General features: G+C 44.6%; 1 protein-coding gene across 1 annotated transcript; it reads right to left on the bottom strand.

Moving 5' to 3' along the window:
- Positions 1-25,525: 25,525 nt before the first annotated feature.
- On the bottom strand, positions 25,526-50,671 carry LOC311147778 (acetyl-coenzyme A synthetase, cytoplasmic-like). The gene is made up of 18 exons (XM_084184555.1): positions 49,697-50,671; positions 46,978-47,173; positions 39,755-39,950; positions 39,414-39,486; positions 38,666-38,741; positions 38,083-38,254; positions 37,593-37,640; positions 35,946-36,083; positions 35,553-35,723; positions 34,842-34,975; positions 33,720-33,852; positions 31,127-31,183; positions 30,923-31,003; positions 30,662-30,770; positions 30,411-30,479; positions 28,138-28,314; positions 27,872-27,946; positions 25,526-27,756 (listed from the first exon to the last, which is right to left on the bottom strand). Exons 1-18 carry the CDS (start codon positions 49,821-49,823, stop codon positions 27,629-27,631), a joined length of 2,160 nt encoding a protein of 719 aa, XP_084040681.1. The 5' UTR covers positions 49,824-50,671; the 3' UTR covers positions 25,526-27,628.
- Between the last annotated feature and the right edge of the window lie 21,418 nt (positions 50,672-72,089).

The raw sequence follows: 72,089 nt of genomic DNA on the forward strand, positions 1-72,089 counted from the left end.
TGCTGATCTAGTACAGAAACCAAATAATTTGATAGTGGTACAGTGGGGGAAAAAAGTATTTAGTCAGCCACCAATTGTGCAAGTTCTCCCATTTAAAAAGATGAGAGAGGCCTGTAATTTTCATCATAGGTACACGTCAACTATGACAGACAAATTGAGGGAAAAAAATCCAGAAAATCACATTGTAGGATTTTTTATGAATTTATTTGCAAATTATGGTGGAAAATAAGTATTTGGTCACCTACAAACAAGCAAGATTTCTGGCTCTCACAGACCTGTAACTTCTTCTTTAAGAGGCTCCTCTGTCCTCCACTCGTTACCTGTATTAATGGCACCTGTTTGAACTTGTTATCAGTATAAAAGACACCTGTCCACAACCTCAAACAGTCACACTCCAAACTCCACTATAGCCAAGACCAAAGAGCTGTCAAAGGACACCAGAAACAAAATTGTAGACCTGCACCAGGCTGGGAAGACTGAATCTGCAATAGGTAAGCAGCTTGGTTTGAAGAAATCAACTGTGGGAGCAATTATTAGGAAATGGAAGACATACAAGACCACTGATAATCTCCCTCGATCTGGGGCTCCACACAAGATCTCACACTGTGGGGTCAAAATGATCACAAGAACGGTGAGCAAAAATCCCAGAACCACACGGGGGGACCTAGTGAATGACCTGCAGAGAGCTGGGACCAAAGTAACAAAGCCTACCATCAGTAACACACTACGCCGCCAGGGACTCAAATCCTGCAGTGCCAGACGTGTCACCCTGCTTAAGCCAGTACATGTCCAGGCCCGTCTGAAGTTTGCTAGAGTGCATTTGGATGATCCAGAAGAGGATTGGGAGAATGTCATATGGTCAGATGAAACCAAAATAGAACTTTTTGGTAAAAACTCAACTCGTCGTGTTTGGAGGACAAAGAATGCTGAGTTGCATCCAAAGAACACCATACCTACTGTGAAGCATGGGGGTGGAAAAATCATGCTTTGGGGCTGTTTTTCTGCAAAGGGACCAGGACGAGTGATCCGTGAAAAGGAAAGAATGAATGGGGCCATGTATCGTGAGATTTTGAGTGAAAACCTCCTTCCATCAGCAAGGGCATTGAAGATGAAACGTGGCTGGGTCTTTCAGCATGACAATGATCCCAAACACACCGCCCGGGCAACGAAGGAGTGGCTTCGTAAGAAGCATTTCAAGGTCCTGGAGTGGCCTAGCCAGTCTCCAGATCTCAACCCCATAGAAAATCTTTGGAGGGAGTTGAAAGTCTATGTTGCCCAGCGACAGCCCCAAAACATCACTGCTCTAGAGGAGATCTGCATGGAGGAATAGGCCAAAATACCATCAACAGTGAGTGAAATCCTTGTGAAGACTTACAGAAAACGTTTGACCTGTGTCATTGCCAATATATTTTTTTACACATATATAACCCCTTATTTTTGTTGGCACAAAACTACCTCCATACTTCCATTCATTTATATGGGTTACCTTTAGACAAGTCCCGCGATACTTGTGGGGGTCGTAGAGCAAAACGGAGAACAGAAAACGTTTGACCTGTGTCATTGCCAACAAAGGGTATATAACAAAGTATTGAGAAACTTTTGTTATTGACCAAATACTTATTTTCCACCATAATTTGCAAATAAATTCATTAAAAATCCTACAATGTGATTTTCTGGAGATAAAAAATCTCATTTTGTCTGTCATAGTTGACGTGTACCTATGATGAAAATTACAGGCCTCTCTCATCTTTTTAAGTGGGAGAACTTGCACAATTGGTGGCTGACTAAATACTTGTTTTCCCCACTGTATGTTCATAACACGCACCACAGAGGGCTTGTGAAAACCCCATAATAAGCCCCTGATGATGAGTGCATGGGAGGCCAGCCTGATGAGCAGACCCACACGTTTTAAATACTTTATTTGAATCCACAAATCATAGTACAGTTGAGAAGGATTCAAACATTTAAAAGACACGGATATCTGGACACTTATAGATACAGAAACACATTTTTCTTCATAAAGCTAGACTGCCCATCAGTGGTGACACAGAGCAGTCCTTGCTAGCTGCTTTGCCTTTGTCCTATACAATGCAATCAGAAGGCCACGTACTCAGCCTATGTACAGTACATGGCAGAGACTCCCAAATAGCAGCACCACAAGTATGCACTGATTACCAAGGCTGTTCATGCGTGACACAAGGGGCTGGTATTTCAGCGATTGGGCAGCAAAGGTCTGCTCCATATAGGAGTCAAAAGAGCAACCCACTTCCAAAATGAGTACCTTCCTCCAGTGTCCCCCCACAAAAACAATATCTGGCATATTCGGTATACAAGAAAACACATTATCATCAACATCAAACAAGGCTCCTCTGACAAGAGGATGTTTGTGAATATGCACTGATGATGGTACTGCCTGGTTCACCTCACTAGTCGTAATACATTTAGATACATTGCTTAAATGCATGTAATGCCTTAAAATGTATTCCTGAAATGCATGTACATACATTTGCATCTTTGCTCAAATGCATGTAATGGCTGACAATATTCCAGAAATTAATGGCTATGACATCTAGTCTACAGGGTGGCCAAAGCAGTTCCTCATTCGGCTTCTTAAATTACTCTTTACGTATTGATCAATGGAGATCATTTTTTTGGCCACCAAGAAAAAACGTTGTCAGTGATACAGTGAGGGAAAAAAGTATTTGATCCCCTGCTGATTTTGTACGTTTGCCCACTGACAAAGAAATGATCAGTCTATAATTTTAATGGTAGGTTTATTTGAACAGTGAGAGAAAGAATAACAACAACAAAATCCAGAAAAACGCATGTCAAAAATGTTATAAATTTATTTGCTTTTTAATGAGGGAAATAAGTATTTAACCCCTCTGCAAAACATGACTTAGTACTTGGTGGCAAAACCCTTGTTGGCAATCACAGAGGTCAGACGTTTCTTGTAGTTGGCCACCATAAATTGATTTGCATTTTAATGAGGGAAATAAGTATTTGACCCCCTCTCAATCAGAAAGATTTCTGGCTCCCAGGTGTCTTTTATACAGGTAACGAGCTGAGATTAGGAGCACACTCTTAAAGGGAGTGCTCCTAATATTAGCTTGTTACCTGTATAAAAGACACCTGTCCACAGAAGCAATCAATCAATCAGATCTTGTCAATGATCTCAAGGCAGCTGGGACCATAGTCACCAAGAAAACAATTGGTAACACATTACGCCGTGAAGGACTGAAATCCTGCAGCGCCCGCAAGGTCCCCCTGCTCAAGAAAGCACATATACAGGCCTGTCTGAAGTTTGCCAATGAACATCTGAATGATTCAGAGGAGAACTGGGTGAAAGTGTTGTGGTCAGATGAGACCAAAATCGAGCTCTTTGGCATCAACTCAACTCGCCGTGTTTGGAGGAGGAGGAATGCTGCCTGACCCCAAGAACACCATCCCCACTGTCAAACATGGAGGTGGAAACATTATGCTTTGGGGGTGTTTTTCTGCTAAGGGGACAGGACAACTTCACCGCATCAAAGGGACGATGGACGGGGCCATGTACCGTCAAATCTTGGGTGAGAACCTCCTTCCCTCAGCCAGGGCATTGAAAATGGGTCGTGGATGGGTATTCCAGCATGACAATGACCCAAAACACACGGCCAAGGCAACAAAGGAGTGGCTCAAGAATAAGCACATTAAGGTCCTGGAGTGGCCTAGCCAGTCTCCAGACCTTAATCCCATAGAAAATCTGTGGAGGGAGCTGAAGGTTCGAGTTGCCAAACGTCAGCCTCGAAACCTTAATGACTTGGAGAAGATCTGCAAAGAGGAGTGGGACAAAATCCCTCCTGAGATGTGTGCAAACCTGGTGGCCAACTACAAGAAACGTCTGACCTCTGTGATTGCCAACAAGGGTTTTGCCACCAAGTACTAAGTCATGTTTTGCAGAGGGGTCAAATACTTATTTCCCTCTTTAAAATGCAAATCAATTTATAACATTTTCGACATGCGTTTTTCTGGATTTTTTTGTTGTTATTCTGTCTCTCACTGTTCAAATAAACCTACCATTAAAATTATAGACTGATCATGTCTTTGTCAGTGAGCAAACGTACAAAATCAGCAGGGAATCAAATACTTTTTCCCCTCACGGTATAATTGTAATTGTGATGGTAAGTTTTTTTTTAAATACTTTGATTTCACCTAATTTTAACATTCTGTCACAAAGACCATATGTTCACCTTAATAAAAAACATGTTTTTCCATCTCCAGGAAAAAAAAAAAATATAGTAAGTGCCTCTCTTCAGCTTATTATTATTTTATTTGAGTTTTTATCAATTTAAACAGAAACTATACATCGAAGAACAACGCTCCACAATATGTCAAAGTGTAGGTCTAGGTCTTGTGCTTCCAATAAGTGGTTCTACAGTGGATGGTTAGCAGTGTGTGGGAAGTGATAATTTACCACATCTGGGAAAAATCCACTTGAACAGCCCTCCAACATGTAATACTAGTAAAATCAGCCATAAATCCCCCTGTGACAGGGGGAATGGAAGCTTGTTGTGTGTAACAGGGAGGGGCAATTGAATGCAAGATTCACAAATTTTTTAAACTATATTTCTAGCCTGTCTATTTATGGGTAACAGGGTTGACGTGTTATGCTTGACCCTCTCAGTTTGTCATTACAAAACACCAGGAAATGGCCAAAAAAGGTAGAACTGGCTCACCTGCTTTTACACTATGAATAGACTATTAGATGTTCAATGTTTATTTTGAACTAAATATTTAAAAAGGAATAGTTTCAGTGTATTAAAACGAGAGTTCAGTTCACATAACAGGGTTGACCATAAAATGAGGGGCAGACGTAAATGTACATTTACATTTAAGTCATTTAGCAGACACTCTTATCCAGAGCGACTTACAAATTGGTGCATTCAATTTAGGATAGCCAGTGGGACAACCACCACTGGGGGAGGGGGGGTGTAGAAGGATTACTGTTAAACTATTCCAGGTATTCCTTAAAGAGGTAGGGTTTCAAGTGTCTCCGGAAGGTGGTCAGTGACTCCGCTGTCCTGAATGAATCACTAATCACATTAAATTAATAATAATTTTGAGAAATAACTTTGTCAAAGCAACAAAATAACTAGGGCTTTACAATGATGGTGGAAACGTTGAGTTTGTTGTGGGGTTAGTGGATTAAAATCTTCCTAGACGTCACAGAGGGTGCATGGAGGGACATGTCAAAATGCTGAATTTTAGCACTTTAGCAAGTCTTTATTCATATTGAAAATCTGATTTATTGAATTCTCCATGTGGTCTATATTAAAGGGCACTTCATTTCAGGCTATTCAAATTAAATATTGGTGCATCATTTCTACTTAACATATCAAATGGACGCAAAAGGCACTGATTTCGTGGAACAACCCAGTACAGGTTAAGTTCTGCCCGTTGGACATTGGTTGCAATGCTTTCGTCAAGTTCGATTGTTTATTTGTCATATGCACATGAAAGACACCGTCACACTACATGACCGATAATTGTTGTATCCTTTAAAGGCATATTAGTGCCTTTGGTATGCTTTTGGTATGTACAATGTACAAGTACAATAAAAGTGAATTTTGACAAAATACTGTATATTGTCGCAGCGGCAGCCTATTAGAAGACTTGGAGGCGTGGCTTGTTGGGGGTGTGGCTTAGTGTTTTTTGGACTCCCATGACATGACAATTCATGCCAGTTAATATGCTATGTTGTGTTCTGTGATGAATGTAAGTTTGTACAATGCTTGTTCTTTAGTCTTAGAATTGACAAAGAGTTGTTAAGACAGTCACCATTTTGTTACAATATGATTTGGTGAGTGTTTTATATTTCAGATTCAAATATTTCTTACAAATACATTTAAAATGCATGTTGGAATGTATTTCACAAAACATTGATAAACACATGAAAATATGTTCTAAAATACATGCATTTAACATATATTGTGATATACATTTTAAACACATTCCGTAATATATGTTGGAATGTATTTAACATTTATAAAAAAATATATATAGATACATTGTTTGGCCAATTTTAAATATTTCTCATGTATCCTAAAAATATATATTTTTGAATTTTTACTTTTTCCGTGTTTACGTTGAGTCATTTAGCAGACGCTCTTATCCAGAGAGACTTACAGTTAGTGAGTGCATACATTTTTCATACTTTTTCGTATGAACGGCAAACATTAACAAAATGTGCAACAGACTACATTACATTTTATTAATGTGAGATACACACACACACACACCACTGTGGGCCTGAGATACTCTCAGTGTCACCAATGACATTTCCACAAGAATTGTAGAACCACGTAGGCTCTTAAAATGAGATCTCTTTACTTCACTTCACTTCCCCATCAGACTGCTATCAGTCCTATTTGGAATATCAAAATAACAACCCGCAGCAAACTCTGAAATTGAGGAGATTGAGGAACGGCATTGTGTAAATTGGAGCTTGTTTGGCGCAATGCCATCTCTCTCTCTCTTCTTCTGTCTCTCTGTACAGATTTCACTGTCAGCCCTCCTTCTCTCCTGAACACCATGTCTGTCTGTAGGAGATGTGCTATTGTGTGGCCTCTCTCTCTCTCTCTCTCTCTCTCTCTCTCTCTCTCTCTCTCTCTCTCTCTCTCTCTCTCTCTATCTCTATCTATCTCTCTCTCTCTCTCTCTCTCTCTCTCTCTCTCTCTCTCTCTCTCTCTCTCTCTCTCTCTCTCTCAGTGAGCTGTGTTCTATCTGTCTCTCTGTACTGCTGGGCTCAGCAGGGGTGGAGGAACACGCCGCATGCACCAGTCCACATTGCCATGGCAACCTCACAGCCTGGCATTCAAGGAGTTGGCAGTGAAGAGGAGAGAAAGAGAGAGAGGGAGAGAGAGAGAGAGAGAGAGAGAGAGAGAGAAAAAAGAGAGAACCATAATATCAGTGACGTGCAGTCAGGGTAGGCAGTACTTACCCTGTGATAAATAAAAAAAAGCTGTTATAAAAAGCAAAATAAAAAAGACAAATATAAAATGAATTGGAATTATTTTTTTGTTATTTTACATTTACATTTTAGTAAATGTGAGTGCATAATTTTTTTTTTTTCATACTGTTATCTAATGTTTTTTCTCGATTCTGGTGTTAATTATGCTCAAAATCAAAACATTTACTAAAACTGCATCAAAACCTCAAGAAAGGCACCTTACTTACCATCCATCCATTCATTCAAATCGTTGACTCGCATGGCCGTTCCTGACTCCAATCACTTTTGATTGGGCTCCCGAGTGGCGCAGCGGTCTAAGGCACTGCATCTCAGTGCTTGAGGCGTCACTACAGACCCCCTGGTTCAATTCCAGGCTTTATCACAAACGGCCGTGATTGGGAGTCCCATAGGGCGGCGCACAATTGGCCCAGCGTCGTCCGGGTTTGGCTGGTGTAGGCCGTCATTGTAAATAAGAAGTTGTTAACTGACTTGCCTAGTTAAATAAAGGTAAAATACATTTTAAAAATGGACAGGGTCAGCATAGGCCTCACTGTTTTGCCTAGTTTCGTTCGTTGCATTGTCCCAATTTCATATTTTGCACATGCGTATTACCTAAACATGTTGTGTGGGTAAGCCTGGGGTAAGCTCTGCACATTTGGGCATGTACATCATTTGGCGCTCGCATCCCTCGAACTGAACGAAGATAGCTAGCTAGCAAAAACAACCTGACAAATGGACACTATACTGAACTTCAAACTATTTCCGAAGTCGGATTTCCAAGGAAAACTTTGGAAGAATTGTAAATCCATTGTGAACAGTTAATAGCCTATGTCACATCTGTTGTATGGTGAACTTGGGCTTCATCAAGGTTTATTTGTGAGTAAATCTGGCTTTGATAATAGCCAGTGCTACCCAGCCACCAACCTCACTGAACGTCAATGTATAACATCAACAAAGCACTTACATTGTGCTGTAAGCCCTAAACTGCATCAGTTAATTTTAGTTTCTTCCCAACATTTTTAGGATACATGGTTTAATGCAGGGGTATCAAACTCCCGGGGGCCACATTCAGTCTTCAACGAGGTCTGGAGGGCCGCACTAAAAATTGGTTATATTTCCACGCCAACAAAATTGGCAAATATATCGTCCTCTATCCATCGTTTTTTGATTTTGCGATGCTCCCTGACTGTCTAGCTTTCATTTCGGTGATTATTAGCGAGCTGGACACAGTCAAGAAACTGTATGAGGTCCATTATCATTTCTACACAGTTTCGATTTGGTTTTAGTCATTTAAAAGTATATTGAAATCGTTCCCCCGCGGGCTGTATGTTTGACACCATGGTTTAATGTGAGCTCACATAATGAAATAGAATCCATCAGTTGAGCCAACAAACATTTGAAAGAACAAATATTTCCCAATTGTCTCTTTACAGTATTGTGTTATGGATATAATCTCTTGCTGTCATTGCCAAGTCCCAACTAATCTACTACACTGAACAAAAATATAAACGCAACATGTAAAGTGTTGGTCCCATGTTTCATGAGCTGAAATAAAAGATCCCAGACATTTTCCATACGCATAAAAAGCTTATTTCTCTCAAATGTTGTGCACAAATGTGTTTACATCCCTGTTAGTGAGCATTTCTCCTTTGCCAAGATAATCCATCCACCTGACAGGTGTGGCATATCAAGAATCTGATTAAACTGCATGATCATTACACAGGTGCACCTTGTGCTGGGGACAATAAAAGGCCACTTAAATGTGCAGTTTTGTCACACAACACAATGACACAGATGTCTCAAGTTTTGAGGGAGCTTGCAATTGGCATGCTGACTGCAGGAATGTCCACCAGAGCTGTTGCCAGATAATTTAATATTCATTTCTCCAACGTCGTTTTAGAGAATTTGGCAGTATGTCCAACCGGCCTCACAATCGCAGACCACATGTATGGCGTCATGTGGGCGAGCGGTTTGCTGATGTCAACATTGTGAACAGCGTGCCCCATGGTGGCGTTGGGGTTATGGTATGGGCAGGCATAAGCTACGGACAATGAACACAATTACATTTTATCGATGGCAATTTGAATGCACAGAGATACCGTGACGACATCCATTGTCTTGCCATTCTTCCACCGCCATTACCTCAGGTTTCAGCATGATAATGCACAGCCCCATGTCGTAAGGATCTGTACACAATTCCTGGAAGCTGAAAATGTCCCAGTTCTTCCATGGCCTGCATACTCACCAGACATGTCACCCATTGAGCATGTTTGGGATGCTCTGGATTGATGTGTATGACAGCATGTTCCAGTTCCTGCCAATATCCAGCAACTTCGCACAGCCATTGAAGAGGAGTGGGACAACATTCCACAGACCACAATCAATAGCCTGATCAACTCTATGTGAAGGAGATGTGTCGCTCTGCATGAGGCAAATGGTGGTCACACCAGATATTGACTGGTTTTCTGATCCACGCCCCTACCTTTTTTTAAGGTATCTGTGATCAACAGATGCACATCTGTATTCCCAGTCGTGAAATCCATAGATTAGGGCCTAATTAATTAATTTCAATTGACTGATTTCCTTATATGAACTGTAACTCAGTAAAATCTTTGAAATTGTTGCATGTTGCATTTATATTTTGGTTCAGTATACATCTCTCCATTATAGCATCTGTTCATTTGAGTATCCCAATGCATTACAAGCTGTAGATTTTGGCTTTGTATCCATTATCAATTCCACAGCATTGAAGATCCCTGTTTCAAATGAATACAGCTGCAGGAAAATGTTGCAACTCTAGAGAGCCTTGAAAGCATTTTGACATCTAGTTGTCAATCTACTCTTCCATGCAGGATAAACAATGTTTCTATTCTCTCCATTTCACTCTCCAAGCGCCACACCTGCTCTCTCAATCTCTACCAATGGACTAAAGTACTAGGGAATTGTTTTCATGGTCTGTCATTTATGCTAAAACAGGTCTTTCTAAAGCACGCCACTTACAACTTTCTTTTTCAGCCTTCTTTCAAACACAAAGGCAATCTCAGAAGACCTTAATGTCATGGATTCAGCCGAGGCTGCCCCTCCTCCTTGCTCGCGCAGGCTTCGGCGTTCGTCGTCACCGGAGTACTAGCTGCTACCGATCCATGTATCTATGTTCGACTTGTTTTGTCTTTATTGGTCACACCTGTTTCCCATTATGTAGTTATGTCTCCCCTATTTAACCCTCTGTCTCACACTGTGTGTTGTGTGTGTTTGTTCATGTTTCGGCTGTCGTTAGTGTGCGGGTTTGTTCCCTCCCTGCGTGGAGGTTGTTGTTCTTCCTTTTACCTTTGAGTAAAGTACGCCTTCTGATTAGCTCTGTGTCCTGCGCCTGACTTCACCTACCGCATTACACTGACGCCTTGACAGAAACACACACCATCTACATGGAGTCAGCAGGTACAGCGATGCCACCCGGATCGATGGAGGAACGCGTCCAACAACAAGCGGCCATGATCCAGGCTCTCGGCACCGCCATGTAACGAGTTGTGAACACTATGGAGCGATGGGAGAGAGGAGGCATCCCTATACCTCCTCCGATTACACCACCACCCACCCCGATGTCCATCGCTTCACCTTCTGGGTCCAGTGGGATTCGGCTCTCGCTCCCGAGGGCTTATGACGGTACAGCTGCCGGGTGTCAGGGTTTTCTGCTCCAGGTAGAGCTCTACCTGGCAACCATCCACCCGGCTCACTCGGGATACGAGAGCGTGTCCGCCCTCATCTCCTGTCTGTCCGGTAAAGCGCTGGAGTGGGCCAACACCGAGTGGGGGGGAATAGACGCCGCAACTGTAAGCTATGCAGAGTTTACCCGCCGCTTTAGGGCGGTATTTGATCATCCACCAGAGGGGAGAGCGGTGGGTGAGCGTCTATTCCACCTCAGACAGGGGAAGAGGAGCGCGCAGGAATTTGCACTGGACTTTCGGACTCTGGCTGCCAGCGCAGGATGGATTGAGAGGACCCTCATCGACCATTACCGTTGCAGCTTGAGGGAGGACGTTCGTCAGGAATTGGCCTGCAGGGACACCAACCTAAACCTGGACCAACTGGTGGATATGTCTATTCGACTGGATAACCTGTTGGCTACCCGCAGACGTCCTGATCAGGGGCTGTCCATTCCATCCCCCAGCACCTCCGACCCTACCCCTATGGAGCTCGGAGGTGCTGCTATGAGGGAGACTGGTAGAGGGGCCGTCCCCTGCACCAACTGTGGCCGCAGAGGACACACTGCTGGTCGGTGCTGGGGAGGGCCTTCAAGGAGTCGAGGCAGTAGGCAGCGCACTGATGAACCGTCTCAGGTGAGTAGGCACCCAACTCACCCAGAGCTCCCTGTTGCGCATATGTGTATTAATGTTGTGTTTCCCGAGTTTTCTTCTCATTCCCTGCATAAGGCGCTAGTAGATTCAGGCGCAGCTGGGAACTTTATTGATCGTCAGTTTATCCGTACGTTAGGGATTCCTATTGTGCCAGTCGATGTGCCCTTCCCTATCAATGCCCTAGATAGTCGCCCTTTAGGGTCAGGTCTGATTAGGGAGGTCACAGCGCCACTCTGGATGAAGACGCAGGAGGGGCATGAGGAAATAATTAGTCTATATCTGATTGATTCTCCTGCGTTTCCCGTGGTGTTGGGGCTTCCCTGGTTAACTTCTCATGACCCCACTATTTCATGGCAACAGAGGGCTCTCAAGGGATGGTCAAGTCAGTGCTTGGGGAGGTGTGTAGGTGTTTCCGTAGGGTCAACTACGGTGGAAAGTCCAAACCAGGTTACCACCATGCACATTCCGCCTGAATATGCCGATTTGGCTCTCGCCTTCTGTAAGAAGAAGGCGACTCAATTACCACCCATCGACAGGGGGATTGTGCGATAAACCTCCAGGTAGGCGCTGCGCTTCCCCTGAGTCACGTGTATCCTCTGTCACAGGAGGAGACGGCGGCTATGGAAACATATGTCACCGAATCTCTGAGACAGGGATACATTCGGCCGTCCACTTCCCCTGTGTCATCAAGTTTATTTTTTGTGAAGAAGAAGGATGGTGGCTTACGCCCGTGCATTGACTACCGTGGTCTAAATCAGATCACAATAAAATACAGCTATCCATTACCTCTGATTGCGAGTATGACGGAGTCATTGCACGGGGCACGCTTCTTCACTAAATTGGATCTCAGGAGCACATACAACCTGGTGCGTATCCGGGAGGGAGATGAGTGGAAGACGGCATTTATGTCACGCCCTGACTCAGGGCACTCTTATATGTTGAGTCAGGGTGTGTATATTCCTTGTTGTGCTTTTTCTATGTGTGGGATCTAGTATGTATAGTTCTATGTTGGCCGGTGTGGTTCCCAATCAGAGGCAGCTGTCGCTCGTTGTCTCTGATTGGGGCCATACTTAGGCAGCCTATTGGCACTGTCTAGTTGTGGGATCTTGTTCCGGTTAAGGTTTGTTGTATCTACCTTAGGACTTCACGTTTCATTTCGTTTATTGTTTTGTTGTGTGTTTATTAAGTTTAATAAACATGTACGTAAATCACACTGCGCCTTGGTCTGTCCCGTCATTCAACGAACGTGACAGAAGATCCCACCAAACAAGGACCAAGCAGCGTGCCGAGAAGGAGCAAACGCCTGGGACTCAACAGGAGGTAACATTAGTAGATGTCCTCCTCGGTTGGGGGAGAATTACAGAGGAGGAGGCCGTCCGTTATCGGAAGGCGATGAAGGAGGAAGCCCGGGTAGGAGAGGAGAAACGGCACCAACAGTGCCGACAACGGAGACCCGAGAGGCAACCCCAAGAAAAAATTTGGGGGGGGCACACGGTGTGGACGATGAGGCAGCAGGAGGCCGTGAAAGGGCGCATCTGCAGGTTAGGAGAGGAGGCCACCATGTTACGGGGGCTGTTGGCTCAGAGGGAGCAGGAGTTATTCGGTCAGAGGGAGGCGCTACAGGAGGCTAAAAGGGAGAAGGAAAAAGTAGAGGCACGGCGAGAGGAGCTGGTTAGGCAGCAGAAGGAGCGGGGGTTAATAAAAGAAACCAGTCCTGCTCCTCGCACCAAGGAAGTGGTGCGCGTTCCCAGTCCAGCCCGGCCTGTTCCTGCTCCTCGCACCAAGCCAGTGGTGCGCGTCGCCAGCCCGGCCCGGCCTGTTCCTGCTCCTCGCACCAAGCCTGTGGTGCGCGTCGCCTGTCCGGCCCGGCCTCTTCCTGCTCCTCGCACCAGGCCTGTGGTGCGCGTCACCAGCCCGGCCCGGCCTGTTCCTGCTCCTCGCACCAAGCCAGTGGTGCGCGTCGCCAGCCCGGCCCGGCCTGTTCCTGCTCCTCGCACCAAGCCAGCGGTGCGCGTCGCCAGCCCGGCCCGGCCTGTTCCTGCCCCTCGCACCAAGCCAGCGGTGCGCGTCGCCAGCCCGGCCCGGCCTGTTCCTGCCCCTCGCACCGAGCCAGCGGTGCGCGTCGCCAGCCCGGCCCAGCCTGTTCCTGCCCCTCGCACCAAGCCAGTGGTGCGCGTCGCCAGCCCGGCCCGGCCTGTTCCTGCTCCTCGCACCAAGCCAGTGGTGCGCGTCGCCAGCCCGGCCCGGCCTGTTCCTGCTCCTCGCACCAAGCCAGTGGTGCGCGTCGCCAGCCCGGCCCGGCCTGTTCCTGCTCCTCGCACCAAGCAAGTGGTGCGCGTCGCCAGTCCGGCCCGGCCTGTTCCTGCTCCTCGCACCAAGCTAGTGGTGCGTGTGTCCAGTCCGGCACAGCCCGTGCCCGTTCCACCGGTGCCTGGTCCAGTACCAGTCAGCGGCTCTACTCCAGAGCCAGAGCAGTCCGCTCCACCGGGGTCCAGTCCAGCTCCGGCCAGCGGTTCCACTCCGGAGCCAGAGCAGTCCGCTCCACCGGTGCCTGATCCAGCTCCGGTCAGCTGCTCCACTCTGGAGCCAGAGCAGTCCGCTCCACCGGTGCCTGATCCAGCTCCGGTCAGCTGCGCCACTCCGGAGCCAGAGCAGTCCGCTCCACCGGGATCCAGTCCAGCCCCGGTCAGCGGCTCCACTCCGGAGCCAGAGCAGTCCGCTCCACCGGTGCCTGATCCAGCTCCGGTCAGTGGCTCCACTCCTGAGCCAGAGCAGTCCGCTCCACCGGTGCCCTGTCCAGCTCCGGTCAGCGGCTCCAGTCCAGACCATGACGTCAGCCCCTCTCCAGGTTTGGTGTCTCCCACACCAGGGTCCAGACAGGGCCTGGCGTATCGTGGGAGGAAGGAGAGGGGAAGCAGCATGCCGAGGTCCAGACCAGACCAGGGGCACAACAGGGAGGCGGAGAGTGAGAGGTCGTCACGCCCCGAGCTGGATCCGCCTCCGAGGCGGAATGCCCACCCGGCCCCTACCCTGTTATGTTTATGTTGTGCAGTCGGAGTCCGCACCTTTGGGGGGGGGGGGGTACTGTCACGCCCTGACTCAGGGGACTCTTATATGTTGAGTCAGGGTGTGTATATTCCTTGTTGTGCTTTTTCTATGTGTGGGATCTAGTATGTATAGTTCTATGTTGGCCGGTGTGGTTCCCAATCAGAGGCAGCTGTCGCTCGTTGTCTCTGATTGGGGACCATACTTAGGCAGCCTGTTGGCACTGTCTAGTTGTGGGATCTTGTTCCGGTTAAGGTTTGTTGTATCTACCTTAGGACTTCACGTTTCGTTTCGTTTATTGTTTTGTCGTGTGTTTATTAAGTTTAATAAACATGTACGTAAATCACACTGCGCCTTGGTCTGTCCCGTCATTCAACGAACGTGACACTATGAGTACCTCGTCATGCCATACGGTTTGATGAATGCTCCTTCAGTCATCCAATCTTTTGTTGATGAGATTTTCCGGGACCTGCATGGACAGGGTGTAGTGGTGTATATTGATGACATTCTCATATACTCTGCTACACGGGCCGAGCATGTGTCCCTGGTGTGTCAGGTGCTTGGTAGATTGTTGGAGCATGACCTGTATGTGAAGGCCGAGAAATGTCTGTTCTTCCAAGAGTCCATCTCCTTCCTAGGACACCGCCTGTCCGCGTCAGGTGTGGAGATGGAGATTAACCGCATTTCGGCCATGCGCAATTGGCAGACTCCAACCACGGTGAAGGAGGTGCAGCGATTCTTGGGTTTTGCCAATTACTACCGGAGGTTTATCCGGGGCTTTGGGCAGGTTGCGGCTCCCATTACCTCCTTGCTAAAGGGAGGACCGGTGCGTCTGCAGTGGTCAGCTGAGGCGGACAGGAGGTGGATGCGTCCGAGGCTGGGATTGGAGCTGTACTGTCTCAGCGCTCGGGTACGCCACCAAAACTCTGCCCCTGTGCTTTCTTTTCTAAGAAGCTCAGTCCGGCGGAGCGCAATTATGATGTGGGGGACCGGGAGCTGTTAGCTGTGGTTCAAGCTCTGAAAGTGTGGAGGTATTGGCTTGAGGGGGCTAAACACCCTTTTCTCATTTTGACTGACCATCGTAACCTGGAGTACATCTGGGCGGCGAGGAGGTTGAACCCATGTCAGGCAAGGTGGGCCATGTTCTTCACTCGTTTTGTGTTTACTCTCCCTTACAGACCACGTTCCCAGAACGCTAAGGCAGACGCCCTGTCCCGACTGTATGACACAGAGTAGAGGTCCATTGAGCCCACTCCCATACTCCCGGCGTCGTGTCTGGTGGCACCGGTGGTGTGGGAGGTTGATGCGGACATTGAGCGGGCGTTACGTACCAAGCCCACACCCCCCCAGTGTCCAGAGGGTCGGATGTACGTGCCGCTCGAGGTTCGTGATCGATTGATCTATTGGGCTCACACGTCACCCTCCTCTGGTCATCCTGACATCGGTCGGACAGTGCACTGTTTTAGTGGGAAGTACTGGTGGCCCACTTTAGCAAAGGACGTGAGAGTTTATGTTTCCTCCTGCTCGGTGTGCGCCCAGACACCTAGACACCTGCCCAGAGGGAAATTACAACCCCTACCTGTTCCACAACGGCCGTGGTCCCACCTATCGGTGGATTTTGTGACGGACCTTCCCCCCTCACAAGGGAACACCACGATCCTTGTCATTGTGGATCGGTTTTCGAAGGCCTGCCGTCTCATTCCTATGCCAGGTCTTCCTACAGCCCTACAAACTGCTGAAGCCCTGTTTACACACGTCTTCCGGCACTACGGGGTACCTGAGGATATTGTATCGGATCGGGGTCCCCAGTTCACCTCAAGAGTCTGGAGGGCGTTCATGGAACGTCTGGGGGTCTCGATTAGCCTTACCTCAGGTTTTCAACCCGAGAGTAATGGGCAGGTGGAGAGAGTTAACCAGGATGAGGGTAGGTTTCTGAGGTCCTATTGCCAGGACCAGCAGGGGGAGTGGTCGGGTTATATCCCCTGGGCAGAGATAGCCCAAAACTCACTCCGCCACTCCTCTACTAACCTTACGCCTTTCCAGTGTGTGTTAGGTTATCAGCCGGTCCTGGCACCTTGCCATCAGAGCCAGATCGAGGCTCCTGCAGTGGATGAGTGGTTTCGGCGCTCGGAAGAGACCTGGAACGCTGCTCATGTACACCTGCAGCGGGCAATCAGGTGACAAAAGGCGAGCGCCGATCGCCACCGCAGTGAGGCCCCGGTGTATGCACCGGGGGACCGGGTCTGGCTCTCGACCCGAAACTTGCCCCTTCGCCTGCCCTGCCGGAAGCTGGGTCAGCGGTTTGTGGGGCCATTTAAAGTCCTGAGGAGATTGAACAAGGTTTGTTATAGGTTACAACTTCCTATTAATTACCGTATTAACCCCTCGTTCCATGTGTCTCTCCTCAGGCCGGTAGTAGCTGGTCCACTCCAGGAGTCTGAGGTACGGGAGGTTCATCCGCCCCCACTGGACATCGAGGGGGCTCCGGCGTACTCGGTCCGTTCCATCTTGGATTCGAGACGTCGGGTGGGGGGCCTGCAGTATCTCGTGGAGTGGGAGGGGTACAGTCTGGAGGAACAGTGCTTGGTCCCTAGGAGGGACATCCTCGATCCCTCCATGTTGAGGGATTTCATCCGACCCGCCCTGCTCCGCGTCCTCCTGGCCGTCCCCGAGGCCGGGGTCAGCGCACGGCTGGGGCCGCGCGTCAAGGGGGGGGTTCTGTCACAGATTCAGCCGAGGCTGCTCCTCCTCCTTGCTCGGGCAGGCTTCGGCGTTCGTCGTCACCGGAGTACTAGCTGCTACCGATCCATGTATCTATGTTCGACTTGTTTTGTCTTTATTGGTCACACCTGTTTCCCATTATGAAGTTATGTCTCCCCTATTTAACCCTCTGTCTCACACTGTGTGTTGTGTGTGTTTGTTCATGTTTCGGCTGTCGTTAGTGTGCGGGTTTGTTCCCTCCCTGCGTGGAGGTTGTTGTTCTTCCTTTTACCTTTGAGTAAAGTACGCCTTCTGGTTAGCTGTGTGTCCTGCGCCTGACTTCGCCTTCCGCATTACACTGACGCCTTGACACTTTAACTACAAAAAGCTACAGTGGCCCTTATTGCTTCATTGAGGTACAGCGTCCCAACAGAGAGCCTCGTGGGGTGAAGTTACTACAGGGGGGTACAGATGTCTTCCTTTTTCTCTCTCCCCAAGCTTTAAACCACCACAGGTTCAGATCAGAAACACATTCAGCTGTGCCATCAGATGACAAAAGACAGCAGACTTACAAGCCTTCTAAATTGCCCTGGATTACAGGGTCTGTACAGATAAAGAGATAATTGGATGGATAGAGAGAAAATTGTTGCTAGTCAAGGATGCTATTTTCTTGGTGTTTTTATAATGCCTTTATTTGGATCAAGCCTGTGAAGAGTAGAATATACACGTCTATGCACATGTGCGCGTGGGCACACACACGCAATCACTTACACCCTGCGCACAAACACAAGCATACACACACATGCATACACACACACAGACAGACAACAGCTGCATTGCTTCCTAAACAACTCAACCTTAACTGCAATATCCATACCACTTGAGCCCTGTATTGCCCAATTAGATCATTACCCGCTCAACTGATCAGGCTCAGACAATTTCCTCACATTTCAACCAGGGTGAGAGAAATAGATACGGCATAAAGAGACCTACACGTGTGACCACACACACACACACCCTGTTATTCCCATTTCCTTTCCCCCTATTGATTTGTACTGAACTATCACACAGAGGAGAAATGAGATGAGACTAATGCAAATCCAGAGACGTGCACTACATTCAAACTTCACATGAAAAGTATATATTCACACACACACACGTTAGCATGCACATACAGTACACACAAACAAACACACGCACGCACACTCACACACACACCGTCAAGTCAACCACACATCCATTTGTAGATTGACTCTAGTTGGGAGGAGTAAGGCAGCAGTGAAATGAGAGGCGATCAGGGAGTAAAAACATGATGCTTGTCTCTCATCTCTCTGAACCACTGCATGATCATATGAGGGCAATATGTAATTGCCCATATGGCTCTTCCATGTGTGTCATGATAACTGGGTTGCTTTACCCCTCGAGATGGTCTCTGGTGAGCATGATTAGGAAAAGTGGGTTAGCGGGGGAAGATCAAGAAGAGAGGGCTAGATCAGGTGGTATAAACATGGAAAACAAAACCTTACTGAACTGAACCTCCTCTGTGTCTGTGGCGATCAAGGAAAATGCTAACTATGGATCAATCATAGAACAACCATGGAGCAACCAGTGTAGAAGATTTATAAAAGGTGGATAGTGAGAAAAAAAGAAAAGATACATACAGAGAGATACAGAATGATACCGTCAGATTTGAGACTGACAGTTTGGGATTTTTTACCACAGTTGACAAGGGACAAACAGAAAGTTTAAGCATCTCAACACAACATAGCACAAACAACCTGGAACAGATAGGAAGAAAGAGGTACAGGAAGACTTGCACCAGTCAGAGGACAGTGAACAAATAAATCAACGGAAGAAGACAGATATAAAGAGAAAGAGCAGGAGCTTGAGCAGAGTACACTACACTCCTTTAGGTGACTCATCTACAACTGTCCTGACTGAGGACCAAGACTGAACGTTAACTAAGGTCTGCTAACTTCCACCTTCAACAGTAAAGAAGAGCTATTCAACAGCTTTACATTTACAGTATCTTCTCCAACTAGTCACTAGAACCATAGAGCCACACATTGGTTGATGTACTGTATGTTGATGTACGAAGAGGCCACTAATGGCCCAATAGGTCAGAATCAAGTGTATGTTACAGAGATGGAATTACTTACTGACTAACTAACTGACTGACTGACCATCTGCAGTGCTGAATGGGAGCAGTATGCAGCAGGGCAGGGCAGAGACGGCTGGGAGCTGCAGCAGTAGAAACAGAGTATCTTAAATAATCCCACAGCACCCCTCCATGGCCTGCATACTCACCAGACATGTCACCCATTGAGCATGTTTGGGATGCTCTGGATTGACGTGTACGACAGCATGTTCTAGTTCCTGCCAATATCCAGCAACTTCGCACAGCCATTGAAGAGGAGTGGGACAACATTCCACAGGCCACAATGAACAGCCTGATCAACTCTATGCGAAGGAGATGATTTCCTTATATGAACTGTAAATCAGTAAAAAAATATAAAAGAATATTGCGTTTATATTTTTGTTCAGTGTAACACTAGCACTTGACTTTTTTCCCCCTTACTAGCTCTGACTTTGCTGATAGCTACTTTATTGAGGAAAAATGTACTTAGTATGCCTGTGAGATGTGCTTGTCTCACCTAGCTATCTTACTGTAAGTCATTCTGGATAAGAGCGTCTGCTAAATGACTAAAATGCAAAATAAAAACAGTGATGGCTTTGGAAGCTGGCTGTACTAAATGAGGAGGGGTGGAGCCGTTAGCCAGGGAATCACTGATAACCCAGAGGCTGCAGGCAGCTGCTGCTTCTAATTACACAGGATAACTAGTTTGTGTGTGTGTGTGTGTGTGTGTGTGTGTGTGTGTGTGAGAGAGAGAGAGAGAGTGTGTTTGTACGTACATATCTACGTGCATGTGTCACAAGTAAACTAAGCAAGGTTGCTAACTCAATAGCGAACAAGTAAGATTTAGCAAGAACATTACTGTGAATTAATTGTTTACACTATATACCCTTATCAGGGGTATGGTTTAGGATAAGCATAGCTTTGGTTTGGGTCTTCTCTGGTGGTTACAATCTTCTCTGGTGGTTACAATTTCCCACTAAACATAATTTATATATTAAACAGAGCTATGACGTCCCAAATGGCACCCTATTCTCTATGTAATGCCTTACCTTTGACTAGAGCCCTATGGGTCCTGGTCAAAAGTAGTGCACTAAACAGGGAATAGAGTGCCATTTGGGACTCAGTTGAGAAGTGAGTGAACTTCAGATGATTAGAAGGGATGTAAGGTGCTGGGGTAGACGGAAGGTGACACTGGGCCAGTAATGACTTTTTAATTGCATTTGTCCCCTGAGGAACGCCCATCCACACCATAGGGGAAAAGAGTTTAACTTTAACCCCAAACACAAACATATCTGCCCTTCATGCACAAGTGGGAGGGCAGCAGTGCCTGCTTTCTCTTGATTCAACTCCAGTGTGGATACAATCTGGGTTTTACTTGAGTAAACACTAGCAGATGTGCTCACATGCAAACATTCATGAACTAGCGTAATTTCCAACGCACGCACGCACGCACACACACACAAACACACATGCACACTAATTAGGTGGTTGGTTTATGTTGCTGTGTCATCAGTTTAGCGAGATAGCTCTACTACTACTTAGCTCTAGGAGCCATGTCCTACTGAACTACACATTATTACTGAAGTCGGTTAGGAAGACGGACAGGGGAAAGAGAGTTGGAGTTGGAGAGGGAGACAGGGAGACAGAGAGAGAGAGAGAGAGAGAGAGAGAGAGAGAGAGAGAGAGAGAGAGAGAGAGAGAGAGAGAGAGAGAGAGAGAGAGAGAGAGAGAGAGAGAGAGAGAGAGAGAGAGAGAGAGAGAGAGAGAGAGAGAGAGAGAGAGAGAGAGAGAGAGAGAGAGAGAGAGAGAGAGAGAGAGAGAGAGAGAGAGAGAGAGAGAGAGAGAGAGAGAGAGAGAGAGAGAGAGAGAGAGAGAGAGAGAGAGAGACAGAAGAAAGAGAACATAAATAATTTGAGAGAAAGATAGAGGGGGAGAGAGAAAGAAAAAGAGAAAGAGAGAAGAAAGAGAGGAGAGAGTAGAAATAATTTGAGAGAGAGAAAGAGAGAGAAAGAGAGAGAGTTGACAGAGGAGAGAACAACAACAGGGCTTCATTGTGATGACAGAGTCACAGGGGTTATTGTGTAGAGACGAGGCTTCACATTCCTCCTTCATCTGTCCTCTATCTGATCTGTAATAACATGGATTTACTCAGCCTGGGCCCACACAGATTTCTAATTTACTCAGTATGGACACACCCTTACATGCTAGATAGGAATGTAAGACCCCAGCTAGAGAGACAAAGACCGACATATAGCTAGGTAGATGGAGTGAGTGGTAAATCCTGTCATTTGACCAAATGAGAGAAGAGGGGAAAACAGAGACAGATATACCATTGGACAAATGGATAGATAAGTAAGGAATGATAAAAATACAACCACATCTGTTCTTATACATTAGTCTCATGGCATAGTAAACATTGGCCTCTACAGTGAGCTTACAACAAACAGAAAGAGACTTCTCCCTGCAGGCAATCTGGTCAGTTGATCGTAGTGCAGATCTCTAACAGAGATCACCACCTGCTGTCTTGTCTCTGAGCTGCTCACTAGCTTCTGCTCCTCACCCACCCGACCAACCAACCACCACACTCAAATCCCCCTGGACCAGAGCACACAGCCCAGGGAGGAGTGATGAAGGGGGTGGGGGAGGGGAGGAGAAGAGGGACTTAGGGAGAGGGAAAGGTTACTAGCTAGTTCTCCCTTTCCCTTGCTCCGTCTTCCCTCCTTCTTCAAGCCCCAGGTGCTGGAGTAGATTTGCCAGGCCACCATCAAGGCCTCTCTTTCTCTATCTGTTACTTATTTCCTACCCTTTGTTTCTTTCTCTAGTCTCTTTGGACAGACGGGTTGCTTCCGGCAATGTAACAATGCTCCAGCTTACACGTCTGTAGAAGTTCTGCCGTCAGTTCAGACGTAGAGGACGAGTCGGAAATGGGAAGCACGTCGCCGGTAACGTCACTGCCGTATTTGTTTGTTTACCTAGCTAAACATGAGCACAATTCCCACCCACATTTTAAGCCCCGCCTACCCAAACTCGTGATTTGTTGTTGTCTAATTATTTTTATTTATTTGTATTTCCGAAAGAAGCAGACATCCTCCCCAGACCTTCTGCCGTTGCCTAGCTAGCTTACGTTGCTCCAAGGTCTGGGACATCTGAGACTACTCTTTCTCCCTCTCTCTATTCGCTCCTCCCTTCCCCTGACAGTCTTTATCCACCCTACATCCTCATATTCTCCGGTCTTACGCCACAAATCAAAATTCTTCTCTCATCACTACCTCTGTCATATTCTCTTGCCCCTTCCCCCTCTCTGAGGTCTCAAGATCCTTCTCTCCCACCTGTCCTGTCCAGTCTCCTCCTTCTGTCACGGTTGGCCCACTGCGTACACAAACAACAGCGGCCTCTCCACGGCACATATGCTTACAGGGGTCAAGCGGCTGAGACAGCTGGGCCAACACGCCCAGGCAGCACACCCAGGGGACCCCCAGGGCTGTCCCTTCATTCTGACTCCCATCAACAGGCCATGGTGGGGGTGATGGAACTGACACTGACCCTGCTCCAGTCCTACAATTACACATGTATGGGTGCAATACACACACGCAAGTACACAAACACGTACAGTAACGCTAGGGCTGGGAATTGCCAGGGACCTCACAATACGATATATTGCGATTCTATATACAGTACCAGTTTGGACACACCTACTCATTCAAGGGTTCTTCTCTATTTTTACTATTTTCTACATTGTAGAATAATAGTGAAGACATCAAAACTATGAAATAACACATATGGAATCATGTAGTAACCAAAAACGTGTTAAACAAATCAAAATATATTTGAGATTTCAGATTCTTCAAAGTAGCCACCCTTTGCCTTTATGACAGCTTTGCACATTCTTGGCATTCTCTCAACCAGCTTCATGAGGTAGTCACCTGGAATGCATTTCAAATAACAGGTGTGCCTTGTTAAAAGTTAATTTGTGGAATTTCTTTCCTTCTTAATGCGTTTGAGCCAATCTGTTGTGTTGTGACAAGGTAGGAGTGGTATACAGAAGATAGCCCTATTTGGTAAAAGACCAAGTCCATATTATGGCAAGAACAGCTCAAATAAGCAAAGAGAAACTACAGTCCATCATTACTTTAAGACATGAAGGTCAGTCAATCTGGAAAATTTCAATAACTTTTAGTTTCTATAAGTGCAGTCGCAAAAATCTTCAAGTGCTATGATGAAACTGGCTCTCATGAGGACCGCCACAGGAAAGGAAGACCCAGAGTTACCTCTGCTGCAGAAGATAAGTTCATTAGAGTTACCAGCCTCAGAAATTGCAGCCCAAATAAATGCTTCACAGAGTTCAAGTAACAGACACATCTCAACATCCACTGTTCAGAGGAGACTGCGTGAATCAGGCCTTCATGGTCAAATTGCTGCAAAGAAACCACTACTAAAGGACACCAATAATAAGAAGAGACCTGCTTGGGCCAAGAAACACGAGCAATGGACATTAGACCGGTGGAAATCTGTCCTTTGTTCTGATGAGTCCAAATTTGAGATTTTTGGTTCCAACCGCTGTGTCTTTGAGAGGTGAACGGATGATCTCCGCATGTGTGGTTCCCACTGTGAAGCATGGAGGAGGTGGTGTGATGGTGTGGGGGTGCTTTGCTGGTGACACTGTCTGTGATTTATTTAGAATTCAAGGCACACTTAACCAGCATGGCTACCACAGCATTCTGCAGCGATACGCCATCCAATCTGGTTTGCGCTTAGTGGGACTATCATTTGTTTTTCTACAGGACAATGACCCAACACACCTCCCAGCTGTATTAGGGCTATTTGACCAAGAAGGACAGTGATGGAGTGCTGCATCAGATGACCTGGCCTCCACAATCACCCGACCTCAACCCAACTGAGATGGTTTGGGATGAGTTGGGCCGCAGAGTGAAGGAAAAGCAGCCAACAAGAGCTCAGCATATGTTGGAACTCCTTCAAGACTGTTGGAAAAGCTTTCCAGGTGAAGCTGGTTGAGAAAATGCCAAGAGTGTGCAAAGCTGTCATCAAGGCAAAGGGTGGCTACTTTGAAGAAACTAAAATATAAAATATATTTTGATTTATTTAACACTTTTTTGGTCACTACATGATTACATATGTGTTATTTCATAGTTTTGATGTCTTCACTATTATTCTACAATGTAGAAAATTGTAAAAATAAAGAAAACCCCTTGAATGAGTAGGTGTGTCCAAACTTTTGACTGGTACTGTATATATATATTGCGATTCAATACTGCGATTTTATTGCGATTTGATATTCGAAACGTATTGCTCACTAGAGAGACGAGATAAATGTGTTTTGATCATTCAGGGAGATAAATGTGCTCTAAACATGTTGGTTCACTATTTCAAAAGAAGATGGAGCACAAGCTATCGGATGAAAAATACTAGCGTTTTAGCGCAGATAAAGCCGACTAGCGCCAGCTAACGCTACCTACAGTAGTATATAAATAATCATTTTTTTACACCGATACTTGGAGTCAAATATCGATATATCTTCCAAAAAATAATATTGTGATATGTAACTGTATCGATTGAGAGGAAGAATGGATCAATCTGAGGTTGCTCAGGTTTCATGTGTGGAGGGAATGCTAAGAGGACAAAGCATAGAGGCTTTGTCATGTGCACTAGTTATGGATTTTGATGCACAGGAAATACAATAACCTGACATGTAAATTGGATGTCCCTGCCGTTATTTTAGTTCACACGCATGCGGCACACAAACACAACCTCACACACAACCCCCAAAACAAGGACAAACCCCTTAGCTTCACCTGTCCATGTGATAAAAGACCATAGCGTCGTTAGTGTTGTTCACATCCCTGATCAACACTGAGATGGAGGTGATCGAGATAAATATGAACAAACATGCTACTGGACATGAATAGTCCAGCGTCCCCCTGCCCCAAAACCAAGCACAACACCATCAATTATTCAGTCCCAGCCATCCCCATTGGCAGCAGATGGTTCATGTTACTGAGCAACGTGGCATATCATACAAGTGCATATTTAATTTCTATACTTGATAAGCATGATTTGTATTACAAAGACTAAATGGAAAAATACATCAGTTGAAGAATCAATACCAATGTATTCATAGAGTATACCCTCCCTCCAGTCTACACACAATGACAAAGGCTTCCCAAGTCTTATCGATACTCCAACACTGCCAACCTTGAGGGTGGTGCTGTTTCCACTCAAACAGATAATTTCCATTCTAGGGGAAATCTGAGAAGGAATCAATAAGTGAGCCGAACACAATGATGCAGTAGTGGATCATTAATATATGTATTCATCGTAGAAGATACTGTCTAGTGGCTTCCAGTAAAATAGGCAGTTGATGAAACAGAGCATGAACAAATACACAGAACATTTGGGCAGCTACTACAATTCTACAAGCCAGACAGTACGCTTTTTATTTTTACCTTTATTTAACCAGATAAGTCAATTGAAAACCAATTCTCATTTACAATGACCTGGCCAAGACGTATGTACACACAAAAAGCAGCAGCATACCGGTATTCTTTAATAAATTCACACTTTTAAATAATACGTTATTTTCTGACCAAGTCAGACTACATGAAAAAAGGATGCCATACTAAAAAAAACAGGGAACGATTAAATACTTTTTTTACTCATCTTATGATAATGTCTCGAAGTGCCCTTGGAACAAAAATAATGCCAATTACAGCAGAAAACGCTAAATTATCGACGAGAAAGATAGGAATTGTTTTGACAGGCAGCAAAGCATAAATCAGTATTTCTGTGACACTCATGTCTCCTAGAGTATTCTGCTTCTAACTAAACAATAACATCACATCCATGCATTTCATCATGTCACGTTCAGTCAGATACCCAAAGATCTTGTTCTGCAGGTCTTATAACTGGACACAATATAGGTCTATCATTGTGTGCATATAATATGCATTGAACTGTCTGCTGACTGACAGATCAAACTGGCTATAGAGAAGAACACTACAGGGAAAATAATTAGTAGTAGTGAGGAACCTGAGGATTTCAGAAAATACATGTTATAGCACCATCTACTGGAGAACGTAAGAACGGTCAAGACAAACTACACAAAGAGGTGCGAGATGAGAGATGCAGGTGAATGAATAAAACGATTACAGCACTCCAACATGCCCAGGACAGGGTTGTATTCATTAGGGAATGCAACAGAAAACATTTAACATTTTGCAAGAGAACAAAAATGTAGCATTTCTTATTGGACAAGTCCAAGTAGTCCATCCCCGTTTCAGTTTGTTTTCTACAGTTTAGTGCCTAGTGAATACAACCCAGGTTTTTTTTCTCCAAAATAATGACCATTAAAACAGAGCACATGAAGCAGTCAGTCAATTTAAAGTGAGTTATTGCATGTCACTTTGATACAAAGGGGCAACAAAAAGATAAAATGACAAAACGTAAAAACATTTTCACCCAGGCCCTAATACCAGAAGTTGTGTGAGAAGATACAAATTATTTCAAAACCATTTTTTTTTTTACCGACATAACTATAACATCCAGTTTCAATGTTATGTTGGCACATGAACACAATGACAGTTTTGCCATAAATAAAATTACAAACATCTAAATGGGTCCTGCATTTTATGTTAGGTCACTCTTTTAAATAAACAACTTGTAAAGGATTTCATTATGTCTTCATTAGAACTACATAATCATTTATAAGCAAAGTCCTATGACATAAACGGTAATATAACCCTTCAGTCCCCCTTTCGTTCCCCATGACATTTGCTAATGAATGACAGCAATGTTCTCCCACACCACCGGGGGATACACCACCTTAAACACCGGCCCGTTGTCGTTGACGTCCAGTAGGTAGGTATCATAAAGGGTTTATGCATCATTGAGTTGTTTTTTTCAAAATGTGACCTTACATTTTCTTTCTAGTACAATCATCCCACACTCACAGACTAAAGAGAGGAAAGGAGATGTGAATTAGACAGTGTTCTGCTAGTACACACTAACAAACTCCCTCTGTCTCTAGATTACAGAGGGAGTAGAAAATACAATTTAAAACATTTCAAGCATGCAGACACAAACATACATAGCGATCCTATGTCAAGCTGCAAAGAAACAAAACAAAATGACAAAAGTCTACATTGTTCAAATGGAAAAAAGCAAACTTTTGAATCCAATAGTACATCAACTGTACTTTATAACTGGGGAGAATGGAACTCCTGACAAACTAGAGGGATATGTTGTGTTTCCGCTAACCCCGTGTTGGCTTGAGCCCCACAGTGAAGGCTCTACAGTTCAATGTATGAATCTCCTTCTTCTGCAACTCTTCCTCCCCTTCCTTCCTGTTTTACCCGGCAGGGCTCTCTGGCTCCCTCTGCAGGTAGAAGCTCACACTGCGCCACAGCATCGGTTCAGGAAGAGCTGCTCGATGACCGAAGAGTCAGCTAGCGTGGACACGTCGCCCAGGTCCCGCTCATTACGGGCAATCTTACGTAGCACGCGCCGCATGATCTTACCTGTATACAGAGAAGAAGAAAGGCAATTTGGTCATTAACGCAATTACTAGCTCTCATTCAGTACAGCTTTGATATCATAGTGTAAAATGTTGCATCATATGTGCTACCCTCTCACCTGATCTGGTCTTGGGAAGGCTTGGGGCATTCTGTATGAAGTCGGGGGTGGCAATGGCACCAATCTTCTCTCTTACTGTCACAACAGATAATACACAGCATTAGTCATCTGAACATCCTCAATTCCAGTTATAATACATCTGCTTCAACACAAGAACCTATTGTCTCTTGAGATGCATATAACAAGGATGGTGCCTTGCAGGATAATCCCCTTTGTCATGTTCAGTGACAGTACTTGGCCTAACACGCACACACGCATGCAAACACCTTGTTTTTTTAGCTCGGCCTCCAGGGTGCAGTTGAAACTGACTCCATCCGTGAGCGTGACAAAGCAGTAGAGACTCTCCCCCTTGACAGGGTGCAGCCGGCTCACCACCGCTGCCTCGGCCACCGCCGCGTGCTCTCCCAGGGCTGACTCCACCTCTGCTGTGCTCAGCAGATGACCTGGGGTGTGTTCAGTAGGGAGAAAACGTTTAGAAACGGGGAGGTACTAGCTAGATTTGTCCAACACAGATATTCATTTTCTGTAGCAAAATATTTTGCTACCGTGTGCCCTACTTAACACGACCCAGATAAGCATACAGTCCAATGACAGGAATATAGTACAATAACAGTCTACCTATCTCTGAATCATATTTTAGTGCTGGAGAATTTAACATTATCATCAGTCAGATCTTCCTGGAAGACTAACTAACTAATATTTCACAACAGCAGAACACTATTCATGATTCTGAAAATGAATCAGACAATGACGAAATCCCAGATTTAGTTAAAAACATTTGAATTGAACCAGACATTGTAGAGTCTTCTGATGACAGTGGTGGGAAGAAACAGTGTCGTTGTCATGGAAAAAGTTGACCTGTTTCGAAATCAGTGGAATGTCCAGTGGAAGCAGAGAGATGATTGCCAAATGCGGAGAGTCCAAAAGAGAACGCAGAAGGACGTTGTATAAAACCCCTGTCTCCGGATTCCATCTTCTAACTAAGGGTCTCCATGACAGAGGGGGAGAAGCGTTCACCCATGTATATGGTCCCGTGTAGCTCAGTTGGTAGAGGGTTGTGGGTTCGTTTCCCACGGGGACCAGTATGAAAAAAATATAATTTATGCACTCACTAACTGTAAGTCGCTCTGGATAAGAGCATCTGCTAAATGACTAAAATGTAAAAAAAATATACGGGTAAGAGTCTACCTACATTTTCAGATATTATCCATTTCTAATTTAGTCAGAAAGTCATTTTCATTACTGGCTGGCTCACTAGCTGACGTTTCGTGTATGATCTGTGTAGTAATATTATTAGTATCTCAGAAATCCATTTGAGTTGCTAGTTATAGCCTAATGTTTGCTAGCTAGCTAACATTGAACCTAGTTGGTTAGCTTTATCTACCTGCATGGTAGTATTGCCGTCTTCAAAACATCTGCGAAAAATAAGAGTTCAAATCATGACGTCAGTGATCTTCAGTTTGGAAAGTCAGAGCTCTAGAAAGAGGCCAGAGTTCCCGAGTTGGAATTCCGAGTTGGATGACCGTTCAAATAGATTCTTCCCGAGTTGTTTTGAACGCACTGAAGTCAGAGATTTCAGAGTTCCTTGTTGTTTGGAACTCTGCATTAGAGTTGGGATTATGGTTAATTGTTTAGCTAGCTACATGTCTAAACAAAATACCGTTTACACCTGTATCCTGTGCATGTGACAAATAAACTGATTTTATTTGATATAGTGCGTGTTTACCAGAGATGGTAATGTGAAGAACATAACCTGCACCAAAGTCAGATTAGGATATAGGCCAAGGACGAGATAAAGTGTATTTGTACTACTTTTTGCAACTACTTTCACCACTTTTAGTCTTGAGATCTTTGGTTGTTTACTACACTGTGAATCCTTAAAGAGATGGGTGGGTCTAAGGCTTATGATGGTGTGAAAGATGCTGAATGGGTGTAGACAAAGAAGAGCTCTCCAGTAGATGTACCAAAACATTCACGGGTCATTTTCTCAAAAGTGGGGTTAGAAGTTTATAAACTTTCAAATCAGAATGACTTTCCCATTGTTCCTCAACTGCAGTGTATTATATACAATTTTCTAGCTCTGAGTCTCTACTTTTATCCAATGTAAAAAACTCCATTTAAAATGTTGCTACATAGGACTGTTTCCAGGTGGTGGGTCACAAATGAACACACAAGACATGGCAAAATGTGTCAAATTGCAGGAAATTGTATCTGCGAAGCCGCGAGGTGGGGGTTTGTTACTACCCCAATAAATGACAATATCCATCTAGACCTTTGCCACCTAGGACAATTTTGTGACCGGATCTTCTCAAATAGTACTTGATTATCCCTGGTATATTGTATGTACAGTGGAAGGGCCTTTGAAAGGGTGTTTTGTTGAAAGTGCCCAGCAGTAGTAGTAGTAATGTAATATGTTCTACAACACAAAGGGGAATTCCACCATTAGCAGTAGCGCAGATGGCAGAACAAGAGACCACACAGTACAGACATTCCAACACTACGCATTATATTTCACAGAGCTCCAGCAGATAGTACTGACCTGAGACATTCAACATGTCATCCATCCTCCCTGTGATCCAGTAGTACCCATCCTTGTCCCTACGGCAACCTGGGGGGAAACGTTAATACATAAGTGCCGTTTACAGAGGGTCTTGATTTAAACAAGTATACATAAAACAAATTGGAAGTCTATAATATGATGCCACTTAAAGAATACATATGGTAAATGTGTGCGGTATTCTATAAACATCAGTCATGATGGTGCTCAGGACCATGTTAGACTCATCTTACCATCACCAGTGACGTAGTATCCAGGGAATTTCTTGAAATAGGTGGTCTCAAACCTCTGGTGGTTTCCATACACAGTCCTCATGACTCCTGGCCATGGCTGTTTGAACACCTGGGGAGGGGTACAAGATGCAAGGATGTCCAAAGTAAAACAAAAGCATTGAAGATCCAATTAATCAAATGCCGACAACATATTGCAGTGAGAATTAATCTAACGTTTGCAGCTAAATGAAAGTATTGGGTAATTTCTAACAGTTTTCTTACCAGGTAACCCTCGCATGGTCCCTCCAGCTCCTCCCCAGACTCATTCAAAATGGCTGGGACAACTCCAAAGAAAGGAAAGGTCTGGTGGTGGAAGGGAAAAAACAGAGAGCAAATTAGACCAACTCTGCCCTCATAATGACAGGAGGCAGGCAGCATCTTAGTGGGCAGGAATGGAGGACTTGATAGTATGAACATAACACTTACAGCAGAGCCAGGCTTCAATGGTGTGGCAGCAGGTAGAGGAGTCAACACGTGGCCACCCTGAGAGAAGACCGAATGGGAAGAGAGATTCAGTCACACACACAAAACTGACAAAATGAAACTACCCTTTTCACTATTTACAGTTTACAGTGACAGTGACAGAAACAGAAGAGAGATGTCGATGCCGTGTTATTGTTTTCTATTTTTACAAATAGACACAAAGCCTGTGTCTCTCTATGTGTGCTGAATTTAGAGAACGACCGATAATCGGCCGAGCCGATATATCGGGCGGATATTGGCCTTTTCTAGTCTATTGGCCCTTCTCTATCAGCTATGCCGATAGTCCCTCTGCATAGCAAAACTGCTGCTATACCAGTCGCCACTCAGCACCTGGCAGAGCCACCGGCGAGCACTGCACAATGTCGAGGAATGTCTATCTTGGAAAATCAGCAGTAAGCTAGCTCATTCTCCAACAGAAAGGTGCAGTATTGAGAAACGTATGAATTGACAGTGACCAAAATCGAACTCCTGTTGCAAATATTAGTTTAGTTGAATTCACTAATAATAAGGCTCGTGTCGACGTGCCCGGACATGCATGCAATAAGCAAGCTAGCTAAGCAGCAAGCTAGCTAAGCAGATAGCTATGTAACATGTTAGCAAAGATTACTATGCTAGCTAGCTGGCTAGATAAACACGGTGCTAAGATATCAGATGTGAGCTAATAGCCAACATAGCTAGCTAACGTTAGCTGGTTACAATTTCGGCAATGAGCCATCAGACATGCGGTGTAACGTTAGCTATTTACTGGTGTGCTGATCTGACCAGCCGCAATCGTATCCGGAAATTGACAGTTAGTAATCGGATTAGATGATTATCGTAATAGGGAAAGGAGGAAGTGTTTTCAAAATCCTAAATAAAAGTTTGGCAATAGGTTTAGCTACCTAAGAATCTTCCTGCATGTTAATGGACCAAGAAAGCTGCTCTTTAGCTATTTGCTTTAAATTTTGCTTAATTAACACTTTTAATTTTACATTTTTTCTTTAAAAAACTGCATTGTTGGTTAAGGGCTTGTAAGTAAGCATTTCACTGTAATGTTTACACCTGTTGTATTCGGCGCATGTGGCAAATAACATTTGATTTGATCAGTGCGGGTGTGTGTGCATTCTCACTTTTCAAACTATGGGCGGATTTGAGTCATTCAGACAGAACGTGCATTGTTGTTTCATATTTTTTCCTACCCTCGCTCTCCTTGTTAGATATTATGCAAACGTATGGCTTATACAAAATTCTTGCAACCAATAGAATGTTATATACAGTGCATTCGGAAGGTATTCAGACCCCTTGACTTTTTCCACATTGTTACATTACAGCCTTATTCTAAAATTGATTAAATAAAATGTTTTTCCTCATCAATCTACACACAATACCCCATAATGACAAAGTGAAAACAGGTTTTTAGAAATACCTTATTTACATAAGTATTCAGACCCTTTGCTATGAGACTGAATTAAATCTCAGGTGCATCCTGTTTCCATTGATCATCCTTGAGATGTTTCTACAAATTGATTGGAGTCCACCTGTGGTAAATTCAATTGATTGGACATGATTTGGAAAGGCATGTGCATGTCAGAGCAAAAACCAAGCCATGAGGTCGAAGGAATTGTCCGTAGAGCTCCGAAACAGGATTGTGTCGAGGCACAGATCTGGCGAAGGGTACCAAAAATATTCTGCAGCATTGAAGGTCCCAGAGAACACAGTAGCCTCCAATCTTAAACGGAAGAAGTTTGGAACCACCAAGACTCTTCGTAGAGCTGGCCGCCCGACCAAACTGAGCAATCGGGGGAGAATGGCCTGGGTCAGGGAGGTGACCAAGAACCTGATGGTCACCTCTGTGGAGGTGGGAGAACCTTCCAGAAGGACAACCATCTCTGCAGCACTCCATCAATCAGGCCTTTATGGTAGAGTGGCCAGACGGAAGCCACTCCTCAGGAAAAGGCACATGACAGCCCGCTTGGAGTTATCATGCTGTGGGGATGTTTTTCAGCAGCAGGGACTGGGAGACTAGTCAGGATCGATGGAAAGATGAACGGAGCAAATTATTGATGAAAACCTGCCCAAAAGCGCTCAGGACCTCAGACTAGGGTGAAGGTTCACCTTCCAACAGGACAACGACCCTAAGCACACAGTGACGCCGTTAAAGGGTTAGCGAAGGTATAGTGCGTGGCCTTTGGATTTATTCATAAAATGAATAAAGTCCCCTTAACATGGAGTTTCCGCTGGTTCATGAGCTATTCAGTTGATGAACAAGAATCACACTGGGTGGAGCCATTCATAAAATGAATAGGGTCACATGTAGTTCTGTACCTGTCTGTTAATGTTATGTATTATGTCCATTTATGTAGTTCTGTCCTGTAATTGTGTATTCATGTTTTGAATTATGTCATGTTTTGTGTGGACCTTAGGAGGAGTAGCTGCAGCTTTGGATGTAGCTAATGGGGATCCTAATAAAATACATTCAATAAACGCATCCATTTCTTCAATGTATTTAAAATCTATTCAGTAACATTACATGATAAACAAATAAGTGGGTACTGACGGTCTCAGTCTGCCAGAAGGTGTCGACCACGGGGCACCTCTTCTCCCCCACCACGCTGTAGTACCACTGCCACGCCTCCGGGTTGATGGGCTCCCCCACCGTCCCCAGCACCTTCAGAGACTCACGACTGTACCTGACACACACGGGGAGGGAACATGTTAACCTGTACCACTGCCACGCCTCCGGGTTGATGGGCTCCCCCACCGTCCCCAGCACCTTCAGAGACTCACGACTGTACCTGACACACACGGGGAGGGAACATGTTAACCTGTACCACTGCCACGCCTCCGGGTTGATGGGCTCCCCCACCGTCCCCAGCACCTTCAGAGACTCACGACTGTACCTGACACACACGGGGAGGGAACATGTTAACCTGTACCACTGCCACGCCTCCGGGTTGATGGGCTCCCCCACCGTCCCCAGCACCTTCAGAGACTCACGACTGTACCTGACACACACGGGGAGGGAACATGTTAACCTGTACCACTGCCACGCCTCCGGGTTGATGGGCTCCCCCACCGTCCCCAGCACCTTCAGAGACTCACGACTGTACCTGACACACACGGGGAGGGAACATGTTAACCTGGAAGACACACTCCCATAGCCTCACACAAAAGGACAAAACCAAACATGCAGGCATTTGCCAACACTTGTGTATATAGCAGTATATACAGAGGGCAAAGACAGACCGTCTACACAGTAGATGTACTTAAAGGATCAAATCAAACTTTGTCACATGTGCCAAATACAACAGGTGTAGACCTTACCATGAAATGCTTACTTACAAGCCCTTAACCAACAATGCAGTTCAAGAAAGAGTTAAGAAAATATTTACAAAATAAACTAAAGTAAAAAATAATAAAAAGTAACACATTTAAGCAGATGGAGCACTCAATAGTCCCATCTGTAGATAGTGACGCTTTTGCTGTATGAAGTCCTGTCATATTCAGGCCTGGGTCGTTTTCAATAGGGCAGAAATTGTTGAAACAGGGTCAAACCAGGAGGTACTGTCCAATTAGAACAGTTTTGTTTTCTGTTGCAAAACATTTTGCTACAGTGTGCCCTAATGAACACAATCCTGGTTAGAAACAGGGTGGATGAGCCAAGTGTGTAGAGACTCACTTCTGGACGGGCTCGCTGCCATACTTCATGAGGAGGCGGATGGCTGTGGGCGCCGTGTAGAACTTGGTAACTTGGTACTTGTCCACTATCTCCCACATGCGGCTCACGTCTGGGTAGGTGGGCAGACCCTCGAACTGTAAACCGATCAGATTCACATCACAACAGAGTCAGAGGCAGTCACATATTGACAACAAAACAGAGTCAGATTATGTGAACACAACTCTATGATCATAAACTAAGTCATCATTGGCTGTCTGATATCAAAGAGAATGCTGTCTCAACTACATGAGGAAGTCGAGGTGGAAAATAACATCTCCTTTGATCGCTCCCCTCCTTGTTTATACACATGTTTTATGAGAATACATTTTAATGAGTAGCTGTATGAGATGAGTCACAATAAAACCATGACTTGGTTATAACATATCTCTTTACAGTTTGTCAAAATGGACTATGGATGTTTTTGACACCATTTAAAATCATATGACATTATAATCCTGTTGCACAAAATTTGACAGCCTTCTTTCAATATAAGTGGAAGCCCAGAATAGCAATGATAAGTATATCATATTAATCACAAAAAGCCTCTGGGCGTCCCAAATGGCACCCTATTCCCTATATAGTGCACCAGAGACCAAACGGAATAATGTATCATTTCAGACACAGCCCTCCCTCCCCTAAATGACAGCAGTAAGCCTGTGGCCCTCCACTCACCAGGACGCTGGTGGCACCGTTGGCCAGGGGTCCATAGGTGATGTAGGAGTGGCCTGTGATCCAGCCGATGTCGGCCGTACACCAGTACACGTCGTCAGGCTGGTAGTCAAACACCAGCTTGAAGGTGGTGGCCACATAGAGCATATAGCCACTGACTGTGTGGAGCACACCCTGTTGAGAAGAGACACACATGATCATGACAGCAGCATTGATGTGCATGTGAAGACAGAAAAAACAGAGTGCAAAAACCTAGGAGACAGAGGGGGGGGGGGGGAGGCAAACAAAAACGTGACCGAGAAAGATAAAGACGTGTATTTTAGGTTTCCGAGTGGAGAGACAGGCGCACAGAGAGACAGAAACGTAGTGAAATTGCTTGCATGTGATAATGTGTACCTTGGGTTTCCCGGTGGATCCGCTGGTGTAGAGGATGAAGAGGGGGTCCTCAGAGTCACACCACTCTGGCTCGCACTCCTCAGACATATTACTCAGTAAGCTGTGCCAGCACCGATCCACCTCAGGGTTCCACGGCACCTGGCAGAACCACACACACACACACTGGTAAAACCACACAGAATGACTGACCGGGTGACAAGGATAGCTGAATGTTTACAGCCCTTGAGAGAGACCGAATCAACAATAAAAGATGAACCCAACTGATTCTATTCAGTGAAGTGCAACATCCAAGCCTAACTGATAACACTCGTATTAAGCAGTAGGAAGAAGTCTAAATACTTTTAATCACTTAATCAGAAGTCAGAATGTTAGCTCAAATCAAACATGCCGCTCAGACAAGCTAAGACAGACGAGAACAAATGAGAGAATAAGTGAATCAGCATTGTATACACTTGAGCAGTCTGAAACAACGGTGAGAGAAGTTAGCAAATAATGTAACTTTCAGAGTTCATAATCAAATGCATCTCCCAAACTGCTGTTCTTGGGGGTTAAAGGTCACTATATGGGTGGGGTTAATGAAATATACTGTACAGATGTTCTTAAACTATGGGTAGGGCCCTGCGTTTTCAGCCAACTTGTACCGCCATAGTATTTCTGAAATATGCCATATATATGTGCATCACATTGATAGCGTTGCACATATACTGATATACACCGAGTACAAAATATTGGGTATGCCTCAATTCATCGGGGCATGGACTCTACAAGGAGTCGAAAGCGTTCCACAGGGATGCTGGCCCATTTTGACTCCAATGCTTCCCACAGTTGTGTCAAGTTGGCTTGATGTCCTTTGGGTGGTGGACCATTCTTGATACACCAGGGAAACTGTTGAGCGTGACAAACCCAGCAGTGTTGCAGTTCTTGACATACTCAAACCGGCGTGCCTGGCATCTACTACCATACCCATTCAAAGCCACTTAAATCTTTTGTCTTGCCCATTCACCCTCTGAATGGCACACATACACAATCCATGTCTCAATTGTACCAAGGCTTAAAAATCCTTCTTCAACCTGTCTCCTCCCCTTCATCTACACTGAGTGAAGTGGATTTAACAAGGGATCATAACTTTCACCTGGTCAGTCTCATGGAAAGAGCAGGTGTTCCTTATGTTTTGTACACTCAGTGTATATTGACAGTGCTGCACAATCCCAGTACGAAAAAGACGGACTTTAACTATAGCAGGAGACGAAAGGCCCCACTGACGGCATGAGAGGTCAGTGTTGATACACTACATCTACATGGTGAGTCAGGGGTCAATTACCTTCCATCTGAAAGCTTCTAGTCAATGTTTATTCTTCAGTGTTGCTTTCAGGTCAATTTCAACCCAACAAGCGTATCTTAAGTATAGCTAAAAGTAAAAGGCTAAAGCCAGGCAGAGATAAGGTACGGGACCAGTTGTGAGCAGAGTGCTGTTAGTAAGACCACAGTCACGCTCCGACAGAGAGAGATCCTCTAGACACAGCAGTTAGGGTGTTACTATAGGATCGACCCCCAGGGTTAGGCTACCGCTGAGAAGAGGATCAGACAGAAAGGTGTTAAGAAGAAAAGGAAATTGAGAAAATTCAAGCTCAGGGAAATCTGAAATACCTGCGGGACGGGACGGATTTTCTTTACTCTGTCTTTCTGTTTCTCCTGCTAGAAGGGGTTAATAGAAACGGTTATTTCAACAGACATAAAAAGGGTGGCTTCATGTCATTTGAACCATGACATCTGAGACAAAGCCGTACAGGCTTTGCAGAGGGACAATGTATACTTTTCATCTTATACAAACACCAAGGAAGAAGGCGGCAAAAGCTTGAACTGTTTCAGGAGATACAAGTGAAAAACAAACAAAGGAGGGAGTTAACGTTAAAGGGATAACAACTTAAGCCTTTATTAACTAAACAGTAGCATGTGGTAAAGGTGAGAGACCTGTCCTATGAACAAATGGGTTGTAATCATTAGGCACCAACTGGAAGAAAATGGAGGCACTACCTGAACTTGTTAATAAACACCCATTTTTATTTTCCATTGCAAAACATTTTACCATGGTTTGCCCTAATGAATAGGACAGTGGGGCTTCTGATGCTGGTCTCACCTGCAGGTCAGGACAGGGCCGCTTGGGAGGGGGGGACTCGGAGACCAGGTGAGTGGGAGGGGGGGACTCGGAGACCAGGTGAGTGGGAGGGGGGGACTCGGAGACCAGGTGAGTGGCCTCCACCTCCTTGGACAGATGTTTTAGCACGATACACCTCTGAACTGGGAAACTCCTGACAGACGGAGAAGAGGGGGGGGGAGTGGGAAAGAGTAGGAAGACGAGGAAGTAGAAGAAAGGTGAGAGTCGTGATTCACATGAACATACAGAAGAGATACCTAATGGAGGCAAGCATGGGCATGTGTTGCTGGAAATACAAGACAAACCAGCATCATCTCTTCAGGAACGGCAAACAGAGAAGAAGTGTGTAAATGCGACTAGCTAGTCCAGTGGAGGCCAGCTTATAATAATGGCTGGAAAGGAGCGAATGGAATGGCATCAAACACATGGCACATGGAATGGCATCAAACTCAAAATATCAATTTTCATATTGATATTTTGAGCCCGTCCTCCCCAATTAAGGTGCCACCAACCTCCTGTGAGCTAGTCAGATAGAACAGTACTTCAAGAAGGGCTTGGTCCTTACTTGTCTCTGCATTTCTGCAGCGCGTCGTCAGCGATCACCTTCAGGTTGATCAGCTTATCTCCTCTGTAGAAACCATCTGAGAGAGGGGGGGGCATGACAGGGTTGGGGAAGTTCAGAATAGATGAGGTGAAAGGGTGCATACCGATCAATGAGAGAAACGCAGGGCAGTTATTGCCATCGACAGGACGTTACTGGTACTGTAAGATGTGACTCAGTGAATTGGCATGAACCCGTCACAGCCTGGGAACAATTTTCATATTGATATTTTGAAATCCACTGACTACGAAAAGGAATGATTCCGTCTTCGATTATATTTATAGCTAAGAGGCAAAACATTTTAGTATTGAGTGTTTTCAGATGTCAAACGATCATAAAATGCACGTCTGGGTTTTAGTATAATTGAATAGCATCCAGCAGACTTCGCTAATGTGCAAAATTTTTAATTACTTTCATTCCCCCTGGCAACAGTCTTTATCAGTGGGGAGAAATTGCCCATGACAACCCCACTGTCACACACAATGGGACCCCTCTAAAGAGGTTATGGTTATGGCAGTTATCCGATTAGCGTCACTCCAAATCCAAATCTGTAGAGTGATGCAGTCCGCCTATACACTGGGCTCTCTCACTATGAGCAGAATAAAGTATGGCTAATTAACACTGTGGATTAGAAGGTTTTGGGATAACCTATGGCACTATAATCCATCTAATAAGAGTTTCATTGTTACTGCAGCTTAGTTTGCAGTCTCACCGGCCGTGATCAGCAACGAGCACTGGGAGTTCAGGATCCTCTCGCACAGCGACTCTGCCGAAAAGCCTGCAAACTGGGAAGCACACAAATCAAAACACAAGTACACTAATCAAATACACTGTGCGGTGTGCGCATAAGTGTTTGCCTGTTCTGGTTGCCTTGTAGGGTGTGGGTTGAAAGATTTGTTCCTTCAAAATCTGTATGAGGAAAAACTGGTAAAATGGCTATTCCATCCACTTAGCACTTAAGTGGCTTAAGTCTGAGTCTAAATCAGGCTGGTATGATATGTGCCTATAGGCCTCATCCAGACATGGTTGAAATGGTGGCTGTTAGCTACTCACCACGATTGAGTGCACGGCCCCGATGCGGACACAGGCCAGCATGGCCACTACCAGCTCCACCACCATGGGCATGTAAATGGACACGCGGTCGCCCTTCTTCACCCCCTGGGACTTGAGCACGTTGGCAAACTGGCACACCTGCTGGAGCAGCTCTCTGTAGGTCACTGTCATCACGTCGCCAGGCTCATTCCCTTCCCTGTGATGGGACCAACAACAGAGATATCATACATAATGTTTGTAGAACTAACGTTTTCCTGACCAAGATGGCCATAGTTTTAGTCATGTTGCCGGGATGCCAATGTCCATTGTAGTGTTCTATTTAAATTCTGACTTAACACACACAGTGTTTCCTAAATAAACCCAACCGAAAAGGACAGGAGTTATATGGTATAGACATTATCCCAAAAGAGTATGATCTGAAAATAAGCATTGAAACTAAACCACTGATTTATACTCAGACTCAAAACATTCACTCACACCAACATGCTCACAAAGCTAATATTCATGGTGGATCAATTCTAGCTAAGTCTCATGTGCTGAAGGTTGCTGTAATAAACTGACATTGTGCCTCTACTTTAAAATCAGCAATGTGCCTGAGCTCTGGAGTTTGTCTCTTGAAATCTCCTCTTAAATGAGAAACGCATGAATGGTAAACTCTAAGGACAAGCTCTTAAGACGGCAGAGTGTGCACTAAAGCGTGGTTACTGGGTATATTTGTGTCTCTGTTAAAGTACTCTGTCCCTCCTAACACAGTTGGCCCTGTCATTCCTCTATGTGTGAACACTGGCCCATAACAGGAGCGCCTAGAGACTGCTGAAAGTCAGAGCAAAGGTCACTTATCAAGTTCACCCATTTAGCCCACATTCTGCCCAAGGATAGCAATCACTGTGCCATGCTGAAACATACTTTCATGGGAGGGTGGAAAGCAGATTGTGAAACTCAGATTGCTTAATCTTACACAAGGCTAGATGGAACTGATGATAAAATAACTGACAATATAAAACTAGCCAACGCCACGTGACAAATGTTCCCTCTAAGCTGTGTGTGCGCATGGCCGCGCAGCTCCTGGAGCAGTCCCGCGCTGAAGAATTGCCAGCCCGCACAAAGACGCAAGAGATTGAACTTGATAAAAAGGTACACCATCTTTCCTGGCTTTATACAGATCAACTTTTCCTCCGCTGTGGAAATTGGTGCAACAAACCAAACCAAACCTAACTTCAAGACAGAGTTGTAAAGAATGTTGTAGGCTGAGGAGCGCACCGGAGTAGCCTTGTTTGATTTCACAGCACGAGCTGTCTTTCCATCACCTGAGATCACAGAATTTTACATTTACGTAATTTAGCAAATGCTCTTATCCAGAGCGACTTACAGGAGCAATTAGGGTTAAGTGCCTTGCTCAAGGGCACATACAGATTTTTCATTCCGGGGTTTCGAATCAACGACCTTGCGGCTACTGGTCCAACGCGCTTAACCACTAGGCTACCAGAGACGCATGCAGCAACGTTTGCACATGTTTACATTTTAGTCATTTAGCAGACGCTCTTATCCAGAGCGACTTACAGTTAGTGAGTGCATACATTATTTTTTTCATACATTTGCTGATATTATTTGCTAGTTAGTTACTAGCCCAGTTATAGCAAATTTTGGTCAGCAATGGGGGAGTCATTGCTTCCTACAAGAGCACAACATTTGTACATTAGTCTTTGAAAAGCGAGCTTTATTCTTAAAAAGGGGCAAACATTTGCAAATAAGCTAATAGGCAGAGGGTAGCATACATTTTTGTATGATTCTTTGTATGGTAATAATAATAACAATTAATGTACATTTGTAATATAACACAATAGTGCAATTTCCAGTCACCTATCATTTCTTATTATTATTATTATTATCGTGATTTGAGCTTTCGGACAAGTAAAGCATCATTCCTAAAATGCTTAATGTCAAGCCATGCATAACGTTGTAAAAAAGTGTAGGCCTACATTGAACACCACATATTGGCTATTGTATGCTATCATAGATGTCAACAGCTATATCCACGTGGAAATGTTATGGCTTGGTGAGAAGGCAACAACTGTTGGCGCAATTATTAGAAAATGGAAGAAGTTCAAGATGACGGTCAATCACCCTCGGTCTGGGGCTCCATGCAAGATCTCACCTCGTGGGGCATCAATGATCATGAGGAAGGTGAGGGATCAGCCCAGAACTACACGGCAGGACCTGGTCAATGACCTGAAGAGAGCTGGGACCACAGTCTCAAAGAAAATCATTAGTAACACACTACACCGTCATGGATTAAAATCCTGCAGCGCACGCAAGGTCCCCCTGCTCAAGCCAGCGCATGTCCAGGCCCGTCTGAAGTTTGCCAATGACCATCTGGATGATCCAGAGGAGGAATGGGAGAAGGTCATGTGGTCTGATGAGACAAAAATATAGCTTTTTGGTCTAAACTCCACTCGCCATGTTTGGAGGAAGAAGAAGGATGAGTATAACCCCAAGAACACCATCCCAACCGTGAAGCATGGAGGTGGAAACATCATTCTTTGGGGATGCTTTTCTGCAAAGGGGACAGGACGACTGCACCGTATTGAGGGGAGGATGGATGGGGCCATGTATCGCGAGATCTTTGCCAACAACCTCCTTCCCTCAGTAAGAGCATTGAAGATGGGTCGTGGCTGGGTCTTCCAGCATGACAACGACCCGAAACACACAGCCAGGGCAACTAAGGAGTGGCTCCGTAAGAAGCATCTCAAGGTCCTGGAGTGGCCTAGCCAGTCTCCAGACCTGAACCCAATAGAAAATCTTTGGAGGGAGCTGAAAGTCTGTATTGCCCAGCGACAGTCCCGAAACCTGAAGGATCTGGAGGTCTGTATGGAGGAGTGGGCCAAAATCCCTGCTGCAGTATGTGCAAACCTGGTCAAGACCTACAGGAAACGTATGATCTCTGTAATTGCAAACAAAGGTTTCTGTACCAAATATTAAGTTCTGCTTTTCTGATGTATCAAATACTTATGTCATGCAATAAAATGCAAATTAATTACTTACAAATCATACAATGTGATTTTCTGGATTTGTGTTTTAGATTCCGTCTCTCACAGTTGAAGTGTACCTATGATAAAAATGACAGACCTCTACATGCTTTGTGGTAGGAAAACCTGCAAAATCGGCAGTGTATCAAATACTTGTTCTCCCCACTGTGTGTGTATATATATATATATATATATCTCAACCTATGGCCCGCGGATCAATTCCTGGAACTCAGTCGGGGTCTCAACTCACTGTTGAGAGTTAGAATAATAGAATACACAAGGCGCAATCTAAAAAATGTGGTTGTGCATCAGTTTTTCTTTTGTTATGTCAGTCATTCAATTAGCCCATGTCAGCTAAAATGTTTCAAATCGATAAGTTAGTAGTGTAGCGATCAGCCATCTAAACTTGTAGTAAGAATGGTCGAATTACCAATTACCGTGTGGGCCCCATTGATCATCAGATATCATATTAAAAACTGCAAACATTTGTCTCCACCCTATGGAAAAATGTGTAGAATTGCAGGAAATTCGCTGTAAAACATCAATTCTCTCTTCGCTGTCAAGAGGGGGGGCCGCTAAGATGTTTTACTCGCAAGGCTAGGGCCGGCTCTGACTGCATGTGTGGGTATGGATGTGGGTACGCAGACCCACGAGCCACTGCAGCCCCTCATGAGTTAGTTTTTTTTGTGCCCCCCCCCCGGCCTACATTATGCTCAAATAACCACAATAGACTACTTAAACACCCTAGAGTCGATTGACCCGCGAGTCTATCTAATTAACATCATTTTAAAATCACAATCCGTCTGTTTAAGCTAGAGATATGTTTTTTTTGTATGGTCTGAGTCTCAATCCACTGCATCCGCCTTTGTTGGCCTTCCGCATCTGCAGTGGAAAGTGGCAGAGCTACAGCGCTGTTTGTCAGACCAGGAGACACCCCGAAAATCAGTCTTCTCACGAAAATGTCTGTAGTGTCCGAATGGTTCGGCCTACAAATGAATATGACCACTCTATGGAAAGATAACACTCACCAACATGATGGTGTTCTCCGTTTTGTTCTACCACCCCCAATAGTGTCATGGGACTCGTCTGAAGTCAGTACCGCTGATGTGCCAACTTCTGTCTGCAGCGTCCGAACCGTTTGGGCTACAAACTAATATGACCCCACTATGGAAAGTGGAGACTCAGGAACACGATGGGGTTATCCGTTTCTCATCTAAAGGTAAACCAGTACCGGTTTAAAAAAAAGTAGTTGCGCCCCCCCTAAAAAGGGGTTAAAATGTGTCCATTTTTTAAATATAATAATTCCTGAGCTTTCTCATATCTCCTAGATATAGGACAGACACTTCAAAACCTTATTCCTTGTGATTTAGTTGACCGCCTCTTTTGCCATTTATGAATGTGTTATTCAACGAGTTTCTATGGGCTATAGCAGTAAAGGTCAAATTCAATATTTTATAACAAATATGGATACCTAAAGGGGTCCTAAAATGCTAAATCAAATAGCTAAATGATCCATGGTGTGACCATCTTAAAACAATTCCATATGTTAGCTTAATTTCCCCTCCCCATGGGTGTGGCGAAACACACCCAGTCCTATAAATACACTTTCAGCACTCACGGTCAAGAAGTCAAAGTACAGATGAAATACTCCAACACTGTTGTAGAGGTTGGCAGAGGACAGAAACAATTCAACTGTACCTCCATCAGCACAGAATAATCATAACGAACTACAGTAAAATGTAGGGCAATTAGGGACAAAACCTATTAGGCTGTGTATAACAGGAAATCTAAAGGAAAGAGAGCTTGTGGGTCTGGCTGTGAATTTAGATTGAGAAGCAATAGGCCTGCCAGATACTGTAGAGAGCCACTGTGTTATCTCGCAATGGTGTATGTGCAAGGACGAAAAGACCCATGCAAAGCTCTGCTTTCACACAACATTGATTTCTCAACAGACTGCCCACTGTTCCCTTTTAGATGTATGTTTATTTATGAGCTTGACTCTGCTCTCTGGCAGAGTCTCACACGACTGCTGGTAGGTCAAGGTCATCCAACTAGTTCCCCTCCCAATGGTGGTGACAGTGTGGCGAAACACACACACACACACACACACACACACACACACACGAGTCAAGACACCCAGTCCTATAAATACACTTTCAGCACTCACGGTCAAGATGTCAAAGTACAGATGACAAACACTCCAACACTGTTGTAGAGGTTGGCAGAGGACAGAAAAAAACCAGGCCTGCCTAGTTCCTACATCAGCACAGAATAAACATAACAAGCATTTAGGGACAAAACAGCTAATGTAGCCTAGCAACAGACGATAGGCTTGCCTATTACAACATCAGTCCGAGACTAAAACGGAATTCCTAAAGAAAGGACTGAATAAGATGAGAAGCAGGGCCAAACTAATGGTATAAATAGGAACTGATGGGACAGATATTTCACACTTGAGAAGTCATGACTGAAAGACACTGCAGAGAGTACGGCATTTTAAGCTACAACAACGCAAGACAGAACTTTGGAAGTGAAGCAAAATCTCTCCTAACTTTAACCATTGTGATGAGTAGCCTGTCGGCAAGGAATACACTTCAAAATTCTAGTAGTGAAAACATCTGTAGTGTGAAGTCAGTTTTCTAAAATCAGAGTTGAGACCTCAGTCACCCTAGTACGCAGTTCAAGTCAAGTGTAGGCCTAATGATGTTCATCATTAGCCAATAACTGTGAGACAATTTGCAAGATAAGACACGCAGACACCTAAATGAATTCAACTTTGATGTGACTGGGAGCTTGGTGTCCGTATACCACTGCATTGAGACTACAGAGCACTTTATTATGTCAAAACTGCAGCATACTGTACATACATGACATCTCCTTGTGGTCTAAATGACCCACAGTCTGGTGTGGTTCACGGGGTGAGCAAAGACTATAATTAACCAATAAGGCACAAGAGGCAGTGCTGTATCATGAACAGTCATAGGTAAATGGCATTGTTCGGCCAGTCAACCCATTTACCTGTGACTGTATTCATGCATTTTCATGTATTTGAGCTTTGTTTATATTGACATTTACTTGGATATGTCCATGATAATGACGTTGATGCGTTATTGCGACCGTCTCAGAAAAAGTTTGTCTGGGAACCATTCACTCTAAACCCAGAGGCACAACATTGCAAGACTTCCGGGAACGCTTGCCAAACAGACCAGGTTTGAGAAGTCAATGAGAGAAGTTAAAAATTCTTACTCAGTTGTAATCTTCTCAATCTAAAAAGGTACAACCTAGATTTGAGTAGTTGAACATGTTATTACTCCAACCTTGTGAAAGGTTTTCATTTTTGTCAAAAATAACTTTATATCGAACGAGTGCCTTTGATTTGATGTGCTGTTCGGCGCGAGACAACCGTTAGACCCGATTACGTGTTTCTACGCATGAGCTTTGCTAGCCAACGTCGCCTACAAGTGGGATCTGGGATTTTTATTGGAGAAGCAGTTTGAGCCTGTCTTCGGTACTACAGAGATCTAAATTAAAAAGTGAAACATTGTTTCCGAAATCGGACATGCAGACAACAAGGCTTACCGGTATATTAATTAAGCCCCGCTGTACCAAACGAAATGCTAGGCTGGAAGCAACTGGAAATAATGTGCGAGTTGAGATAAATACAAGAGATGATTCGGACAGCAACATGAAAATGATATTCTTATGGAGGCGCAGTGATAATTTTCAGATTGAACTATTAGCAGGCATTGGTGTGTCTGCGACCCCAATACAGAAAGGCTTGGAATGCTGCTTGTCCAACCAGCAGCCAGGATCCAAACAACCAATTTTATAAGTGTATTTTTGCATCTCAACTTCAAAGCTCTCTTATACCAACATAACACACAAATAGCTACCACATCCCTAAATAACCCATCCAGCACATTCATCCTCATGGATTCACTATTCATTCATGGGGACATCTTTGACCTGGGGCTAGCTTCACAAAGAAGGGGGAAAAAATCATGAGCATTAGTCATATCAAATGAGGCCAGAGACGAAGGACCGAGTATCACTGTTGAACCATTTAGCCTCCTCTCCTAGCATTCCATCCCATTGTTCCCGAGGGGCACCCCCTCAAGCAGAGGACCATAGAACGGCCAACAAGAGTGTGCTTTGACAACCTCCATAATCCCACTTGACACACACACACACACTGACCAGTAGAATGCCACTTTGTCCCCAAGCTTCCTCTCGTGAACGTTGCGGTCAAGGACGTTGTAGCAGATGTTGGTGGTGGCCCCCTCCATGCACTTGATGTAGATCTCCCCCTTCGTCACGTCAAAGTTGTAGTCCAAGAACTGGCCCGTGTGCGTCGACTTCCAGTAGAATTCTTTTGCAATGTCACCCCAGAACTCTGGAATAAGGAAGAAATGATGAGCCATTATGATGACCACTAACTAGCTGGTGGTTGAATGGGACAATCATGCAAGGCCACCTGCAGCCTCCACCACCAGGAAGCACAGAAATGTCAGACACACCCATTTCTTGTCACATTACCAAATGTTTAAACACTCATGAATTGCCATCCGTGTTAGACAGATAAAAAACATTACTGCATGATGTAGGCTAGCTATCCTTATCCATAAGTTTAGTTTGTTAGGTTCCCCATTAGCTACTGCACATGCAGCAGCTACTCTTCCTTGGGTCCACATAAAACATAAATACACAACAAAGTACAGAACAGTTACAGACAAGAACATAAGATATTACATTCAATTCTAAATTTAAAAAAACAAAATAAGAGTCTTATTGGAATTTTTGCAAATGTATAAAACAAAAAATGGAAATGACATTTACACAAGTATTCAGACCCTTTACTCAGTACTTTGTTGACGCACCTTTGGCAGCGATTACAGCCTCGAGTCTTCTTGGGTATGACGCTACAAGCTTGGCACCCCTGTTTTTGGGAGGTTCTCCCATTCTTCTCTGCAGATCCTCTCAAGCTCTGTCAGGTTGGATGGGGAGCGTCGCTGCACAGCTATTTTAAAATCTCTCCAGAGATGTTTGATCGGGTTCAAGTCCGGCCTCTGGCTGGGCCACTCAAGAACATTCAGAGACTTGTCCCGAAGCCACTCCTGCGTTGTCTTTGCTGGGTACTTAGGGTTGTTGTCCTGTTGGAAGGTGAACCTTCACCCCAGTCGGAGGACCTGAGCGCTCTGGATAAGCTTTTCATCAAGGATCTCCCTGTACTTTACTCCGTTCATCTTTCCCTCGATCATGTCTCCCAGTCCCTGCTGCTGAAAAACATCCCCCACAGCATGATGCTGCCACCACCATGCTTCACCGTAGGGATGGTGCCAGGTTTCCTCCAGACGTGACGCTTGGCATTCAGGCCAAAGAGTTCAATCTTGGTTTCATCAGACCAGAGAAACTTGTTTCTCATGGTCAGAGTCTTTAGGTGCCTTTTGGCAAACTCCAAGCGAGCTGTCATGTGCCTTTAACTGAAGAGTGGCTTCCGTCTAGCCACTCTACCATAAAGGCCTGATTGATGGAGTGCTGCAGAGATGGTTGTCCTTCTGGAAGGTTCTCCCATCTCCACAGAGGAACTCTAGAGCTCTGTCAGAATGACCATCGGGTTCTTGGTCACATCCCTGACCAAGGCCCTTCTCCCCCGATTGCTCAGTTTTCCATTCAAGAATGATGGAGGCCACTGTGTTCTTGGGGACCTTCAATGCTGCAGAAATGTTTTGGTACCCTTCCCCAGATCTGTGCCTCGACACAATCCTGTCTCGGAGCTCTACGAACAATTCCTTCGACCTCATGGCTTGGGTTTTGCTCTGACATGCACTGTCAACTGTGGGACCTTATATATACAGGTGTGTGCCTTTACAAATCATGTCCAATCAATTGAATTTACCACAGGTGGACTCCAATCAAGTTTTAGAAACATCAAGGATGATTAATGGAAACAGGATGTACCTGAGCTCAATTTCAAGTCCCATAGCAATTTCAAGTCCCATAGCAAAGGGTCTGAATACTTATGTATGTAAAAATGTAAATAAGGTATCTGGGTTTTTTTTAAATAAATTTGCAAACATTTCTAAAAACCTGTTTTCGCTTTGTCATTATGGGTTATTGTGTGTAGATTGCTGAGGATTATTTGTATTAATCCATTTTAGAATAAGTCTGTAACGTAACAAAAGGTGGAAAAAGTAAAGTGGTCTGAATACTTTCCCGAAGGCACTGTATATTATACAAGGGGTTAGGCATTTTCACACATTTTTCTTAAAAACGACCAGAAGTAGTTAATTTCTCCTCAACCATGAAAGACTATCACGCATGGTTGTTGTTATTTCTTGGTGTGCAGTTAAGGGCAAGGTGTGCTGCTAGGTCTTTCTTTTCTGCACCTTACAATATTACCGGACAATAATCAAGATGGGACAAGATCAGGGCCTGAACAACTAGTACAGTTGATCTTTGTGTCAAAAACACAGAACGTATTTTTATAAACAGACATACCTCTCCCCATCTTCACAACAACTTTGTTAATATGACTTGACCATGATAACTGACCATCCAATGTTACTCCTAGAAGTTCAACTTCTTCAAGTTGTTCAATGGTCACACCCTTTATGCACAACTCCAGCTGAGGTTTAGGTCTAAGATAATGCTTTGAACCAAATACAATGCTTTTGGTTTTTTAGATGCATTTAAGACCAGTTTATTGTTAATTACCCATTCTGAAACTAACTCCTTGTTAAGCGTCAGTGAACTCACTGGCTGTAGGTGCAATCAGCATACATAGTCATTTTAGCTTCTTGTAAGACAAGAGGCAAAACAATTGTAAAAATAGAAGTGAAAGGTGTTTGTTCATGCAACACTTATTTCCACAAGTTGTTGACAAGGCTTTGATAAGTGTATTTGTAGATAAACCTACCATCTGGATTTTCAATAGATTTCTGGTAGAGTTCTTTGTAGTTCTCAAAGTTGGGTACATGAGCGTTCTTCTTCAAGTCTCCTCCTGCATGAAAAACGTCCTCCTTCGGTGCTTTGTCTGGAATCATTTTGCCCTCGAGTCAGCTGGCTAACTAGCTAGCTATCCTAACTATCGATTAGCTGTCGAAATGCGGGACAGATAGCAAAGTTATCTAGAATGGTATTGAGGATAAATTGTGCTATTTGCTCGTGCCCACTGCAGCTCTAGCAACGTACAAAGCAAGTCACGCTCTCATTTGTCTGGCACAAAAACAATGGCTAGTTAGCTAAATTAATTTACTTCCTTGTTTGACTGAGGATCCTTCTTTAGCCTCCTACTAGCTACTTCCACGTTAATGCTTAGAATAGTAGCTAAAGAAGCAATGTAGTTAGTGATTGAGAAAATGACAGCTAGTTAACTATGTCAAACAAGCCAGCTAGCTAACGTTAGCTGGTGGTTGCACATTCAATCAATATTGCTAGGCAGTGGAACCCAAAGAAACGAGCTAGCAGCTAACTACCTAACCTACATCAGCTAGCCACCTCTTGTTAGAAAATAGCTAAGCTCAAATATAAGCAACTTTTTGCTTTGCAAAAAGTTTCGATGTAACTGCGTTTTCAGTTAGACCAGAGTCTCGCGAGCTGGCTAGACTTCAAATCCTTGTAAGTTTTAGCTAGCTAGCACCATACAATAGCTCCCTAGCAGCTAGGAAAGTAACGTTAGAAAGCAAATAAGAATAACTTGGGACTTGCGAGACAAGGCCTTTCTGTTCGACGTGCTAGGTCGGACACCACTTGACTTTATATACCCTTCTTCCATTCAAATAAAAACGATTGCATTCATACTGAAACATGACATTTTTATCTGCAAAAATATCAGTTTTGCCCTGAAGTGGAGTGGTCTACGGTTCGTCCAAATCCTCGTTCCTTCGACTGCAGAGACAACGCGAAGGAAGAGCGCAGAGGTGAACTCCATTTGACCCACAAACGCGACAGCCAATCATATTTGAGGAGAACGCAGGTTTTAAAGGGACCGAGTGTCAGAATTTTCAACAACCACCGCCACTTTATTTATTTTTTAGAAACTCAGTCGGGGTCTCAATTTACTATTGAGAGTAAGAATAGTACAATACACCAGGTTCAATTTCGAAATTTGGTTGTGCAACAGCAGTTTTTCTCTTGTTATGTCAGTCACTGACAGTCCCTCAATTAGCCATGTTAGCTAACACTTTTTGGTAAGACTTTACTTGACACCCAGCATCATCACACTTTATGACACGGTCATAACCATGTCATAATATGTCATAACAGCGGACATAACTTGTCATAACCTGTCATAATATGGTCATAACACTGTCATGACACATATTTAGACCTATTGTGACATATATTGCGTTATTTTATGGCTGGTTATGACACCTACATAAGAGTGTCAAAACCCACAAAACCTACCACAACAGTTATTTTATGACTAGTTATGACGCCTACATAATAAGAGTGTAAAAACCCACAAAACCTACCACACAAGGCAAAACATTCCATTACACCATAGCCTACTTGTCAACAGTATGTTTATGTTATATACCATTTTCTGAAATTGACCATGTTAAATTATCATTGTAATTGCACACACATTGTTGTTGGATATGCACCTACCCCAATGCTCTGTTTCTGATGACTTGGATGAATGCAGGAGCATATTTCAGGAGCAGGACAAGACACCCTCTTTGTGACTGATGACTGACATACAGTGAGGGATAAAGTATTTGATCCCCTGCTGATTTTGTACGTTTGCCCACTGACAAAGAAATGATCAGTCTATCATTTTAATGGTAGGTTTATTTGAACGGTGAGAGACAGAATAACAACAAAATAATCCAGAAAAACTAATGTCAAAAATGTTATAAATTGATTTGCATTTTAATGAGGGAAATAAGTATTTGACCCCCTCTCAATCAGAAAGATTTCTGGCTCCCAGGTGTCTTTTATACAGGTAACAGGCTGAGATTAGGAGCACACTCTTAAAGGGAGTGCTCCTAATCTCAGCTTGTTACCTGTATAAAAGACACCTGTCCACAGAAGCAATCAATCAATCAGATTCCAAACTCTCCACCATGGCCAAGACCAAAGAGCTCTCCAAGGATGTCAGGGACAAGATTGTAGACCTACACAAGGCTGGAATGGGCTACAAGACCATCGCCAAGCAGCCTGGTGAGAAGGTGACAACAGTTGGTGCGATTATTCGCAAATGGAAGAAACACAAAAGAACTGTCAATCTCCCTCGGCCTGGGGCTCCATGCAAGATCTCACTACGTGTAGTTGCAATGATCATGAGAACGGTGAGGAATCATCCCAGAACTACACGGGAGGATCTTGTCAATGATCTCAAGGCAGCTGGGACCATAGTCACCAAGAAAACAATTGGTAACACATTACGCTGTGAAGGACTGAAATCCTGCAGCGCCCGCAAGGTCCCCCTGCTCAAGAAAGCACATATACAGGCCCGTCTGAAGTTTGCCAATGAACATCTGAATGATTCAGAGGAGAACTGGGTGAAAGTGTTGTGGTCAGATGAGACTAAAATCGAGCTCTTTGGCATCAACTCAACTCGCCGTGTTTGGAGGAGGAGGAATGCTGCATATGACCCCAAGAACACCATCCCCACTGTCAAACATGGAGGTGGAAACATTATGCTTTGGGGGTGTTTTTCTGCTAAGGGGACAGGACAACTTCACCGCATCAAAGGGACGATGGACGGGGCCATGTACCGTCAAATCTTGGGTGAGAACCTCCTTCCCTCAGCCAGGGCATTGAAAATGGGTCGTGGATGGGTATTCCAGCATGACAATGACCCAAAACACATGGCAAAGGCAACAAAGGAGTGGCTCAAGAAGAAGAACATTAAGGTCCTGGAGTGGCCTAGCCAGTCTTCAGACTTTAATCCCAAAAAATCTGTGGACGGAGCTGAAGGTTCGAGTTGCCAAACGTCAGCCTCGAAACCTTAATGACTTGGAGAAGATCTGCAAAGAGGAGTGGGACAAAATCCCTACTGAGATGTGGGCAAACCTGGTGGCCAACTACAAGAAACGTCTGACCTCTGTGATTGCCAACAAGGGTTTTGCCACCAAGTACTAAGTCGTGTTTTGCAGAGGGGTCAAATACTTATTTCCCTCATTAAAATGCAAATCAATTTATAACATTTCTGACATGCGTTTTTCTGGATTTTTTTGTTGTTATTCTGTCTCTCACTGTTCAAATAAACCTACCATTAAAATTATAGACTGATCATGTCTTTGTCAGTGGGCAAACGTACAAAATCAGCAGGGGATCAAATACTTTTTTCCCTCACTGTAAGGGCATGTACCTGATAGACCTATCTGGCTTATATGATTATGATGGTCATGATGCTTCATGACAGTGTCATAAAGTGCATTTTCTTAGTCCAACTAAAGTGACACAGGATGGTCATAAAAACCCCTAGAGTCGATTGATGCAACATAATAAAAAAATCCCCATTAAAATCTGTACATTTAAGCTAGAGACATCTGTTATTTTGCGTTGGATGTGTCTCAATCCACCACATCCACCTATGTCACACTTCCGCATCTGTGGTGAAAGGTGGCAGAGCTAGAGCGGTGTTTATCAGACCATGAGACATCCCGGTCTTCTCACTAAAACGTCTGTAGTGTCCAAACGGTTTGACCTATATTTGAACTACTATGACCTAAGGTTGTCACAATACACTCTAAAAATTCAACAAGGGTTCTTCTAAGATCCTCAAAGTTCTTCGACGAACCTTAGGGTTTTTGGCACAGAAATATTGCCCCCAAAGGGTTCTTCCAAGAACCCCATAGGAAGTGGGGTTCATCGAGGAACCTCCTTAGTTGGTGGGGGTTCTTGCAGGAACCTAACTGCCCAACTGAAACATTTGGATTTGAAAGGACAGCAGGTGCAGGCACTTAACTGATTTTTTTAATAGATCTCCTCAATTTAAGGTAAGGTTTGTCCCTTGTATGATCTAAATTGATATTGTTTTATGATGATACCATCTATCTTTTCATATTTGTGTAAATATTTCTAAAACAGAAAATTGACACAATTCAATGGATATCAATCAATAAAGAGTTAAGAATATGTATGCTATAAGAATATGTTGAAGGCAAGCTGTATTGGGTGCAGATGAATGAACTGCTCACTTTTGTGTCTGTATCTGCAGGTATACAGACGAGGAGGCATACAGTGGGGAAAAAAAGTATTTAGTCAGCCACCAATTGTGCAAATTCTCCCACTTAAAAAGATGAGAGAGGCCTGTAATGGGCAGACAAATTGAGAAAAAAAAATCCAGAAAATCACATTGTAGGATTTTTAATGAATTTATTTGCAAATGATGGTGGAAAATAAGTATTTGGTCACCTACAAACAAGCAAGATTTCTGGCTCTCACAGACCTGTAACTTCTTCTTTAAGAGGCTCCTCTGTCCTCCACTCGTTGCCTGTATGAAAGACACCTGTCCACAACCTCAAACAGTCACACTCCAAACTCCACTATGGCCAAGACCAAAGAGCTGTCAAAGGACACCAGAAACAAAATTGTAGACCTGCACCAGGCTGGGAAGACTGAATCTGCAATAGGTAAGCAGCTTGGTTTGAAGAAATCAACTGTGGGAGCAATCATTAGGAAATGGAAGACATACAAGACCACTGATAATCTCCCTCGATCTGGGGCTCCACGCAAGATCTCACCCCGTGGGGTCAAAATGATCACAAGAACGGTGAGCAAAAATCCCAGAACCACACGGGGGGACCTAGTGAATGACCTGCAGAGAGCTGGGACCAAAGTAACAAAGCCTACCATCAGTAACACACTACGCCGCCAGGGACTCAAATCCTGCAGTGCCAGACGTGTCCCCCTGCTTAAGCCAGTACATGTCCAGGCCCGTCTGAAGTTTGCTAGAGTGCATTTGGATGGTCCAGAAGAGGATTGGGAGAATGTCATATCGTCAGATGAAACCAAAATATAACTTTTTGGTAAAAACTCAACTCGTCGTGTTTGGAGGACAAAGAATGCTGAGTTGCATCCAAAGAACACCATACCTACTGTGAAGCATGGGGGGTGGAAACATCATGCTTTGGGGCTGTTTTTCTGCAAAGGGACCAGGACGACTGATCCGTGAAAAGGAAAGAATGAATGGGGCCATGTATCGTGAGATTTTGAGTGAAAACCTCCTTCCATCAGCAAGGGCATTGAAGATGAAACGTGGCTGGGTCTTTCAGCATGACAATGATCCCAAACACACCGCCCGGGCAACGAAGGAGTGGCTTCGTAAGAAGCATTTCAAGGTCCTGGAGTGGCCTAGCCAGTCTCCAGATCTCAACCCCATAGAAAATCTTTGGAGGGAGTTGAAAGTCCATGTTGCCCAGCGACAGCCCCAAAACATCACTGCTCTAGAGGAGATCTGCATGGAGGAATGGGCCAAAATACCAGCAACAGTGTGTGAAAACCTTGTGAAGACTTACAGAAAACGTTTGACCTGTGTCATTGCCAACAAAGGGTATATAACAAAGTATTGAGAAACTTTTGTTATTGACCAAATACTTATTTTCCACCATAATTTGCAAATAAATTCATAAAAAATCCTACAATGTGATTTTCTGGATTTTTTTTTCTCATTTTGTCTGTCATAGTTGACGTGTACCTATGATGAAAATTTCAGGCCTCTCTCATCTTTTTAAGTGGGAGAACTTGCACAATTGGTGGCTGACTAAATACTTTTTTACCCACTGTACAAAGGTATGTCAATTGGTATTGGTATGCTATGCAGATCACATGTACCATCCTCCCCCCTTAACTCTTCAATGAAAATCCCATAGGCCTCTACATTATGGACAAGGTATGTGTATGAAAACCATTATCAAAACAGCTTTTTCCATTGACATTTACCACAAAAGGCAAGGAATGAATACTGTTGTGTGCATGTTTTGTTAAACATCTGTATAATTACTATTTTTTGGATACACAGACTTCACCCTCCCTACACCTCTGATGAATATAACAGGAAACCTGTTCGATCACCATGCACTGCAAAATCATTATGGCTACACTCTTAAAAGAAAAGGTTCCTGGATTATCCTTTAGGGGTTCTTCAAATTGAAACTGTGGGGGAACCCCAATAGGTTATTCAAAGAACCCCTTTTAATGGATCCTCAAATAACCTTTTGAAGAACCTTTAGGGGTTCATTTTTTAACTAACCCCCCCCCCCCCCCTCCCTATTATTAATAATAATTATAATACGCATAACAATAACAACAATAATACAATATTTTAGTTCTCAGTGTTTATTATGATTTTAGTGGCAAAGCAGAATAAAAAAATCAAAATATGAGGTAAACTCCCAGCAGAGCCCCAAGTATATCCTCTGGCGTGTTGATGTGTGGTCCTCTGTAGCTCAATTGGTAGAGCATGGTGCTTGTAACGCCAGGGTAGTGGGTTCGATCCCCGGGACCACCCATACGTAAAAATGTATGCACGCATGACTGTAAGTCGCTTTGGATAAAAGTGTCTGCTAAATGGCATATTATATTATATTATGTTAATGTAGTGATGTTCTTCTTATCCATAGCCAGAATGATTTTGCAGTGCATGGTGATCTAACAGGTTTCCTGTTATATTCATCAGAGGTGTAGGGAGGGTGAAGTCTGTGAATCCCAAAAATAGTAATTATACAGATAATTAACAAAACATGCACACGACAGTATTCCAAACCTTGGTTTTTGTAGTGAATGTGAATGAAAAAAACTATTTTGATAATGGTTTTCATACACATACCTTGTCCATAATGTAGAGGCCTATGGGATACTCATTTGAGAGGTAAGGGAGGAGGATGGTAAATGTGATCTGCATAACATACCAATAAGAATAGCTTTGTATGCTTCCTCGTCTATATACCTGCAGGCACAGACACAAAAGTGAGCAGTTCAGTCATCTGCATCCAATACAGCTAGCCTTCAACATATTCTTATAGCATACAAATTCTTACCTCTTTGTTGATTGATATCCATTGAATTGTAACCATTTTCTGTTTTGCACAAATATGAAAAGATAGATGGTATCGTCATAAACAATATCATTTTAGATCATACAAGGGACAAACCTTACCTTAAATTGAAGAGATCTTTACATTTTTCAGTTAAGTGCCTGCACCTGCTGTCCTTTCAAATCGAAATGTTTCAGTTGGGCAGTTAGGTTCCTGCAAGAACCCCCACCAACTAAGAAGGTTCCTCGACGAACCCCACCTCCTATGGGGTTCTTGGAAGAATTAACCCCAAAAGGTTCTTCAAAAGGTTATTTGAGGATCATCTTAAGGTTGTCACGGTTTCGGCCGAGGCTGCTCCTTCTCCTTGTTCGGGCAGGCTTCGGCGGTCGTCGTCTCCGGAGTACTAGCTGCCACCGTTCTATGTTTCGATGTTTGATTGGTTTTGTCACACCTGTTCCTTGTTAGTGTTAATTATGCGTCCTATAAGTTCTCTTGAGTTTTGTCATGTGTTGTGTGTAATTGTTCGTTGTCACTGTGGGATGCTAGTTCGTTTTTGTCTCTCTGTTCTGTGTTGTAGAGAGCTCCGCACTTTTGTGCCTTTGTATGTACTTTACCGGTGTGCGTAAAGTTCGCTTGCCTGCCAGGTTGTATGTAGCCGTGTTTGGCTTGTTCTTTTTGTCTTCACTAAAGACGTCAGTACGAAGCCTCTGTGTGTCCTGCGCTTGATTCCACACCACTTCTACACTCAACTGTGACAGAATTACACACCACTACTATGGAATCAGCAGGAGCAGCCGCACCTACCGAGATTATTGAGGAGCGCCTTCGTGGACAGGAGGACAGGATCAACCAGATCGGGCACGCTCTGGATAGGGTGATGAACACCCTCCATCGATGGGAGGCCAGCGGGGTACCCACGCCCCCACCTACCACACCATCACCATCGGTCAGTCCACCTGTCCAACTTCCGGAACCCAGTGGGATTCGGCTCTCGCTCCCGAGGGCGTACGACGGCATCGCGATCGTGCCCTCGACACACGAGAGCGTTTCCGCCCTCATCTCCTGTCTCACCGGCAAGGCGTTGGAGTGGGCCAACGCCGAATGGAGGAGGATAGACGCCGCAAGAATCACCTACGCGGAGTTCTCCCGCCGCTTCCGGGCAGTGTTCGACCATCCACCTGAGGGGAAGGCGGCGGGGGAGCGTCTATTCTACCTCCGGCAGGGGATGAGGAGCGCTCAAGAGTTTGCACTGGAGTTCCGGACTCTAGCGGCAGATGCAGGGTGGAATGAGCGGGCCCTCATAGATCACTTCCACTGCAGCCTCGGGGAGGATGTCCGTAGAGAGTTGGCGTGCAGGGACACCACTCTTTCGTTTGACCAATTGGTTGACATGGCCATTCGGCTAGACACCCTGCTCGCCACCCGCGGACGTCCTGGGTGGGGGTCGCCCATTCCACCCTCCAGCACCTCCGAGCCGAGTCCTATGGAGCTCGGGGGTGCTGGCGCTAGAGAATGGAGGAGAAGGAGCCCGAGGGGGGCCGTCCCCTGCACCAACTGTGGCCGTGGAGGACACACCGCGGCTAGGTGCTGGGGAGGGTCTCCTGGAGGACGAGACGGCAGGCCACACATTGGGGAGGCCTCCCAGGTGAGTAGGCGCCCCACTTACCCAGAGCTTTCTGTCGTGCACATAACCATACCTGTTTGTTTTTCACAGGTTGCACCTCGTTCCCAGTATAAGGCGCTAGTAGATTCAGGCGCAGCTGGGAATTTTGTAGATCGTAAATTTTGTATAGAGTTAGGGATCCCTCTCCTACCGGTTAATAATCCCTTCCCTGTACATGCCCTAGATAGCCGTCCGTTAGGATCCGGGTTGATCAGGGAGGTCACAGTGCCACTTAGGATGGAGACGCAGGGGGGTCATGAGGAGACGATTCAGCTATACCTGATTGACTCTCCTGCGTATCCGGTGGTGCTGGGGCTTCCCTGGTTGATTACTCACGATCCTACCATTTCGTGGCGAGAGAAGGCTCTTAAGGGGTGGTCTGCCCAGTGTGTGGGGCTATGTCTGGGTGTTTCCGTAGGGGCGACCTCGGTGGAGAGTCCAAACCAAATGCCCGCAATGCATGTTCCCCCCGAGTATGAGGATTTAGCACTCGTGTTTAGCAAGGCGAGGGCGGCGCGATTGCCACCTCATAGACAGGGGGATTGTGCGATAGACCTCCAGGCAGGAGCTGCGCTCCCACGGAGCCATGTGTATCCTTTGTCACAAGAGGAGAAGAGGGCAATGGAGACATACATTGCCGAGTCTCTGAGACAGGGATACATACGGCCCTCCACTTCCCCTGCGTCCTCGAGCTTCTTTTTTGTGAAGAAAAAAGATGGAGGTTTGCGCCCGTGTATCGATTACCGCGGTCTCAATCAGATTACTGTGAAATATAGTTATCCACTCCCTCTGATTGCGACTATGACGGAGTCATTACACGGGGCACGGTTCTTCACAAAATTGGACCTCAGGAGCGCATACAACTTGGTGCGCATTAGAGAAGGCGATGAATGGAAGACAGCATTTAGTACCACCTCAGGTCATTACGAGTATCTCGTCATGCCATACGGGTTAATGAATGCTCCATCAGTCTTCCAATCCTTTGTGGATGAGATCTTCCGGGACATGCAGGGGCAGGGAGTGGTCGTGTACATAGACGATATTCTAGTGTACAGTTCTACCCGAGCCGAGCATGTAGCCCTGGTGCGCCGAGTGTTGAGGAGGCTGTTGGAGCATGACCTGTATGTCAAGGCAGAGAAATGTCTGTTCTTCCAGGAGTCTGTCTCCTTTTTGGGTTATCAGTTGTCCGCGTCAGGGGTGAAGATGGAGGTTGACCGTGTGTCAGCCGTGCGTAATTGGCAAACCCCAACCACAGTGAAAGAGGTGCAGCAGTTCTTGGGCTTTGCGAATTACTACCGGAGGTTTATCCGGGGTTTTGGACAGGTGGCAGCTCCCATAACGTCCCTTCTGAAGGGGGGTCCGGTGCGCTTGCGGTGGTCAGCTGAGGCGAACAGGGCTTTTGGGAGACTGAAGGACCTGTTTACTTCGGCTCCGGTGCTGGCGCATCCGGATCCCGCTTTACCATTCCAAGTGGAGGTGGACGCGTCAGAAGCCGGTATCGGGGCCGTTCTCTCGCAACGATCCAGCACACCACCTAAACTCCGCCCCTGTGCTTTTTACTCGAAAAAGCTCAGTCCGGCGGAGCGAAATTATGACGTAGGGGACAGGGAGCTGTTAGCCGTGGTACAGGCCCTAAAGGTGTGGAGGCATTGGCTTGAGGGGGCTCAACACCCTTTTCTCATTTTGACTGACCACCGTAACCTGGAATACATTCGGACAGCTAGGAGACTAAATCCTCGCCAGGCTCGGTGGACTATGTTTCTAGCCCGGTTCGTGTTCAAGATCACTTACATCCCTGGGTCCCAGAACGGGAAGGCAGACGCCCTGTCTCGGCGGTATGACACAGAGGAGAGGTCCGTTGAGCCCACTCCCATACTACCTGAGTCTTGTCTGGTGGCACCGGTGGTGTGGGAGGTTGATACGGAGATCGAGCGGGCGTTACGCACCGACCCTAGCCCTCCACAGTGTCCGGTGGGTCGGACGTACGTCCCGCTCGAGGTCCGGGATCGACTCATTTATTGATCTCACACGTCACCCTCCTCTGGGCATCCAGGTATTGGCCGGACAGTGCACTGCCTTAGCACAAAGTACTGGTGGCCAACGTTAGCCAGGGATGTGAGGATTTATGTCTCCTCCTGCTCGGTGTGTGCCCAGTGTAAGGCGCCCAGACACTTGCCCAGGGGTAAGTTACAACCCCTGCCCGTTCCACAATGACCCTGGTCTCACCTCTCGGTGGATTTTGTTACAGACCTTCCCCCCTCACAGGGGAATACCACCATCCTGGTCGTTGTGGATCGGTTCTCGAAGGCCTGTCGTCTCCTTCCCATGCCGGGTCTTCCTACTGCCCTACAGACCGCTGAGGCTCTATTCACCCACGTCTTCCGGCATTACGGGGTACCCGAGGATATAGTGTCTGATCGAGGCCCCCAGTTTACCTCCAGAGTCTGGAGAGCGTTTATGGAGCGTTTGGGGGTTTCGGTGAGCCTTACCTCGGGTTACCACCCGGAGAGTAATGGGCAGGTCGAACGTGTCAACCAGGATGTGGGTAGGTTTCTGAGGTCGTATTGCCAGGGCCGGCCGGAGGAGTGGGCGAGGTATGTTCCCTGGGCCGAGATGGCACAGAACTCTCTCCGCCACTCCTCCACTAAACTAACTCCTTTCCAGTGTGTGTTAGGGTACCAGCCGGCTCTGGCACCTTGGCATCAGAGCCAGATCGAGGCCCCTGCGGTGGATGAGTGGGTGCGGCGCTCGGAGGAGACGTGGAACGCTGCACACATCCATCTGCAGCGAGCCATCCGTCGACATAAGACGAGCGCCGATCTCCACCGCAGTGAGGGGCCAGTGTACGCACCTGGAGATCGAGTCTGGCTCTCGACCAGAAACCTGCCCCTCCGCCTGCCCTGCCGGAAGCTGGGTCGGCGGTTTGTGGGGCCTTTTAAAGTCCTGAGGAGATTGAACGAGGTGTGTTACAGGTTACAACTGCCAATTGATTACAAGAATATTAACCCCTCGTTCCATGTGTCTCTCCTCAGGCCGGTGGTAGCTGGTCCACTCCAGGACTATGAGATAAAAGAGACTCCTCCGCCCCCGCTGGACATCGAGGGGGCTCCGGCGTACACTGTTCGGTCCATCCTAGATTCGAGACGCCGGATGGGGGGTCTCCAATATCTCGTGGAGTGGGAGGGGTACGGCCCGGAGGAGCGGTGCTGGGTGCCGAGGAGGGACATCCTAGACCCGTCTCTTCTGACCGAGTTCCATCGTGGTCATCCCACGCACCCTGCTCCGCGTCTTCCTGGTCGTCCTCGAGGCCGGGGTCGGCGCACGGCTGGAGCCGCGCGTCAAGGGGGGGGTACTGTCACGGTTTCGGCCGAGGCTGCTCCTTCTCCTTGTTCGGGCAGGCTTCGGCGGTCGTCGTCTCCGGAGAACGGTGGCAGCTAGTACTATGTTTCGATGTTTGATTGCTTTTGTCTGTTTTGTTACACCTGTTCCTTGTTAGTGTTAATTATGCGTCCTATAAGTTCTCTTGAGTTTTGTCATGTGTTGTGTGTAATTGTTCGTTGTCACTGTGGGATGCTAGTTCGTTTTTGTCTCTCTGTTCGGTGTTGTAGAGAGCTCCGCACTTTTGTGCCTTTGTATGTACTTTACCGGTGTGCGTAAAGTTCGCTTGCCTGCCAGGTTGTATGTAGCTGTGTTTGGCTTGTTCTTTTTGTCTTCACTAAAGACGTCAGTACGAAGCGTCTGTGTGTCCTGCGCTTGATTCCACACCACTTCTACACTCAACTGTGACAAAGGTTCTTCAAAGAACTTTGAGAAACCTTAATCTTTTGAGTGTGACCTGCATGGGTGGGGAAAAATATATAGGAAATCAAGAAAAAATGTACCTCATCACAGGTTGTGCTATGGCGACTTTACTGACAACATTCAACATTGAATATTAACTGGAATAGTGATTCGAACAAAACGATTTATACATTGATATCTGATTAAATGTACGGTGGTGAAATCGCATACCTGACCCGAGCAGAAACTAAAGAATGTATAAAAAATGTCAGAAAATGCCAGAGATACTGCATGGTTGATTTCTGTACAACGTTTACCAGTGGAGTTGTTTTGTTAAAATGACATTTATTCCTATGACGAATTGTAGTGATGAAGAGAGTTTAGAACACCTTTAATTGAACTGTTACAGAACTAAAGAAATATGGGACCTGATGAGAAGTATTAATTTCGATGTATGTATAACTCCCAAGACAGTCTTTCACTGTGTTTTTGATACTCACATGGATGACAATAGGCTTACTAAAGATCTGTGGTGGACAATAACATGCATTGTGAACAATAAGATTTGGAAGACAAGATGTATCATGACTATAAAACAACTTTTTGTCCCCTCAAACATTATTTTTAAACAAATCAAAATGGAATCAAAAAGAAGAAGAAAGCTGGACTCCAAAAAACAAGTTGACCTACAAAAACTTCCATCTACACTATTAAATATGTAAATCATGTTAAGTAGCCTAATAATGAACCCATGAATTGATGTGAAAACCGATTTGTATTTATATGAATTTATTTATTATGTTTGTAAAATGTGAGATTTTTTAAAATAAATATTATTTTAACAGTAAATAGGAAAGGGTAGCCTCTCACGAATAGGATGGATGTCTCCGTTTTGCTCTACGACCCCCACAAGTGTCAGGGGACTCCTCTGAAGTCAGTACTGTTGATGTGCCAACTTCTGTTGGTAGCATCGGAACCGTTTGGGCTACAAACTAATGTGACCCCACTGTGGAAAGGGGAGATTCTCACAAACACAAGTGTCACGGGACTCGTTTAAAGGTTTATTTGTATTTTTTATCCAGTTGGATAAACACTCCAAACAGCCTACCTGACCACTCGGAGGCGTCCGCATGGTCCTAAAGCACACTGTTGCCTCGTTTTGTATCATATTCCAATGATACAACTGGGGGAGACAAAAATGCAATTTCAGAATGTGGGGGGGACATGTCCCCCACGTTCCCAGTGAAAGTTGCGCCCCTGGTTCCTGGATAAGGACCACAATTGTAAGGCCATGCACTGTGTGCATGGCAGGGGAAGCATACTGTATTTTAGCCTTTTGACAATGTGGCACGGTGGTGAGCACCAGTGAAGTTTGGTCAGACGCACAGCAGGTGGCGACAGCGTTCAACTCAGGTAGGAAGCAGATCTGATGGCACCAGTTATTGTATGAAGAAATCAAGACCAAGGTAATACAAATAGGCAATAGAGCAGGATAATGAAGACTATGAAGGTGCATATGGTCTAATGGAAGTAAGAGGTCCATCGTCCCTCCTCCCTGCCAGGCATTAGAATCTCCATCCTGTTCATTATTTAAGTTGAAGATGACAAAGGTTAAGACAAAAGGATTCTAATATCCCTTAACTCTTTGCAACAATGGAACCAGCTATGCTAGTTAGCAACGGCGCTGGTCCCGGATTTGTGACGACATTGTCTTAACCTATATATTTTCAACCTAGTTCAGTATGCATTAGTCAGTGATACGGGATACGTCCCTTTCTTTTGACAACGCTATTCTATTTCCTTCCTCTCCAACAGGCAAACAAAGAGCCTAAAATAGTTTTGTTACCAAAGGAGATGTAAAGCTGTGGACTATTGTAACAATAGAGTTTATCACTAATGTTAAATCCTTTACAACATCTCTGCTAGACTCTGTGGATCTCCACTACAGTCCTAATGGTCCAAAAATAATAATATCCCAATGCCCCAGCGCAGTAATGGGGGACATTGCACTGTGTACTGTGCCGTCTTTAGGATGGGACGTTAAATAGGTGTCCTGACTCTCTGTGGTCACTAAAGATCTCATGGAACTTATCGTAAGAGTGTCCTGGCTAAATTTCCAATCTGGCCCTCATACCATCATGGCCACCTAATCATCCCCAGCCTCCAATTGGCTCATTAATCTCCCCTCCTCTCCCCTGTAACTATTCCCCAGGTCATTGCTGTAAATGAGAATGTGTTCTCACTCAGTCATCTTACCCGGTAAAATAAGGGTATAAAAATAATAATATGCAATTGCTACTATCAAATCTGGTCTGTGGCATGGACGCACCTCTGAACAGAGTGCCGGACATAAATTGCAAATCGAGTGTAAACCGATTCTACATCGAGAAACGGGTGAACATTTTCGGCAGTCAGACGACTACCAGCGGGTGATCCCTAAAACACACTGTGCCGACAGCAAGCGAACGAACAGCGAACAAATCCTTCAAGTGGTCCAACTGATGGGGGACAAACAGAGGAGGATGGTCAAAAGTCAAAACCTCGTACAGTCGACCCAGAACCAGTCGACCCAGAACCACATACCTATTTTATACCTATCCAATCCCAGATCTACATGGCTAGGAAGGAGGGGCTAGGAATCTAGTTGGAATTGAGGGATAGAGGGAGTCTGGCCATTGAGCTTTTAATTAAAAGCATTATGATATGTTACATGCTGTATATAGACACCTGGCTGGTGCTTCTGCTGATTGGATCACATTACTGAGATGGCATCCAATACAAGATTCAGAGGGTTTAGAGATGTTGCAACATGAGATGTTGGTAATCTCAGTCAGGCTTTACAGAAGCACAGAGGTTATCTGAGAGCCCATGGATAGACGCGAGGTAATCCGCCTGACAAATGTGTCCACAGTGGCCCACCCCACTCAAGCAGGTGGTAAGTGTGGCACCCCCTGTCCCCCGCGGAGCTGAACTACGTCGTCTGATTTATTGCCATGTCAGGTGTCTACCATGGATGAGTCATAGTGGCCCACTTTAAAATAGACTAGGTGGTGAAGGGACACCATCCTTCTCTATGGAAGCGCAGCACTGACTCAGCTAATATTTTCATCATACCACACAATGCACTGAATTCCTCTCTCCTCACTCAGTCCAACCGTGAAAGTGAAGTGTTCTGGTGTTTTAAGTGCGTGCACACTCATAAAGATGCGAATGTACACACACAAGCGCTAACACACACACTCACGTTGACCGCGCGTGTCAGTTTGAACCTCTCGCTCCAGTAGTTGAGGATGCCGTCTCGGCTGATGGACAGGTAGCATCCCAGCTGGGTGCGGGTTTTGGGCACAGCCCTGCCCTGACCCCCGTTCTTCTCTGCCTGGGGGGTCTGAAAGGGGTAAAACTGCAGCCGGACGACGGGCTCACTGTGGCACTGCAGAGAACCAGATAGAGAAACCCCACAGACCACACAAACCACCAAGACATCAGTCAAAGAACAAAACTTGTGTGTGGATTGTATGTTGGACATTTAGGAAATCCAAATATTTTGTTTGTCAAATACCGTACGTGAGCAAATGTGGCAAGCTGCAATGTTTCTTAAGACCTATTCTCCAATGATTACATTAGATTACATTATCTCTGTTGATATTAATAGACTGCCTGTATCAATGTCTCCTATAGTCAGAAAATAGACCCCAAGAGGACTAGATGCTGGTGATTAGATTGGTATTCACCATGCAGCGTTTCTTAGACAGATTTGGGGCATACATTGTCTGGTTACCCATCCACATCACTCCGGCCAAACGCCACGCCCACTGACATTGCTTCTCCACAATGAATGTAGCGATAGATAAAACAGCAGAATTAAATTCAGTATGAGTCGTCAGGTAAGGGCTGACACACTGAGTGATCTACTCCTATTACACAGTAAGTAAGAAGAGTAGCAGTGCTATGTCATCCACAGACATGAGTCACTGACACAGACAGACAGGGGGGAATGTATGCATGCATGCACACACCAGACACAAACACACACACACAGGCGTGTAACACCACAGAGAGAGAGAGAGAGAGAGAGAGAGCTGTGAACGATCTGAGAGACAAGGCAAGAAGGGCCTTCTATGCCATCAAAAGGAACATAAAATTTGACATACCAATTAGGATCTGGCTAAAAATACATGAATCAGTTATAGAACCCATTGCCCTTTATGGTTCTGAGGTCTGGGGTCCGCTCACCAACCAAGAATTCACAAAATGGGACAAACACCAAATTGAGACTCTGCATGCAGAATTCTGCAAAAACATCCTCCGTGTACAACGTAAAACACCAAATAATGCATGCAGAGCAGAATTAGGCCAATACCCGCTAATTATCAAAATCCAGAAAAGAGCCGTTAAATTCTATAACCACTTAAAAGGAAGCGATTCCCAAACCTTCCATAACAAAGCCATCACTTACAGAGAGATGAACTTGGAGAAGAGTCCCCTAAGTAAGCTTGTCCTGGGCCTCTGTTCACAAACACAAACAGACCCCACACAGCCCCAGGACAACAACAACAACAACAACAACACAACTAGACCCAACCAAATCATGAGAAAAGAAAAAGAGAATTACTTGACACATTGGAAAGAACAAACAAAAAAACAGAGCAAACTAGAATGCTATTTGGCCCTAAACAGAGAGTACACAGTGGCAGAATACCTGACCACTGTGACTGAACCAAACTTAAGGAAAGCTTTGACTATGTACAGACTCAGTGACCATAGCCTTGTTATTGAGAAAGGCCGCCGTAGGCAGACCTGGCTCTCAAGAGAAGACTGGCTATGTGCACACTGCCTACAAAATGAGGTGAAAACTGAGCTGCACTTCCTAACCTCCTGCCAAATGTATGACCATATTAGAGACACATATTTCCCTCAGATTACAGTGATCCACAAAGAATTTGAAAACAAACCCAATTTTGATAAACTCCCTTATCTACTGAGTGAAAAACCACAGTGTGCCATCACAGCTGCAAGATTTGTGACCTGTTGCCACAAGAAAAGGGCAACCAGTGAAGAACAAACACCATTGTAAATACAACCCATATTTATGTTTATTTATTTTCCCATTTGTACTTTAACTTTTTGCACATTGTTACAACACTGTATATATACATAATATGACATTTGAAATGTCTTTATTCTTTTGAAACTTCTGAGTGTAATGTTTACTGTTAATATTTATTGTTTATTTCACTTTTGTTTACTATCTACTTCCCTTGCTTTGGCAATGTTAACACACGTTTCCCATGCCAATAAAGCCCTTAAATTGAATTGAGAGAGAGAGAGAGAGAGAGAGAGAGAGAGAGAGAGAGAGAGAGAGAGAGAGAGAGAGAGAGAGAGAGAGAGAGAGAGAGAGAGAGACAGAGAGAGAGAGAGAGAGAGAGAGAGAGAGAGAATAGACATTTCAGAATGCAAAGGCAGTGGTTGTAAAAAGTTGGAGTTAGAGAGGACATGGGAGATTCATGGTCAAAATCCTGAGCTCCTTTGAATAATTGACATATAAAAGTACAAATGGACTGTTAGATGCAAATAATCTCTTTCACTCTCTCCACATACATATAATGGGGAGTAGTTGTCCTATTCATCATGTTATAGCCAACCACAATGGGAACCATCCATGTCTATCTGTGAGCCATCACTCTTTTGTCTCACATACAGCAGTGACATCCTATCTTTCTCTCTTCTCCCCAGGGGTCCCAGGCACGGCACCAAACCATGACAATACACCTAACCCAGGGTTGTATTCACAGACTAAAACTGGGATGGACTACTTTGACTTGTTTTCTATTGCAAAACGTTTGGCTACGGTGTGCCCTAATGAATAGAACCCAGGTGAGCGAGCACTAATACAGGGATGATCCTACAGGCAGACAGGCAGGCACACATCATGAGCTAATGTACTTTATGTCCAAGGGCAAATCTGAAATGGCACCCTATTCCCCACAAGTGATATAGAGGGTAGGGAATAGTGTGCCATTTTGGATGCAGACATCAAGGATTCAGGAGAAAAGTGGAGTTATAAATGTTGCTTGCTGCTTGTGAGCATAGAGGTTCTCCAAAAAGTCGAATGATTTTTTTAATTTTTTAATTTCACCTTTATTTAACCAGGTAAGCCAGTTGAGAACAGGTTCTCATTTACAACTGCGACCTGGCTGATGATCCATGAGTTTCATGAGAAAGCTGCCTGTGGATGTATTCATATAAGATATAAGATAGTAAAATCATGGGTGAGGAATGAAGAATCATACATTTGATTCCATGTGAAACAGAAACAATGGGATCATGTACTATTCAAAAAGTCCCTGTGGATGTTGCATTCCAGTCTAGTCTAGTAGGAGTCTGGCCTGTATCAGTGTGTGTGTGTGTGTGTGTGTGTGTGTGTGTGTGTGTGTGTGTGTGTAGTTCAGTCTTCAGACATTTCAGATAGGAGATTCCCACCACAGTCTTCCTTTGTGTCTCAGCACACAGACATCCCTGGTCTAGCCCTCTGTCTAGTAACAGGGCAGGGATCATCATAAATAATTGTTGGGGGTGGCAGCTGGGGGTTTGACTCAGAGGGGGCTCACTGTCTTGTGAGGGACACAAGTGGCGTTCTATGGGATACACCCACTCAAGCATGTAAAAAGCCTGAGGACGGAAGGATTTTAACTCTATTTATCCCCGTAATTCTAATTACCCACCCATTAACCCCTACCCTGAGCAATAAAATAGACAAGGGTCCTCAAAACTACCAGTTTGGCCGGACAGACAGACAGAAACCCACCCAGCCGGGTAGAGGTGGAATCTATGTAAGGTTTTCAACAATGGAGTTTCACAGAAAATGATTGGCATTCCAGAAGAGCTAATGCTCTTAATGATGTCACAGCAGTGGAATTCCAATCTGACAGCTTAACCTGGGAATGGTGTAATGTGAATTTCACATTCTGAACTAGGATGGTTTGTTTTTTTAGACCTTTTCTGCCATATCAATCTTCACACATAGCACCTTTATATTAGAGATAAAAAGAAACAGCCAACAGAAAACATTTACATGGAAATACTGTTTTATTGTTTGTAAGAAACTTGATTCAGCAAATACGATTTAAGAAACGAAAGAAGAAAAAATATAATTAATTTCTCACTGAAGACCAGGAAAGAGAGAGCGGAAAGGAGAGCAAAGGTGGCACGTGGCCCACAGTGTACAAGAATGTCGGCACAGATTGTTGAGAAAGTCACAGTGAGCACCACTGATCTTTTGCACCCCAAAACATAAGGGCTGCTTACAGTGTGTGCTTTGAGTAAAATCCTTCCAATAAGCACTTTTTTTTTTTTAAAATATATAATTTAGCAGACACTCTTATCCAGAGCGACTTACAGTTAGTGAGTGCATACATTTTCATACTAGCCCCCCGTGGGAAACGAACCCCCAACCCTGGTGTTGCAAGCGCCATGCTCTACCAACTGAGCCTCAGGGGACTACTCTACTCTAATTCAAAATATCAAAATAAACAACAATTTTTTAAAAATGGGAATCAAAAGGCAAACAGAAAGTTGATCGAAGTTAGAGGTCAAGATTGGCAAAAGGTTAGATTAAAAGAGGCCATTGAGGAGGGGTTGTCCCACTTGCATATAAAATGCACTTTACAAAGACAATGGATGTTCCAAGTTGACTACATTGCAGATGCATGCCAGATCTCACAATGCCTGGATAGGTGTTTAATATCAGCAAACCGCATCATATGATATAGCAAACAGATGCCCGACTGTGCAGACGATGACGTGGCACACAACCATTGGTTGATGCAATGTAACACTTTTAATGTAGTTGACCTGGAACAGACCAGTGTTTTTAATAGTATGAATATATATGCTCTCACTAACTGTAAGTTGCTCTGGATAAGAGCGTCTGCTAAATGACTAAACTGTAAATAAGCAGTAATGAGCAGTCACTACCATCATGGGACTTTTAATTGTTTTATTCTGTGTTGTTACAGCATTCAACCCAAATAATCCAAACAGAAACCTGTGATTGTTTTTTAATAGTCGAACTGAAACGACCTCAAAATGCAATAATCGCTCAGCGCTATGGAATCTGCTAAAAAGGTCACAATTAGCATCTCTGTGTATCAAATATACACATGTCCCAATACATTCAGGAAAATTATGTTTTGGAAGTGGCTATGCCAAAATTTGCCACATTGAATTAGGGTGGTGATCCTGAAGAAGCACTAGAGAAACGTAACAGTAGAAAATGATAATTATGACACCAGGCATCCCCATCAGTAAGTATTTTGCATGACATTCAAACTTCCATCATTGCCCTGTCAGTGTCTAAGGCCTAGAAAGGGCCCGTTTTAGTGCCAGATAACAGAAGTATCCTGCAATGGTAAAAGCTGTGTGCTGCTCCCATGTGGACTCCAAACCAAATTGGCAATTCATTACCTAATCAGCATCAGAAAATCCCCATCATGTAAAGCTAATGATGTCTCGCTAAGCGCAACCAATGGATCCTATAGATCCCATTATTGTTCAATTTATACACATTATTTCATGAGCCCCGCAAGGAGGCAAGACTTTGGACTGGTCAGTTATGTATTGCTAATCATTGGAGAGGTAATTTCTATGAGGGTATTTCATTCAGAAGTTGTGTGGCACCAGATAGATTAAGTACACCAATAGGTTCATAACACATCAATGAACCATCACTGGTATAAAAATGTAATTGGCTTTTGTATAACTGGAAGACTGAAAGTCTATATAACAGCCTAAAATACCCAAGCTTCTGCCAGATTCTCTAGACATCTTTATTTCAGAGCAGCAGAAGAAAGAAAAAAAAAACTGATAAGAGCTTAAATTACAATACTTTAAATCGTATTACAAACATCTGCCAAAAAAAAGAGTACATCAAAGTCACATCTATGTAGGTTATTAAAGTTATTTAAGAAAAATGCATTAAGAATAAGGCAATTCATAAAACATACAAATCTGATCTTCTAGCACAGAGACTGGCAGTTCTATTTGCGTATCAGCGTTTTGGGCCTTAGAACCTGTCACTGGTGCAGTTGCTACATGATTAAAACAGATTCAAATTCACAACTGGAGTGTGTTAAAACATGCTACAGAACCAGGAGTATTTTTTTGTTTGTTGAGTAAGTAGAAAAGAAAAAACAGCAAAGTCACTCACCTTTCGCATTCCCTTAAGAGGATGAATTAGACACTAGATGCTAAATCAAGTTCAAACTTTTATCCCCTGCCAACGGACAAATTATAGATTGGGAGAAAAGCCCAAAACCCCAAAGTGGGTCGTTTGGGATGGGCTTGGGACCAGGAGTTTCTGGCATCCACAGTGCACATTCCTTCCAACAGCCAAGAGGCAAACAAAACAGATAAATGACGCACAAAGTATTCCACTGTAAACATGTAGTTTTAACATGTTTCTTCAGCATTAAATATTGTCATGTTATGAGCTGTCCTGCATCTTTGAGAGAAAAATTCCACTTTCCTGCAATAAAGAATAGCACATAATTGCACCATTTAAAACAGGTTAATCTCCAAACTGGATGAGACCTAATTAAAGAATTGTGAAATTTATTAGGTTTGGGGAATATGAGTGAGAGTTGTGGTTAGGGAAGAAAATAATTGTTCCATGATAAATACATTAACCACCCATTGAACCCATCTAAAACACTTTCTCTATTGAAATGATTAGGAACTCAGTGAATTTTCTCAGACACAAAAAACAATATACAGTGGGGAGAACAAGTATTTGATACACTGCCGATTTTGCAGGTTTTCCTACTTACAAAGCATGTAGAGGTCTGTCATTTTTATCATAGGTACACTTCAACTGTGAGAGA

Source organism: Coregonus lavaretus (genome assembly GCF_964263955.1).
Source record: "Coregonus lavaretus genome assembly, chromosome: 20".
NCBI classification, from domain to species: domain Eukaryota; kingdom Metazoa; phylum Chordata; class Actinopteri; order Salmoniformes; family Salmonidae; genus Coregonus; species Coregonus lavaretus.

Excerpts from the sequence above, each read along its gene's own strand:
- LOC311147778 (XM_084184555.1), bottom strand. The coding sequence starts at position 49,823 with ATGATTCCAGACAAAGCACCGAAGGAGGACGTTTTTCATGCAGGAGGA. Across the intron at positions 39,951-46,977 it reads GACAAAGTGGCATTCTACTG|GGAAGGGAATGAGCCTGGCG; the intron begins GTCAGTGTGTGT and ends GTCCCATCACAG. Across the intron at positions 39,487-39,754 it reads GGGCCGTGCACTCAATCGTG|TTTGCAGGCTTTTCGGCAGA; the intron begins GTGAGTAGCTAA and ends TGTGCTTCCCAG.